At 38.7% G+C, this 72,089-nt stretch overlaps 3 protein-coding genes across 3 annotated transcripts; 1 reads left to right on the forward strand and 2 right to left on the reverse strand.

The window, feature by feature from the left end:
- Window positions 1-2,195: 2,195 nt before the first annotated feature.
- LOC137295311 (uncharacterized) lies at window positions 2,196-4,780 on the forward strand. The gene is made up of 2 exons (XM_067826627.1): window positions 2,196-3,180; window positions 3,489-4,780. The coding sequence occupies exons 1-2, from the start codon at window positions 2,196-2,198 to the stop codon at window positions 4,778-4,780; spliced, it is 2,277 nt and encodes a 758-aa protein (XP_067682728.1).
- A 22,505-nt stretch (window positions 4,781-27,285) lies between these two features.
- Window positions 27,286-34,377, reverse strand: LOC137295312 (uncharacterized). The gene is made up of 3 exons (XM_067826628.1): window positions 34,354-34,377; window positions 28,883-29,813; window positions 27,286-28,577 (listed from the first exon to the last, which is right to left on the reverse strand). Exons 1-3 carry the CDS (start codon window positions 34,375-34,377, stop codon window positions 27,286-27,288), a joined length of 2,247 nt encoding a protein of 748 aa, XP_067682729.1.
- A 5,888-nt stretch (window positions 34,378-40,265) lies between these two features.
- Window positions 40,266-45,379, reverse strand: LOC137294903 (uncharacterized). Its single transcript, XM_067826073.1, has 2 exons — window positions 44,458-45,379; window positions 40,266-44,239 (listed from the first exon to the last, which is right to left on the reverse strand). The coding sequence occupies exons 1-2, from the start codon at window positions 45,230-45,232 to the stop codon at window positions 42,924-42,926; spliced, it is 2,091 nt and encodes a 696-aa protein (XP_067682174.1). The 5' UTR covers window positions 45,233-45,379; the 3' UTR covers window positions 40,266-42,923.
- Between the last annotated feature and the right edge of the window lie 26,710 nt (window positions 45,380-72,089).

Below are 72,089 nucleotides of genomic sequence, written 5' to 3' on the forward strand. Positions count from 1 at the left end.
TAAAATTAAAATATATGGTCTCTTTGTGGATTTTGCCAAAGCTTTCGATAGCGTTAAACATATGAAGTTGTGGTCAGCTTTAAAACAACAGGGTGTTTCTGCTAAAATGATCAGGCTAGTACAGTCTATGTATAAATCTGTCAAAGCGTGTGTTAAACATAACAACGCCTTTTCTGAAAGTTTTCCATGCTCAGTCGGTGTTTGTCAGGGCTGTGTCCTTCTGTTTTCTATTTTTATTAGTAAGTTGGCAGTTGAAATTGAGCAGAATTCGGGTCGAGGTATACAGCTACATCCTGATATCACACAGTTGTTTCTGTTACTATTCGCTGACGGCGTTATATTGCTTTCAGACTCCATCATAGGGCTACAGAGACGTATCGATGCATTGGAGAGGTTTTCTGTTGAACATGGTCTTAACGTTAATTTAGATAAAACAAAAGTAGTTGTCTTTAAAAGGGGTGGATCTTTATCTCGGAAGGAAAGATGGTTCTATAATGGGAAAAGGCTAGAATGCGTCAATTCTTACAAGTATCATGGCATTACATTTACTAGAACTTTGGCTTGGTCTAGTCATTTTATAAGTGCTTTTATTCAAGCTAAAAGGCTCTTGCAATACTACATTCCCTAAAACATATAACGGGTGTATCTTCAGATTTATTGTTTCGCATCTTCGATGCTAAAATTGCTCCTATCCTTCTTTACGGTGCAGAGGTGTGTGGGTTTTATCAGAATGACTATATTGAGTCTGTTCATACTCTGGCGTGCAAGATGTTCCTAGGAGTAAAATTAGCAACATCCAACGACATAGCTCGGGGTGAATGTGGTCGTTTTCCTGTGTACATTCAGGTGTATAAAAGGTCAATTAAGGTTTGGTTGACATTAGTGTCTATGCCAAATTGTCGTAATCCCAAAAAGTGTTATAATATGTTGGTGCTAGCTTCTAAATCCGGAAAAGATTATTGGGCTACTAGGTGTAAGAAGTTGTTGTATAGTTTAGGTTTTGGGTATGTTTGGGAACAACAAGACGTTATTAATCCAGGTGTATTCTTATCGGAGTTCATTTCTCGCTTGAAATTTGTTCATGAACAGAATTGGCGAAATTCACCCCAAACCGGTAGCAAAACTTTCATATATTCTTGTTTTAAATCTTATCTTTCAAAGGAGTCTTCTATAGAGTGTGTAAATGTAAAGAAGTTTAGATATGCATCAGCTCGGTTCAGGTGCTCCTCTTATCAGCTTCACGTTGAAACGGGGCGGTATTCAGGTATTAGTAGAAATAATAGGGTGCACGTGTGTAACGTGTAAACTGGGCTATGTTGAGGACGCGTTTCACTTTCTCTTAGTTTGTCAGTCTTACAAGGAGTTGAGGCAACAATATATACCTTGTAAATATTATACCTTTCCAAATATGGAAAAATTTAACATTATAATGTCAACTTCTAATGGTGATCTGATAAGGAACCTATCTATCTACATCTAAAAACCTATGCTCTTTAGATCAGTATCACTGTGTTAGCTAATGCAACATTTTATTGTATGTACGCCTTGACATGTCACAGCATGTACTGTAGTCATGGGCCGATGGCCTACACTGTTGGAAAGAATTGAATTGAATTGAATTGAAAAAAAACTGTCGTCAAAGGACAGTAAAACAACTAGAATCACAGGTACAATTAAAACTAGTGTGGAAAGTTAAAACAAATATCACTATTTTGGACAATAGAGTATAAAATACGGACTGTAGATCGCCAACAACTACCACACTAGGGACCATGGGGACCTACAGTACATTAGCTGTCTGCATGGACCCTGGGTAAATTTACATTATCCCTTCAGTTGTTTGTAATTTGGACGCATCTATCCGGACATTAACATTACACATATGCTATGATTACAAACAGTGGAAAGTCTCAATTTACTGTGAATGTTTTGGGACTTAGGTACCGAGTTACCTACCTCAGTAGTTGTAAAGACAAAACACAGAGATCATTATAACCAAGAAGCGAAAGGGTGTACTCGATAGTTGCAATATTCAATGGAATGTAATGTTGCTTGTCACTTGAACAGGTGCTTGATGAGTCCCCAGAGGTACAATATGCAGTCACGCCCCCTCTGGTTCTACTCAAACATCACGTTATTCCGAGAAATAAATAACTTTATGACTGTTTAGATTTTGACCTCGTTTCATTTTTGCAATGAGTGCTGCACATCATCTAGATAATCTGGATTGCGTAATTATTTCTTTTCAGAGGACGTTCTTCTCTGGTTCCACAACATTCATAAGCTGGGCTGTGACTTCGTTCCTTTGCCACCGGTCTACCTATCTCTTCTTGGGAACATCCGTGAACTTCCAAGATAATGGGCTTTTATGGGCGTTTGTTATTACACTATGTCAGGTTACCATGTGCTGTCTACTCATAGACCTAGGTCTCTGGGACTCACGTTCCACAGAGGCCAAAAAGATGTTATGGGTGAAGATTGCCTGCCACTCGTTGGCTACCATGGCAACAAACTACAGCATGACAATGGTACACGCGTCGTCAACATTCGCCATAAAGCTCCTAGAACCAGTAACAAGTGCCATTCTTCAGCGTCTGGCTTTAGGAACATCTCTACCACCATCCGCCTATATTACTCTTCCTATCATCATAGGTGGCGCTATTGGTTTCTGTGCAAATTCTTTTAACACACCCTTAACAGCTGCTGGTATTGCCGTGGCCTTCACGTCCAATCTAATCCTGGCCTTCAGAAACGTGGCTATCAAACTGGAACAGAAGGACTCTTCCACTTCAAACATCCAGCTGAGATCAAAGAGATTTGTCCTCAGCATTGCAGCTGTTTGTATTGTAGTGACTCTTGGCACTAACTACCTTACTTCACGAAAACGTCTGTCACCCTTGTTTTTATTCCTGGTTCATATGGGACTGAGCTCCAGCGTCTTCCACGTCATCTACTCCTACATCTCCACCAACGTCGTGCTTCTATACATGTCTGTAGTAAGTCACTCTGTCGCCAACATCTTTAAGAGGGTCCTCGTAGTACTGATGCTTTACTCAGCAGGACAAAGGGAGGCAACGCTTGCTAACTTCACTGCACTTGTCATCTGTACCTTTGGTTTAATTATCTACGTCTTGGACATAAAAGGAAACGCTTTCTTTTCAACTATCAATCTACCATCAAGTAAGTATGTCACGTTTTAGTTACATGAAAGTAGCATCTCAGACTGAACGTGAGTGAATATGAAAATATTTCTGACATGGATGGCAAAACTGGAAGCATTATGTTAAATACATGTTGACATAACATTAGCTGAACTCGTTGACATCGACCAGCATTTGTAAGCGTTATTGATAAGGAATATGTTAGGCAGGTATTCGATCTGTATGATACCGCTGCTTCTTCAGTGTGAGTGCAGAAACGAACTATTTGCATGCATGCTTGCATGCTGCGATCAAACATAATTGCACTTCTTTCTGTTTTCCTTTTAGAATTCGTTGGAAGAAGTTTAGTGGGACTTTCCTGTCTCTGTTTCTGTGCTGTCGTTGTGGGACCCTTCATCAGCATAAACAGCATGCCTGATGTACATCGATATTTCACACCAAGGAGTACCAAATGTATTGAGTTCTTAGGGAAATCATTTGAAGGAAATGCATTTTTGAAGTATATACCGGAATTTTCCACAAGGACGCCCATGGTGGGAGAAATTCTACAAAGAAAACTAATCCTGAGTCCAGAAGAAACGGATACACTTTCTCCAAGCCTGACATCGTCTGTTGCCGTCATCAGGGAGGCGCAGAGAATTCATTTCAACTTGTTTTCTGATATATTATCTCCTTACAAATATGCAATACTACTGGACATTGCAGCTTTTGAAAACAAAGGTGACCCTGCGATAACAACGGGCGAGGTGTATCTCCTTAGACGCCTGGGTATAAAACTTTTGTATTACTGTAACTTCTATGCTTGTACCAATAAGAATCTTGACTACGCCAGGAACCTGGCCTCGAGCTATCCCAACAATGACCTTATTGTGTTAATTCATGGAGGTGGAAATCTCCTGGGATATTCCCAAAATGATAAACTTCGTCAAGAAATATTTCAAAGGTTTTCACACCTTAAGATAGTATTGTTTCCCCAGAGTATCTTTCTGAGGAAACATTCCGAAAAACATCTTGAATTCTGTAAGAAATTGTACACGAACCAAGGGAACTTTACCATGATACTAAGGGACAGGCAGTCTTTGAGATACGCAAAGACTTACTTCAAAGGTAAACCCACCCTAATGATGGCTCCAGATATGGCCTTTCAGATTGGAGCTGTTCCAAGATTTATTTCCCCTTCTTTTGATATTTTGTGGTTGAAACGTTCAGACGGGGAGTCTCCTGGGTATAAAATGCCAAAACTTCCGTCAGGGATTACAGTACACTGTTCAGATTGGAGAGGTTGGAAAACGCCAAGAGGAACTACAACAATGGAAACTGCTTTCCTGATGGCCAATAATGGCTTGATATTTCTCCAGAGAGGTCGTGTTGTCATAACGGACAGATTACATGGCCATATTCTCAGCACATTACTGGACATTCCTCACGTATTGATTGACAACTCATACCGGAAATTATCTTCATATCACAATACCTGGACACGTGGTCTGGCGAACACAGTGATTACAGACAACGCATCACACGCCCTGGACCTAGCTGTGGAATTGTTGCAGAAATATGGTGACGTTCTGCCTCCTATAGCTCCATATATGGATGTCGCTGAGAACAGCACAACATAAGCCACCTCGTGAAATCACTCAGTTTTGTGATATTTGTCTGTAAGAATAGTAATATCTTTAACACACGCATAAATGTGAATAGAAATTGCATTGTGTGGCGATGAGTCACCCATAGAAAACAGTTTCCAATGATTTTGTTTTCTGCATTGTATGGTTAACATAATATTGAGGACGTAAACCTATTAACCATGAACAGTTATTCGACTTTCAGTCAAACATACTTTGTTCAGTTTTGAGATAAACAGAAGCCCATGCAGTTCAAGAGCGATCGAGGAGTTAGTTGAGAGTCGTACATGGTTCCTCGTTTAACCAACCCGTCCTTTCTGTCAAGGAGTGGTGGCGTAGTTAGTGCTTCAAGCGTTCGCTTCTAACGTCTAAAATCCGGATTCGATACCCTAAATGGGTGCAATATGTGAAACGCGGCCGTTTCTGCTGTTCGCCGTCGTGATTTTGCTGGAATAGTATTTAAAGCTTCGTAGAACAAACTCATCCACTATTTTCTCTCAAATATCCCAGCTGCAGTGGTAGGTCTCAACGCTTTTGTTGAATTAAAAGCAGGTGTTCTAGTGATTTTCACATGCACCTAAAGCAGGAATCCAACACTTATCTGAGACCATGACCAGGGAGAATGTAAACACTTTTGAACAAGGGATTCTAATTCTCGTCAGTGTGCACAAGGCAATATTCCAAGATATCCAAAATATGTCATTCCATACTGAATATCCAACCAAAACAAGTTGTGTTTGGCTCCATTTACAACCCGTGTTAGTTTTCATATGTATGTACATGCATATATATATCCTACCTCATCATTCAAGAGTTTATAGACAAACTATTCCAGTATCCCATGCCTTTCTTTAGTGAGTGAGTTAATATTTATCGTCACATCGGCACTATTGCAGCCATATCGTGACGAGAACAATTTAAATTACACTGCATACCACAATTATCAGAAATTAAAACCCTGTTGACGAAGAACAGTAAAAGCACTAGTATATCACAGTTACAAATAAAACTGTCCCTGAGTGGAAAGTTAAAACTCATATCATTATTTGTACAATACAAGATAAAAATGGGCTATAGATTGCCAACAACAGAAGGTAGATCACCGTACTAGGGACCATGGGGACTTACACTACAACCTTAGCTGGATTTACACCATCCCTTCAGATGTTAGCAGTTTAGACACATAGAGGCAAAAAATTAAAAATACACATATAATACGATTAAAAACAGTGGAAAGCTTAAATTACTGTGAATGTTTGTGGACTTACGTACCCTCTCAGGAGAACAATCATTTTACAATACTTCAACCCCCTTTGAGGGTACAGCCCCTAACAGTTCTAGTTACAAATCTAAACTACCAATATTTAAAATACATCTGTTCACAGAACATGTTATTCAAAATTCAACCATAAAATCAATTTCTTTTTAAAAAACCAATAATTAAATGAGTGAGTGAGTGAGTTAATATTTCACGTCACATCGGCAATATCCCAGCCACATCATGACGAGAGCGATTAGTTACAAAACTACATATTAATTAATGGCACGTTGTAAAAATCTGTCAACGAAGGACAGTAAAACCAACTAGAATATCACAGAGAATATAAACCTAGTAATGAGATTAAAACAGTCATCTATACAGGACAACACAGCATAAAATCAGACTATATATCGCCAGCAACAGAAGGTAGATCACCATACCAGCGACCATGGGGACTTACAGTACCTTTGGTACCTGCATGGACCCTAGTTGGATTTACATCATCCCTTCAGTCGCTGGCGAGTGTACAAAATGCTAGCCAAAATTAAAACAACAAGAATACTACGATTAAAAACCTGGTAGACTTAAATTTACTGTGAATGTTTTTGGACTTACGTACCCTCTCAGGAGGACAATAATTTTACAATACTTCAACCTCCTTTGAGGGTACAGTCAACAACAATTCAAGTTACTAATCCAAACTACCAATTATAATATACAGTGTTCCCAGAAATTATTGAGAAAATCTTTGTTTTTTTTTTAATGATGCTAAGATTGGAAAAAGGGCTTTCACTATGCACTAAGCATACTAAATAAGGGAGACAACTCTTGAAGGCTTAGAAGGCAGCTCATTACGTCAAGAGTTATCTCCCTTGTCTGAGCAGACGGCTTCCTGTGTTGACATGGCAGAATTTACAGCAAGAGAGAAAAAAAAGCTCATTCTAGATGATTTTGAAAGGGGTGAGGCTGATGCTAAAGTGTTAGCTTGTAGACATGGTATTCCTCTGTCTACAGTATACAGAACTTTGAAGAATATTCAAACAGGAACCGGGATAGAGCACAAAGCAGGGGCAGGTCGGCCTAGGAAATTCAGTGTTGTGGATCGCCGAAGACTTGGGCAGATTGTGCGTAGGGGCAAATTGAAAAGTGTTGAGAACATCAGAAATGAAATGATTAGCAGAGGAAGTCCTTAGGTATGCAATGAAACAGTTAGGCAGGAATTAGAGATTTAATTGGGTGAAAAAACGTGGAATTCCCTCGCCGTTGATGAAAGATGCACAAAAGGAAAAACGTTTAAACTGGTGTCGGGCTCATGAAAATCAAGATTGAGATAATGTTTTCTTTTCGGATGAAAGTTCTGTTTGGATTTTCCCTAATTGTGTGAAAATTTGGACCAAAGATACTGTCAAACCTATCTACCAGCGACCAAAACATAGCCCGAAGTTTCACGTGTGGGGTGGCATATCGGCTCGCGGAGTGACGCCATTGTGTGTTTTCACGGGAAACGTGACAAAAGAAAGATACGTTGACATTCTAAATGGTCACCTTCTTCCGACAACACAAACATTGTATGGAGATGATTGGATTTTCCAGCATGATAATGACCCAAAACACACTGCGCGCTACACAAAACAGTGGTTGTCGGGCGAAAATGTTCAAGTTTTCAAGACCTAAACCCAATTGAGAATGTGTGGGGAGCCATGAAGGACAGAATAAACCAAAAGGGACTGAGAACTATTGAAGATATGAAGGCCAAGGTGGTCCAATATTGGGATACCCTGTCACACGATTACCTACAAACTTTGATGGGTAGTGTGCCTAGGCGTATTCAGGCATGCATTGCTGAGCGAGGAGGTCTAACAAAGTACTAAAACAAGACTGAGACTATAAAAGGATGATGTTTTAACATGTTTATGTAAGTAAAACGCCAGAAGTTAATAAACGTAATGAGTTACATGACGCAACATGATTCTCAATAATTTCTGGGAATACTATATATATACAAATCAATTACTACATCTAATTCTTTTAAGAATGCAATGAACAAATGAGGACTGTTATTGTTTAAAATATAGAATCTAATGGTAGCTTTATAACCGGTGTATGGAATAATAAGGTGTCACAGATTTGTTGAGTGCTGCCTTGGCAGCAAGATCGGCCATTGTGTTCCCAGAAATGCCAACGAGGCATGGTAACTAACAAAAGATGATGTCGCATTGGCCAGTAGCAAGAACATTATATAACTCGATAATTTCTGTTAAAAGTGGATGTATACAAGATAAGGATCTTTTTACCAGCGTTAATTCTCATTTAATTATAGGTTTTTTAAAAGTAATTGATTTTTGGGTTGAATTTTGAATAATATGTTTCTGTAAATAGATGTATTTTAATCACTGGTAGCTTGAATTGTTGGTGGCTGTACCCTCAAAGGGGGTTGAAGTATTGTAAAATTATTGTCCTCCTGAGAGGGTACATAAGTCCACAAACATTCAAAGTAAATTCTATATTTCCAGGTTTTTAATCGCAGTATAAGTGTTTTTTTTTATTGTATGGCTAGATTTCCGAAATGCTGACGGCTGAGGGGATGATGTAAATCCAACTAGGGTCCATGCAGGTAGCAAAGGTACTGTAAGTCCCCATGGTCCCTAGTATGGTGATCTACCTTCAGTTCTTGGCAATCTATAGCCCAGTTTTATATTGCATTGTCCTCTATAGATAAATTGGTTTAGGCATAACTACTAGTTTTACATTCTTTTCTGTGATGTTCTAGTTGTTTTACTGTTCTTCCTCGACAGATGTTTATAATACTCATATATTCCATTTTAATGTTACGTTCCCGTCACGATATGGCTGAAATATTGCCGTTGTGACGTTAAATTTTAACTCACCCACTTAACTCACTCATGATTTCGGTTTGCGAGGTCGTTTGCCTGAATTCATATCCAACTTTTTAAGTAAGAGACAATTTCAAGTCCGAGTGGGTTCTACCCTGTCTGATCATTACAATCAGGATCAGGGTGTTCCACAAGGCAGTATTTTGTCTGTCACTCTTTTCAGCTTCAAGATCAATAGTTTACGATTCAATATATGGTTCGCTATTTGTGGATGATTTTAATATGTCTTGTCGTGGGAAAAATATGCATACTATTGAACGGCAACTGCAGCTGTGTTTAAACAAAATAGATAAATGGTGTCTAGAAAATGGCTTCAAATTTTCTAAATCAAAAACCAATTGTATACACTTCTGCCGTAAATATAAACCCCATAACGACCCAGAACTATTTCTCAGTGGCACCCCTATCAAAGTTGCCAAGGAGGCTAAGTTCTTGGGACGTATTTTTTATTCACATTTGACCTTTTTGCCCCATATTAAATCCCTAAAAGCCAAATGCTTGAAGGCTCTCGATTTATTAAAGCTCGTGTCTAATTCAAAATAGGGAGGAGATCAGACTACCCTCCTTCACTTCTTTACAATACATCACAAAATTAGCTTCCAATGAGTTTAACCCCGCATATAATTGTGTCTTTAATCCTCTTTATGAAGATTTGTATAACAAAAAGTCTTCTCTTGTTCCGCCTCTTGGTCTCAGAATTAAGCCATTTCTTGCTGCTTCCGGCATTGAGTTGGAAAATATAGCTCCTTTCCGACTTCTTTCTTCTCCTCCTTGGCAGTTGGTTAGGCCACAAGTTGACCTAGCATTAACTACATATAAAAATTCAGAAACGAATGAATTACAGTATAAACAAGAATACAATAAATTGAAACATAAATATAGCACTAATAAATCCTTATTTACAGATGGGTCCAAGGCCGGTTGCACAGTGGCTTGTGCCACTGTTACTGTATCCAGAACAATATCTTTCAGATTACCAGATAATAGTTCTATCTTCACAGCGAAAGCAAACACTATACTAACGGCTCTTAAATATATTGAAAGACATCCTTTACATAAACAGTATATAATCTACTCCGATTCACTTTCTTGCCTTCAGGCAATTAAAAACCTGTCATGTAAACATCCACGTTTAATAGAAATAATTGAATTATATAACGATCTTGGTTCTGGCCAATACGACATCGTCTTTTGTTGGTTACCAAGCCATGTAGGCATTTCTGGCAACACAATGCCCGATCTTGCTGCTAAGGCAGCACTCAACAAATCTGTGACTCCATTTCTTGTTCCATACTCTGATTATAAAACTGCAATTAGAACGTATATCCGTGATCTGATGCAGAAGAAGTGGGACACCCATGTGGGTATCAATAAATTACATGCAATAAAACCTTATATTGGTTATACCCACTTGGGTTGTCGGTCCAGATTTGAGGAGGTGATTTTGCGGCGATGCCGTATTGGCCATACGAGATATACTCATGAATACCTTTTGAAAGGTGAGGATCCTCCGTTCTGCATCCCTTGTGATGAAAGAATCACAGTCAAGCATATCTTGCTTGACTGTGTTGAGTATTCCATCACACGGGATCAGTATTTTAAGTCACACTCTTTGCAGGATCTTTTGAGCAATATTAGTACTCATTTAATTATTGCATTTTTAAAGGAATTAGATTTGTTAACTGAACTGTAAATAGATAAATATTTTAAAATTGGAAGATTAAAATAGTAACTCAATTCGTGTGGTACCCTCAAAGGGTAACCTTAAACTTCTTGATTCTGTCCATCACTTTGTCTTGGGTCTTTTAGAACTTATTGAAAGTCTTTACGTTGAGGCAGATGAACTATCTCTTGAGCAGCGCCGTATAAAATTAGCTTTACAGTACACTACTAAATTATACTCAAATGAATGTAACCCTGCCTATAACTGTTTTTTGAGGTTTTATACAACAAGATATCTTCTCTTGTTCTGCCTCTAGGATACAGAATTCTTTTCTTTCTTCGGCCGGCATTGAGCTGGAAAATATAGCCCCTTCTCGTATTCTTTCTTCTCCTCCATGGCAATTAGTTAGGGTCCAAGTGGACCTAAGTTCTAATTCTAGCTTTGTAATCAGTGTATGGATTAAGAAGTGGTGTCACAGCTTTGTTGAGTGCTGCCTTGGCAGCAAGATCGGTCATTGCGTTACCTGAAATGCCTACGTAGCTCTGTCACCAACAAAAGACGATGCCGTATTGGCCAGTGGCAAGATTATTATACAATTCAATAATTTCAATTAAATGTGGATGTTTACAGGAAATATTTTAATAGTCTGAAGGCAAGAAAGAGAATCTGAATAGATTATATACTGTTTATGTTTAGGGTGTCTTTGAATATATTTAAGAGTCGTTAGTATGGTGTGAGCTTCTGCTGTAAAAATAGAACTGTTATCTGGTAATCTAGAAGATACTGTTCTGGATCCAATGACAGTGGGACGATCCATTGCCGCCACCGTCGTTGGATTTGTTGAAAGTGGTTTCAAATTCTAAATGGGGAGGGTATCAAGCTACCCTTCTCCATCTATATCGATCACTCGTGCGTTCTAAACTTGATTATGGCTCCATTATATATGGTGGAGCCTGTAAAAGCAACCTTAAACTTCTTGATTCTGTCCATCACTTTGTCTTGGGTCTTTTAGAACTTATTGAAAGTCTTTACGTTGAGGCAGATGAACTATCTCTTGAGCAGCGCCGTATAAAATTAGCTTTACAGTATGTAACAAAACTATATTCAAATGAGTCAAACCCTGCATATAACTGTGTTGTCTGTCCTCTGTATGAGGATTTGTACAATAAGAAATCTTCTCTTGTTCCACGTCTTGGTTTAGGAATAAAACCACTTATATCTGCTACCAGCATTGAGCTGGAAAACATAGCTCCCCTCCGTCTTCTTTCTTTTGCTCCTTGGCTATTGGTTAGGCCACAAGTTGACCTAACATTAACGACATTTTAAAAATCAGAAACGAATGAATTACAGTATAAACAAGAATATAATCAACTGAAACATAAATATAGCAATTATAAATCCTTATTTACAGATGGGTCCAACGACGGTGGCACTGTGGCTTGTGCCACTGTTATTGGACCCAGAACAATATCTTCTGGATTATCAGATAACAGTTCTATTTTCACAGCTGAAGCTAACGCTATATTAACAGCTCCTAAATATATTCAAAGACACCCTAAATGTAAACAATATATAATCTATTCCGACTCTCTTTCTTGCTTTCAGGCTATTAAAAAATTCTCTTGTAAACATCCACTTTTAATAGAAATAATTGAATTGTATAATAATCTTGCCACTGGCCAGTACGACATTGTCTTTTGTTGGTTACCCAGCCACGTAGGCATTTCAGGTAACGCAATGGCAGATTTTACTGCCAAGGCAGCACTCAACAAATCTGTGACACCACTTTTTATTCCATACTCTGATTATAAAATTAGCATTAGAACTTACATCCGTGATCTGATGCAGAAGATGTGGGACACCAAAGTGGGTATAAATAAACTACATGCAATAAAACCGTATATTGGTTACACCTACTTGGGCTGTCAGTCCAGATTTGAAGAGGCTATTTTAGGACGATGTCGTATTGGCCATACTAGATATAATCATGTGCACCCGTTAAAAGGTGAGGATCCTCCGTTTTGTACCCCTTGTGATGAGAGAGTCACGGTCAAGCATATTCTGCTTGCCTGTGTTGAATTCTCCATCACAAGGAATAAGTATTTTACAGTTAAAACAATGAAGGAAAGGTAGCAAAGTCCCCATGGTTCCTAGTGTGGTGATCTACCTTCTGTTGTTGGCGATCTATAGTCTGTTTTTATATTATATTGTCTAAATAGTGCTATTAGTTTTAACTTTCCATGCTAGTTTTAATTGAAATTGTGATATTCTAGTTGTTTTACTGTCCTTCGTTGACAGGTTTTTACAATGCATATATGCTCTTTTTCATTGTTGAATGTTCTCGTCACGACATGACTGAGTTATTGCCGATGTGACGTTAAATATTAACTCACTCACACTCACTACAGGTATTAATATAATAGGAAAATGGTCACTCACTCACTCACCAAAGAGCATAAAAAATTGATAAGAGCCGGTCTAAACAGGATTCTGGTAAGTGCTTCAGGAGTTCATAATGTATGTTATCAGCTCCTGTACCAGTGTCATGAGCTTGATCAAGAGCAGTATGGAGTTCATGAATAGAAAACGTTTGATTAAAACCTTCCCCATTATGAGAATTGAAATTAATAGTTTTCTTTTCTTATGCTGATATTGGTGAAATTTAGGTATATAATTAGAAGAGAAAGAATGTATATGAATATATATATACAGTCTATGCACAGGGCTTGGAATAACCAGTCGATTGGTTGAATCGGACCATTCAACCACCAGTCTAGGTGACGTAAGGGCCGAGGTGGTGTGTTAGGCAAACAGAACATGGTTAGAAGCCCGATTGCCCTCAACCACCAGGATCCCGTCCACCGACACGGGACGCAACCCACGGCAAACGGGTGGCCCAATTCGGCCGCTCCTTGCGACCAGCAATGGGGTGCTATGGGCCTTGCTCTTTTCGTTACCCAGCACCCACCACGAGGAGGTGGCTCGACACGGGTGCCAAATGCATATATGTATGGTAGTGAATAGCCTGAATGGCAGAGGCGACATTTCATGGAAACTGTAAGGTGAAATAAAAAGTGAAATGCATCGGCGCGTCCCTTTTATTTGAGCGCGTGACAATTGTTTATTGAAAATTGAAAAAAATAATTTTGACTTGTCCACTACAAGTATGAGCGTCTGTAAGAACGAGTGTCACTGAAGCTACAGCTCATTAGCAAGTGCTAAACATCCCAAGTTCTCTTTATAAGAGAAATAAATAAAAATGTGTTCTTCCCGCATCACTTTTCTATCATGCTTTTCAAAGTCATACCGTCTTCGTCACTTTTGAAAAAAAGAAATCTAAACAGAAGCTGACTAATGAGGGACTGAGTTCAGCAATATTCCAGCAACATTCGGGGGGAGGGGTCAGGGGGGCACACCAGAAATGGGCTTTACATATTGTACCAATGTGGGGAATAGAACCTGGATCTTCCGCTTGAAAAGTGAACGTTTTCACCAAGAAGCTGCTCTACCACAGTGACTCATGATCCGGGATGTGAGAAGCGAAAAATAATTAAATGACACACACAAACTTACTGGGGACCACGTAGACCGGTGCAATGAAACATGCTGTCCAGCAACACCTTTAACAACAGGTTTGACATAATGTTGTACTGGCAAATACAATCCATACATCACCCACTGAATAATAATATGAAGAATAGCAAACACCAGTAAATTGATCTCATCCTACAATCTCGTCTGTAGCTAAGCGCTGCCATTTATTTTCTTAATACCACATTCTTCCCGATAAAAAGGAGGTTCGGGGTGTATAGTTCAAAATCAAATGAATAAAATACTAAGATAAAATTAATGAAAGGGGGTTTCGCGAGCTCGTCAGTCCCCGAACCTTAGTTAGCTTCTGGCCTTTTGTTTGCTCAGTAAGAGAACAGAAGAGGCAACACATCGAGGACCTTTGATGCATGCAAGCAATCCTCTAAGTCGTCACATGTCAACTTTAAATGTAACCTACAATTTTGCTCCGTCCCTCGTCGTCAATAATCAGTGTTCTACCCAAACGTATCGTAATCATCAAAAATGATAAAAACATCACTTGTCGCAAATTCAGGGTTATTTATTTCGTGCTACACGATATTATCGAGGTGCAGCATTTCAGAGGCAGCCGGGCAACATGTGTACGTCCGGGGATATTCTGTGTGATCATATTATCGTTAGGCACATTTATCAAGCAAAATATCGACACAATGAGATTACAAAGTTTGTTCTGTCTGTACTTAATACAGTGCAGCCTACACCTAGAAACATATGTCAGGAAATGTCATGTCGTCTCGAGCTGCCTTGTGTCCTAGAATAAAATGAAATGAAATAATGTTTTGTCACTCTGCCCAAAGAGTGACTGAAGATAAATGGCTGGCTGTACAACCTTAAAGAAGCAATGTGTGTGGAATTCACTGTATTTAGGATGGACACATGTAGTCTTACTTTCTTTTGGATGCAAAAATCTGCATGATCACGGGGGTAAATGCTACAGAGGTTAGGATAAAAGGCTACCTTGTGATCTGTCTGTGAGCCAACTTTCAAATAACCTTAGTGCCAAGACTGTCGTTAGTTAAGATATGGGAGTGACGGACACCTAAGCACTAAGATGACTTTGTACAGGAGCATGCAGATGGGTATCATCACCTCTTCAGGTAACTCTCTGTTTGTAATCGTTACCTGTGCACAATATTTGTTCATTAGATAAGCACTTCAGTATTCAATGCCACCTTTTATGACAAAACATTAAGCACTTCAAATTATTTATCTAGGAATTCTTGCACTTCAAACAACAATTACATTGGTAATGTTGCTAAAACAATGTTGCGGTGGCGAGTGGTCCTGTGCATAGAACTCAGGTCACAAGTCTAGCTCGGGCAGTCCTTGGATGGGTGACTGTGTTGGGCAGGTTGACTCCTGAGAGTTTCTAGGACTTAAGTCCTGTCCGACAACGAAGCATATGTCGTACATGTGCTCACACCTTGGGCAAGTGAGTTTGTTCAAAACTGCCTCTGTTCACCCAGCAGGAAATGGGTACACGGTGAAATAAAGTCATGTGACTAAAACTATCGAGCGCCCAAGAGGCAGCTAGGGGTAGCTTGGGTAATAATAATAATAATCAGATTCTCAGTACAACGTTCAGTGAGCAACTAGTCAGATGGATACTAGGCGCTATATAAGTGAATTATTATTATTGTTAAAAGCATTTTGCCTTATATTTTCTATAAATACATTTAAATATACATCGTTGTTCTATTAATGAGACCAAAGGAGATACATATTTGTGACATGCGTCACATTTAACTACCCACGATAAGCTAGCACGTTAGATAAAATTAGAATGATTTGTTTTGTCATGCAGTCTGCATCTCATTATCTTTTTAACTTTGGCTTCTTTATAATTTGTAAACTCGGCAGATCTGATACTGTCGTACATAAAGTTCATTCTATTGTCAGTTGTCCCTTTTACTCAGATAGACGTTTTCGGAAATTATGTAGAATCCGTAGAAGCAGGTTTTCTTCAACTACCCCCAGCAGACAACAATCTGTAATGAATAATAATGTCTTATGTAAGCCACTCGCCGCACTTTTTTTTAAAAAAATGTATAGACGTCGTCCAATTCTCATCTCTTCTTAAACTATTTTGTGTACCCGATTGCATCTCGTTTGTCACATCTCGTATGTTGTGTGTATCTTATGTGCATCTGTCTGTTATATATTTATGTATATACATGTATATTCTACTTTTTGCTTTTAATTTTAATATAATATCAGATTTAAGTCTCAAGTTAGCCTGGTTTCAGGATGCCGTTTTCATACCAATGTCTGCGATACCCTAGTATTTTTACTGTCCACCGTGACAGGTTTCATTCTTCAAAACGTTTTTTTCTCACATAAATTGGTTTCGTCACGATATGGGTGGTATATTGAGGATGTGACGTTAAATATTAACTCACTCACTCAGGATGTCGTTTTATCATATCAGTGTGCTTTTATCAAAGACAGAAATTATGTCCGATGCAGTTCACTCCTTTTAGTTATGCCAGTCGTCCTTGTACCATTTCAGGCGAACATTTGACTGGACTTGGGATAGGCTTATCTTAGTGTCACCGGTAGGCAGAATACTCTCACCTGGAAACAGTGCAATTTATTAGTTATTCATTATGACATAGTCTGTCATCATATCGCATGGTGAAGATAACTGGATTGTCTGATCCAGATCTGATTTGTTTACATCGGTCGTGCAGCTGTAACACCGCCGAAACGAATATATACTCATGATATAGTCATAGTTTAGCAGAGATTTCGTATTTCTGTGGAATTTTGTCGTTTCTATTGTGTACGTATATGTTTGGTAAATCGGCATGTGACAGAATAATAAAATACTGTCAGTCTCGAATTAGGAGATAAACATCATGTGTTGGCCAATTTCCGGGTGTTATTGAGTATTTGAAGCACGGGAATGCATTTGGAACCGACGGTGTCAGCCGGAGGTTTCAAATGAAATATTCCCGTGCTTCAAATACTCAATAACACCCGGAAACTGGCCAACACATGATGTTTATCGACATTGTAAACAAAAAAGTAAACCAAAGGGGTTTTACTGTCTGCACTCGTTTACATCGAGTAGGGGTACAGCAGTGAAGTGTCATCAGCTGGCCGTTTCAGCTGGTTCCCATGGTAGCATCTGGAGTTTGTGACGTCATTCTAACTTTACGTCACAATATGACTTGAATGACGTCACCACTGTTGATGACACAACAAAACAATTGTTTACGTGTCAATACGCAGTGAATAGTCTTGCAGTTTCCGGGAATCTAATACCATTTGATCACGTTTTTCAACCAATCAGAGTACAGAACACAGTGGCTTTTGGTTTACAATATCTTATATCTGCTTAAACAGATCTCATTTGACGCAGAAAACAATTTATCGATGAAAAATATACGCAGAGTGTTCATAAAAAGGCTCAGCGGTTAATGCATGAAAGCTTTGTCATTTCCTAAGTAAACCCCCATCAAATATCCCATGGTCTCTAGTATGGTGATCTACCTTCTGTTGTGATCTATAGCCTGTTTTATATTGTATTGTCTAAATAGTGATATTAGTTTTAACTTTTCACGCTAGTTTTAATTCTTATTGTTACACACTAGTTGTTTTACTGTCCTTCATCGACATTTTTTTACCATGTACATAAATTCCTTTTTTCAAGAATGTTTTCGTTACGATATGGCGGCAGTATTGCAGGATTGCCGAAATATTAACTCACTCAATCACTTTCCATGCTAGTTTTAATTCTAATTGTGATATTCTAGTTGTTTTACTGTCCTTCGTCGACGGATTTTTAACACATGCATATATTCCATTTGAATGTTAAATATTCTCGTCCCGATATGGCTGAGATATTGCCGATGTGACGTTAAATATTAACTCATTGACTCACTAAATCAAATATCGACTTCATGTTCTGGGGTATAAACTGATCACAGTTTATAAACCTGGATTTCGGGTATATTTACTAATTGTCAGTAATTTAAGACACATGAATTAGTAATGGTAACTAAAATTAGAAACCGTGTAATATGTGATAAGGTGATATTTGTGACATATGTAGTGGAGCAGTCAAACCTGTAAAGATTATAGGTAAAGATTATGTACTTTGTGACACGTTCTATCGATATCTTGGGCACAGCCAACGTGCGGACCATAAAATAACCATAAAATCGGATTGCATAACAGCGTGCAGAACAATGTACGGTAAAGGAGTAGTCCTTTATGAATGTGACGTTCACTCGGTATCCTTATGTCAGTGAATTTAACGGTGTTACTCTTGTTTGGATTTGTGTGTGTGTGTGTGTGTGTGTGTGTGTGTGTGTGTGTGTGTGTGTGTGTGTTAACTTGCCTCTTTACGTCAGAAAGAGGTGTGTTGATGACACTGTTACTCCACAGACCCTGACATGTTATTACAACAAATACATTTCTATTGTGCAGTAACATCCAATTTTAAAAATGTTTTGTGTTACTAATTTACTAATTGTCATACAATATTATTCATAATACCTGTAAAATGTTTCTGTGATAGCGCCATCATATGCAAATACTTCATATCACATTGTAATGAAAATACAATTGACAAATACATATATGCTGCAATTCATCCAACATCTCACATGAATGAGTGTAACATAATACACGCGATCGATGTCTGTTTGGATTACACTAATCAGTATTTGCGACGAATTACATAACACATATTTATATAAATTGTATGCCTTTGTCTTTTTAGTGGTGTCGTTGTCAGTACCATTAAAGAGAAAGTCGCTGTATGATTTTACCATTTGGTTTGTTTATGTTGTAATTTATGGTACACCGGCAAGAAAGTGCATAATGGCTCAGGTACATGTGATGAATGTGAGTCAGAAATAAGTTCAAACAAGCCGTAGGTGATTGAACATCAAGAGCTGAGCTGCTCATGACATCACCTAGCAACGGGCTTGATAATGGCCCGTCGTCAACTTTCAGTCGCCCGGTCATTCCTGATAACGTGCGAGAGGGATACCTTTTGACAATCAGTTCAGTGTTACAAATAGTCTTTATCTCGTTATATCTGCATTTGTATATGGACCGCTTTACGATATCTCAAACCTGTCAAGGGTATCGTTCTGTTCAGAAAGAGTTAAGCTAACGAATCTGAGGTACATTTTACTTACCTGCAGTTACGGCTATGGCTTTGTCACTCTAATCAAGTGACATGCGACACCTGTAACAACCGTGGCATAAACGCAGAACATCTGACCTAACTCATAGTGAACATCGAACATGAACATCCTTGTCATCAATACCTATTTTCAAAATTAATCATATAATTCATATGAAAATTATATCAAGAAATCGGAAATAGCTAGACATCCGTATCAAGTTAAAAGAGCTTGATTAATCATAAATTATTAAAGATTTTTGCGGGACCGAGATGTCATGTAGAAACAACCGAGATATCGAACTATCAGAGTTCGAAGCAACGGTTCTCGAGTTTGTATGGTTATCCTTTATCTTACCCTGTTGTTTGACCGCATATCACACGCGCACACGCACGCACACTCATGACCCCCACCCCTACACACGCAGTCGGAGTAACCTGCAAAAATGCCATCGTTTGCCTAATGAACAATGAAAGCGGAGGACTGAGTTCAAACGTAACAGTTAACACATTTTCGAGCATCACAATTACAGTTCACACAGCCTATGGCCTGCATGGGCATTGATAAAAGCGTTGCATGGTCTGTGCGTGGAATGAATTAGCCGGTTCATGAAGGCCATTGCTACTTGTGGACACTCTGCAAAATACCTGATCGAGTCCAACAACAAGTTTCGGTCTTTGTTGGAGGCTATTCGGTCTTCTTTGAATCTCGTCCCAAAGGTGTTCTACTGGACTTAAATCCGGACTGTGCGCAGGCTATTGTAGGGTTTGGATGCCATATCGTCTTAGGAAGTCCAATGTTGCTCTGGCAGTGTAGGCGCGAGCGTTGTCGCCCTGGAAGAAGTGGTTTCTGTAACACCCAAAATGTGGTACAACGTGGAGTCTTATGACTTGGACAATATAGCGAGCAGCTGCACGTGATTTCCTCATCCTGGGCCAACATTCTGGAACACCACGGTGCCACTTTGCTAATTACAGTCTGTTTTGGCCGTGATGAGCGGTGAGGACAGGATGACGATATGATCTGTGACAGAAAAGGCAAATATCGACGCACACTGTAGGCACTAATGAGTATATAGTGAGTGAGTCCCAGTGATCTGGTGTGCTGTTTCTGTCGCTCTGGGTAAGCGGCTCCGCAGGTCGTGACGCACAATCTGTCGGTCTTGACGCTGTGATGTTACTGAAGGTCGGTCGTGGATGTTGTTAGTGACCAGATACAACTCTTGCAGTCGTTAGATTGTCCTAACATGAACATTAAAATGATTGGCTACCCTCCGTGCATACAAGACTGACAGACAAGAACAGAAAGATGGAAAAGAGTGGAACAATTGCAATTATTAAGACAAGAGTCATCAGAAGATGACATATCCCCCCGGCCCCCACATATATGAAAAGACAAATCATAGGACAGTTACTTGATGTTTTCGTAGATTAAGTTTGAATCGTTTCCATGGAAGTCCATGAAAACTATACATGCCATATGTATGTAAACAGCAAAAGGCACCACGTCAAGATCTGTCTCATATATCTTCCAAGATCTGTTGAAAGATATCAAATGGTTTTCTCCGGAAACGAAGCCCAGGAAAAATAAAAATGCCAAAACACTGTAAATAGCAAAAGGCACCACTTTGTGGTTTGTCTCAAATATCTGCCAAGTTTTGCTGTAACAAATTGAATAGTTTTCGAGTTGTGCTCCGGAAACAGGGCCCTTCTCTCCATTTTGAGACTTAAGTCATAATCGTTTCCATCGAAACTGGGAAAATGATAAATCACAAAAATCAGTAAATAGCAAAAGGCACCACTTTAGGGTCTCCCCTACATATCTGCCAAGTTTTGCAGAAAGATATATAGAAGTTTTTGAGCTCCAGAAACGAAGATCATCCCTCCATTTTGAGAATAAGTCCGAAACGCTTCCATGCAAACTCAGAAAATTATAAATCACAAAATCTGTAAATAACAAAAGGTACTACTTTGGGGTCTGACACATATATGTACCAAGTTTTGCTGACAGATATTAGGAACCTTTCGTAATGTGCTCCGGAAACGAAACATACCTCTAAGTTTAGAAACAAAGTCCGAATTGTTTCCATGGAAACCGAGGAACTAAGAAATCACAAAAAACCTGTAAATAGCAAAAGGCACCATTTAGCTTCTGATTGGTATATTTACCAACTTTTGCAGAAAAATAAGGAACGCATTTTGAGCTCTGTTCCGGAAACGAAGCCGATCCCTCCATTTTGAGACTATGTCCGAAACATTTCCCTGGAAACCGAGAAAATAATAAATCATAAAAACCTGTAAATAACAAAAGGCACCACTTTAGGTTCTGACTGATTTATCTACCAAGGTTTGCAGAAAAATATTGAACGGTTTTTTATTTGCCCGCCCCACCATTAGACTTACACCAAAATGTTCCATGGAAAAACAAAATAAATAAAAATGCCAAAACTCTGTAAGATCTGTGAATAGGAAAAGGCACGACTATAGGTTGAGATTATTATATCTATCAAGTTTGATCTTAAAATATTGAACGGTTTCTGAATTCTGCTCCTGAAACAAAATGATTACAGACGGACGGACGGGCAAGACAGACAGACGAGGCGTCGACTATTTGCGGTGGGATAAAAATCTTACAAATCGAATGAAAATCGACAAATATAGTTTGATTTCGAACTGTTAGATGTCCATTGTCATGTCATATTTTATATTCACATCAGCAACACTGTAAATTAGTCATCATGGTTGTGATCAATAGGTGGCCCATGGGCCAATCTGGTGGATTTGTTATTTATAACTCTTCTGCTGGAGTATATCATCCGAGTATCCTTGGTGCTGCAAGTTGGAGACCCACTTGTTTTTTTAGCATTGTCCTTGTGATGCTCCGTGGTGGGTGGGGAGCTCGGATGATGAACCTTAAAACACTAACCATGGCTTACGAAATCCCTATTACCAAGAAAAAACGTTCCCTTGACACGGATCCTGATGTTAATGAACAAAGACCGTCCACATATAGTACTTGAGAATGTTGACAAGACTCCTTTGAAGCTGAACCCTTTAGCCGTTTCAAAAGGCATACAGGGCATAGCAGGAGATGTTTAAAACGTTTGCGTACAGGTTCTCTTCTTATTGAATGTAGTAAGAGACAACAGGCAAATAGCCTCCTATCAACTAAATCTTTTGTCGGCATTCCCGTATCAGTCTCTGCCCACCGAACGCTTAACTCCCGCAAAGGCATAGTGAAAGACCGAGACTGCCTTTTTGCGGATATGCTGGAAATTTATATTGCCTCAGATATGAAGGAACAAGGTGTGTTATATGTAAAACGTTTCACTACGGTACCCAGAAACACAATGAGATCCAACAAACAAACACCTATTTGTTTTCTTTCTCTACTCCGACTGCTCCTAAATCGATAAAGGCTGGTTATTGTCAACTCAAAGTGGAAACGTATATTCCGAATCCACTGAGATTTTTCAAGTGCCAAAAGTATGGGCATGGCGTAAATACTTGCACATTGTCTGTTGTGTGTGCTCACTGTGGTGAGAAGACACACACAACAGAAGATTGTGACAGTAGTTATAAGAAACGTACTAACTGTTCAGGAGACCATTCCTCTTTTTCAAAAGAGTGTCCAATATGGAAGCAGCAGATGGAGATAACCAAACTGAAATTCACCCAAAATATTAGTTTTTCTGAAGCAAAACAGATTGTCCAGAGATCTGAATTAACAGAAAGATATGCTTCAAAAACTATGACATCATCCGAGGCGACGAATATAGCAACAAGATCAACTTCAGGCTGTCAAACAGATTTGACGTGGGTGAACACCGATTCCCCAAAGCCTTTTGCACCTGCAATATCTATCCAAACTGCTGAGCCACTTCCTGGCACGTCTCAAAGTCAACCAGAGCCAGATCGTGATCATAATGTGTCATCTCAGTCTACCACATGGTCTCAGTTGTTGTGTAACGCGCATCAGATTACTAAAGGCAAAGGTAAACAGAAGCCGGATTCTTCCCACAAACAAAGTGGCAGAGCCCCAAAAGAGTCCGAAAATAAGATTAAACTTTACAACAAATATGGATCACTTGAGGACATGGACGTGTCGCTCACCAAAAAGGTACGGGGTAGATCCCCAATAAACACCCCTAAAAGATAGTTTACTCCCACAATATCGTACAGTGGAATTGCAGAGGACTAAGGCATAATTATAACGAATTACTGTTATTAGTCCAGGATTGTACGCCGTCAGCTTCCTGTCTGCAGCAGACTTATTTAAAGCATACAAATCCTTTTGAGCTACGCCATTTCAATGCTTATCATTATTTCTCACCTCCGGGTGACAGAGCCACTGGAGGAACTTCAATCCTAGTCAAACAGAATGTTATCCATTGCCCAATTACACTTACTTCTAATCTTCAAGCAGTTGCCGTCCGACTTTGCATGTATCCTCACATTATGCTCTTTGTATGTCTCACTGTCTACAGCTCGTCAGAAGACTGACCTTCAAACCCTATATGATAAACTCTCCAAACCGTGTATTATTATAGGACATTTAAATGGCCACAATCCAGTCTGGGGTGGTACAACTACTAACACTAATGGTAAACTATTAGAAGAGTTCAGATAATGATTTATGTTTATATAATGATGGTTCTAACACATATTTACATCCTGGCACGGGAACATATTCGGCTCTTGATCTATCAGTTACGGACCCTGAACTATTGGGTGAATTTGAATGGTCAGACCATGATGACCTTTGTGGAAGTGACCATTTTCCAACGGTCTTAACACCTCTGAACCCATCTGATACTACCCCATCTTCGAGATGGAACTTTAAAAAAAATAACTGGACCTTATATCGAACTTTTTGTTGTAAATTACTTACACCTGAACTTTTTTCCAGATGTTCCTAATGTCATAGAGAATTTCTCTTATGAACACAATAATATAGCTGACGAGTGTATCCCTAAATCCTCTGCAATTCCACACATACGAAAACCATGGTTCACCGATGAGTGCAAACAAGCTAGGAACGCACGGAAGAAAGCTGAACGTTATTTCCGTCGCCATCCCATGGTCCATAACTTGAATAAATTCAAGATCTTAAACGCTATGGCACAGCGTACTTTCAAGCACAGTGAGCGCCAATCTTGGCACAGGTATGTGTCAAAAATAAACTCTCGAACGCCGATATCAAAGGTATAGAATATGATCTAGAAAATAAAAGGTAAAGGCTCTCAAACTAGCATTATAAATTTCAAAACCAGAGACGAATTACTAACCAGTAAATCTGCTATTGCAAACAAACTTGGAGAGGCTTCAGCAAAACACTCTTCCTCATCGAATTATGCACCTCAGTTCCAAAAATATAAACAACAGGAAACGAAAACTAATAATTTTAATTCAGATAATAGGGAAGACTACAATGAATTCTACTTCATGCTACTCTGGAACAAGCTCACAACACTGCTACAGGAGCTGATAACATACATTATCAGCTCCTGAAGCACTTACTAGAATCATGTTTAGAGACTTTCTTAAACATTTTTGATGATATTTAGACGTCCGGAAACTTCCTACCTTCATGGCGTGATGCTATATTTGTCCCTATTTCTAAATCTGGACGTGATCATTCAGATCCTTCAAACTATCGACCTATTTCGCTTACCAGCTGCGTTTGCGAAACCATGGAGCACATGATCAATAATCGACTTGTTTGGTACCTGGAAACCAGTAACCTAATTACAGATATTCAATGTGGTTTCCGTAAAAACAGAAGTACCGTTGATCACGTAGTGCGTCTGGAATCATTTTTTTAAAACGCTCACTCACTCACTATGGTTTTTTATCTAGAAAAAGCATATGACACATCCTGTAAATATGGTATCTTAAAACATTTACATGACTTTGCATTACGAAGTCGTTTACCTCAATTTATAGCTAAACTTTTAAATGACAGACAGTTTCAACTCCGCGTGGGTTCTACCCTGTCTGATCATTACAGTCAGGATCGGGGTGTTCCACAAAGCAGTATTTCGTCTGTGACTTTATTTAGTATCAAGATTAACAGTTTATCAAAAGTTTTAACCGATTAAATTAATGGATCGTTATTTGTGAATGATTTTCAATGATTTCTTGCAGTGGGAAAAATATGCACACCATTGAACGCCAACTGCAGTTATGTTTAAACAAAATATATAAATGGTATCTTGAAAACGGCTTTAAATTCCCTAAATCAAAAAATAATTGTATACATTTTTGCCATAAATATAAAGCACATAAGGACCCAGAACTATTTTTAAAAGGCACTCCCATCAAAGTTCTTAGGTCTGATTTTCGACTCCCATTTAACGTTTCTTCCGCATATCAAATCCCTAAAAACTAAATGCCTGAAGGAACTTGATTTATTGAAAGTCATGTCTAATTCAAAGTGTGGAGTAGATCCAGTTACCCTCCTACACCTATATAGATCACTTGTCCGCTCGAAACTTGATTATGGCTATCCATCATAACAAAACTGTGAAGGATCGTTTTACCACTGTTAATCCTCATTTAATCACTGTTTATTTTAGAAGAATTGGATTTGTTGAATGAATTCTAAACAGCTAATGTTTTTATCATTGGTAGTTTAGATTATTAACTGAGATTGTTGGTGGCTGTACCCTCAACGGGAGTTGAAGTATTGTAAAAGTATTGTCCTCCTGAGGGAGTACGTAAGTCCCAAAACATTCCATGTAGTTTGGACTTTCCACCGCTTTTAGGCGTAGTAGATGTAAAGTTGGGGCTAGATGTGACCAAATTGCTACCATCTGAAGGAGTGGTGTAAATCCAGGCAGAGTCCAGGCAGGTAGCGAAGGAACTGTAAGTCTCCATGGTCCCTAGTATGGTGATCTGCCTTCAGTTGTTGGCAATCTATAGCCTGTTTTTATATTGTATTGTCCGAATAGTGATATTAGTTTTAACACCCTAAACGAAAACAATATATAATCTATTCAGACTCTCTTTCTTGCCTTCAGGCGATTAAAAATATTGCACGTAATTAGTCATTTATAATAGATATTATTCAATTGTGTAATAACCGTGCTACTGGCCAATACGAACACTCTGGCTGACCTTGCTGCTAAAGCAGCACTCAACAAATCTTTGAGACCACTTCTTATTCCATACACTGATTATAAAGCTCCCATTAGATCTTACATCCGTCATGTAGTTATCAACAAATTACATGAACTATAACCCTACATAATAACCTACTTGGGTTGTCAGTCCAGGTTTGAAGAGGTCATCATGCGACGATGTCGTATTAGCCACACAAGATCTAGATATACACATGAATGTTTGCTTAAGGGTGAAGATCCTTCTTTTTACATCTCTTGTGATCAAAGAATCATGTTTTGCTTGACTCTGTTGAATTCTCCATCACAAGGGATAACTATTTTAAATCACGAGCTATGAAGGATCTCTTTAGTAATATTAGTTCTCATTAAATCATTGCGTTTTTAAAAAGAATTAGATCTGCTCCATGTCTTGTAGAGATCAATAGATCAATATTTTATGACTGGAAGTGAATTAGCAACCAAGATTGTTAGTGGCTGTATCCTCGCCCGGGGTTGAAGTACCGTAAAATTATTGTCCTCCTGAGAGGGTACGTAAGTCCTAAAACAGTTGAAGTCAGATTTAATCTTCCACTTTTTGAGCCGTAGAATATGTGTCATTTTAGATTGTGGCTACTCTTGCATACAGCCATCTGAGGGGATGGTGTAAATCCAGCTAGGGACCATGCAGGTAGCAGAGGTACTGTAAGTCCCCATGGTCCCTAGTATGGTGATCTATCTTCTGTTGTTGGCGATCTATGGCCTGTTTTTTATATTGTGCTGTCCAAATAGTGATACTATTTTTTTTTTGCTTCCACGCTAGTTTCCACGCACGATGTCACAGGATGGCCTATGAGTGGAGTGTGCTCTTCTCTTCCACATTCATATATGGTGCTATAGGAGGCAGAACGTCACCATATTTCTGCAACAATTCCACAGCTAGGGCCAGGGCGTGTGAGGCGTTGTCTGCAATCACTGTGTTCGCCAGACCACGTGTCCAGGTGTTGTGATATGAAGATAACTTCCGGTATGAGTTGTCAATCAACACGTGAGGAATGTCCAGTAATGTGCTGAGAATATGGCCATGTAGTCTGTCTGTAATGACAACACGACCTCTCTGGAGAAATATCAAGCCATTATTAGCCATCAGGAAAGCAGTTTCCATTGTTGTATTTCCTTTTGGTGTTTTCCAACCTCTCCAATCTGAACAGTGTACTGTAATCCCTGACGGAAGTTTTGGCAATTTATATCCAGGAGTCTCCTCGTCTGAACGTTTCAACCACAAAATATCAAAAGAAGGGGAAATAAATCTTGGAACAGCTCCAATTTGAAAGGCCATATCTGGAGCCATCATTAGGGTGGGATTACCTTTGAAGTAAGTCTTTGCGTATCCCAAAGACTGCCTGTCCCTTAGTATCATGGTGAAGTTTTCTTGATTTGTGTACAATTTCTTACAAAATTCAAGATGTTTTTCGGAATGTTTCCTGAGAAAGATACTCTGGGGAAACAACACCATCTTAAAGTTTGAAAACCTTTGGAATATTTTTTGGCGTAGTTTATCATTTTGAGAATATCCCACCAGGTTTCCACCTCCATGAATTAACACAACAAGGTCATTGTGGGAATAGCTTGAGGTCAGGTTCTTGGCATAGTCAAGATTCTTATTGGTACAAGCAAAAAAGTTACAGTAATACAAAAGTTTTATACCCAGGCGTCTCAGGAGATACACCTCACCCGTTGTTATGGCAGGGTCACCTTTGTTTTCAAAAGCTGCAATGTCCAATAGTATTGCGTATTTATACGGGGACAGTATATGAGAAAACAAGTTGAAATGAATTCTCTGTGCCTCCCTGATGACTGCAATAGACGATGTCAGGCTTGGAGAAAGTGTATCCGTTTCTTCTGGACTCAGGATTAGGTTTCCTTGTAGAATTTGTCCCACCACTGGCGTGTTTGTGGAAAACTCCGGGATGTACTTTGAAAATGCATTTCCTTCAAATGATTTCCCTAACAACTCGCTGCATTTAGAAATACTCCCTGGTTTGAAATATCGATAAACATCATGGATGTTGCTTGAGTCGACGAAGTGCCTCACAATGAAACAGAGAAAAAAAAGCCCCAATAAACGTCTTCCAACGAATTCTGAAAACAAATAACAAAGAACAATTATTTTTGATCAGAGTATAAACACATGAGAAAAAGTTCGTTTCTGTACTCATACAGAAGAAGCAGCTGTGACGCAGAGATTGAATGCTTGCCTTAAATGTTCCATATCAATAATTCAAGCAAAAAATACTTGTACGTGTCAACGACCACATTCAATATAATTTCAACATCTCTTTAAAATAATGCTTCCAGTTTTGCCATTCATGTCCAAGATATTTTAATATTTACTGATGTCCAGTCTGAGGTTCAACATTCTTGTTACCTAAAAGTGAGATACTTACTGGATGGTAGACTGATAATGGAAGAGAAGGCGTTTCCCTTTTTGTCCAAGACATAAATAGTTACACCAAAGGTACAGAGGCCCAGTCCAATGAAGTTAGCAAGCGTTGCCTCCCTTTGTCCTGCTGAGTAAAGCATCAGTACTACGAGGACCCTCTTAAAGATGTTGGCGACAGAGTGACTGACTACTGACATGTACAGAAGCACGACGTTGGTGGAGATGTAGGAGTAGATGACGTGGAAGACGCTGGAGCACAGTCCTGTGTTAACCATGAATAAAACATACGCTGAAAGAAAGTTTTGTGAAGTAAGGTAGTTAGTGCCCAGAGCCAGGGTAATACAAAGAGCTACAATACTGAAGACAAATCTTTTTGGTCTCAGCTGGATGTTTGAAGTGGAAGAGTCCTTCTGTTCCAGTTTGATAGCCACGTTTCTGAAGGCCAGGATTAGATTGGACGTAAAGGCCACGGCAATACCAGCAGCTGTTAAGGGTGTGTTAAAGGAATTTCCACAGAAACCAATAGCGCCACCTATGATGATAGGCAGAGTAATATAGGCGGATGGTGGTAGAGATGTTCCTAAAGCCAGACGCTGAATAATGGCACTTGTTACTGGTTCCAGGAGCTTTATGGCAAATGTTGACGACGCATGTACCATCGTCATACTGTAGTTTGTTGACATGGTAGCCAATGTGTGGCAGGAAACCTTCACCCATAATATCTTTTTGGCCTCTGTGGAACGTGGGTGCAAGACATGTAGGTCGGTGAGGAGACAGCACATGGTAACCTGACACAGTGTAATGATAAAAGCCCATAAAAACCCATTATCTTGGAAGTTGGGGGATGTTCCCAAGAAGAGATAGGTAGACTGATGGCAAAGGAACGACGTCACGGCCCAGCTGATGAATGTTCCGGAACCAAAGACAAATGTCCACTGTGAAGAAAGAATTATGGAATTTTAATATGGAAGATAATCTGCAATACTAAATCGATACTAACTTTTCTGTTAAAATAAAGAAATATTTAAATAGAATCAAATGCATAAGAAAGTATAAAGTGAAGCTAATGCTTTATTTTACTAAAGTTATCTCTCTTCATTGCAATTAATAGCAATCCGCATACCAAGAACTTGTTACATTTTAGCTGTTGTCAGTTCAGGTGGGCAACAACGAAATCATTTGAGTTTGAATTTTTCAGGTTATCGAACTTAATAACAGTTTGCTGAAACTTGATACTTGCGTAATGACGAATACTCGTATTTCACATGATGCTCGCCAATTAATGAATGGTGCACACGAGGGTAAAAATAACCATTCACAACAAACGTGATTGTGATACGACTATAAGTATCTATGAGGCTCTTAAAGATCAATGCTTCCATGTGTATCCTCACGAATCACGTACATTGAATGCTGCAACTCTCTAGTGCACCCTGTCAATTCAAGGTTACATTGATATGTATGTTTGTCTTTAGAACTACTGACTACAATCTGTAAACTGTGTATTTATTGATCTCAGGTAAGGTATATCTGGTGTTTTCAGGATCTTGGTGTTTTTACGTTTTTCACAAACCACACAAACCAAAGATATCATTAAGAAGTTTATAGTTTTTACCATACACACAAAATAGTAAAAACGTCATAGTTGGTTAAATGGATCTTACAACATATTAGTATTAGTTCAGGTGAATGAAATTCTCCACGGGTCTCTTGTACGTATGCACTGCTTTCTAGACGTACTTTGCAGTCGCTATATACAGAAAATATGGATTTAATTATTCAGGGGCTAATCATAAAATCATAATAACTAAGTTACAATGTGTTTATGAGGGGTGAGATTTCCTATTTTTAAAAACACCGGGTATAGTCACTCTTGGAAAACGATTATTAAATATATTTGTATGATACAGTAGGAATTGTAAAAAATGTTTTTGTGATTATGGAAATAGTCTTGGTCCTGGTCGCTATTGTTTGTATTTGTGCCATTTACTTTCTATACGTTCCCGGAAATATACTTCTGACATTTCACAGTTGTTTGCCAATATCACGAACGGATAACCTTAATAGAGTCTCATTTTGAAAGTGGCTGTTGATAATGACAAATCTTACTTATTTTACACTTGTATTTTTATCTTTTGGTTAATTGTCTCAAAGACCATAAATGTCTCTGTATACTGATAACAATCTGAAACTTACGGACTGGGTTAGCTAAACATTGGCATAGGTTTCTTCTGGTATTTCCGTATTACTTTATTCCATAAATAACGTGTGGATTTTCAGATAAAAGAAAATAAAAAGTAATGAATATACACAATCAGATTCAATGCAAAGTGTTTCACAAACATGGCCATCCACGCAACTTAGCCACTATTGTAGAAAGTAAGATAAGTGTTTTACAAAACGTTTTGTTATGATATTAGAAAAGGGAGATACCAACGGCGTTACATGCTCGGCGACGTTAGAGCGAGTGAGTGAGTTAATATTTAACGTCACATTGGCAATATTTCAGCCATATCGCGGCGACGTTAGAGGAGGAGGATATCACAGAGTAGAATGTAAAACTAGTGATTAGACCTAAAACAATGTATCTATAGAGGACAATACAATATAAAAATGAGCTATAGATTGCCAACAACTGAAGGTAGATCACCATACTAAGGACCATGGGGACTTACCATACATTTGCTTCCTGCATGGACCTGTGTCCCTTTAAGAACATGAACTCAACCTTAGCTGGAACCTCAAGTTTCGAGCCCCTTCCAAGTCGCCAATCCCGACAACAAATACACTCTTAAACCACATGCACAGTATAAACAATGTGAAATGATAAAATCGCCATATTAAATCACATATGGTAAATTCGAGGTAATAAATACATGTATTGTGTAACACCACGCTATGAAAGTTAAACAGACTTCAGCGTTTCAAAGTCAGTTTGGCAACGTGTTTGCGTCCAGGAATACACAGTGTGCAACTAGACCATGTGAGTGGTGATATCAGCGTTAAGCAGCATTACATTTATCAAGTAGAATATCCACACAGTAAGATAACAAAGTTTCACTGACTACAATAAAATAGGTAATGAAATGAGATTTATGAAATGAGATTATTGCTAAATGCAGTGTAAAACCAAACTTAGTTACTGTGACCAATGGCTGACTATTAATAAATGAAGTTCACCTTTCCAGAATATACAATATAACTGCAAGACTTAATCATGGTGAAACCCAACTTTCAAATTACCATTCAGAAGATGGCTAATGGGCTGACGGATTTGTCTCAATACTATTTTGTATCTCAAATCCCGGATGGAACTCATATAAACAGAACAAACATCTGACCTTTACTGAGGAAGTGTAATCCTAAATACACCATGTCAGAGCCCAATTTTCTGACCTCTGTTTATGGCTTCTACGCCTCTGCGCGATTCGATATATCGTAGTTTAACTGAATACGGATTGGTCTCCATGCATTATGTGACAATGTCAAAACTTCGCCAACCTTGTGGGGTCATTACAGCAGAACTTTGAATGCTTTGCTTACACATATATCCGTTGTGGGTAGAAACATGCGTTACATTGTTTCGTGTGCATAGATGGCATAATGACCTGTACCGTTTTGTATTCAGTTTACAATGGGAATGACGTATTAGTACCAGAACAAGAGAACGCAGAGATATTCCCAACAATGAATATGTCATGGAATTTATTACCCGAAGGAGCTGTTACTGCTATTTCCCTGAATCAATTTAAAACCACGATTACAAGTCATTGAATAACTCAACAAATTGTGACATTCTCAACACATTACACCAATTCATTTCTAAAAGTGACCCTTTCCAGTGATTATCACTTCTACAAGCAATATTTAATGTAAGACAAGTTTAAAATATTATATTACTTCATTTTCTGCCACAGTTTATTTCGTTGCTAGGTATAACCATCACCATCACTAACATGTTCATTTTTCAGTCATTAGCTGTTATTTTGTCTCAGTGTTATTCTTTTGTTGTCAAATTATTTCAATTATGTATCTAGCTATTGGCACAATGTGCTGGAGCGGTGTTAATGTAGGCCACTAGGCTTTTTCAATTAACCAGGCTTCTGCATTGACGACATCAAAATATGTTAAAACCATAATGAAGTACCAGAAATTCATTGAACTGTCTGTGGCGTATACAAAGTCCATATCACAGCGCTTACGAAGTCCATGTCGCGTGTGGTGCTCATAGTTCAAACTACTACACAGCACAATAACTTCTTAATTCACTTGGTATGTGGTGTGTATTATGTAGCTTGTAACTCAGTATATGTATATATTTGAACTCTTCTATAACAATGACCTGTGTAATTAGCTCAATAAATGTTGTATGAACATGGTACAGCTGTAATTGTCTCCCTGATGAGAATAACAGGAATGAACCGTTTTGAGCCAGCTAAGGGTAAACAGTCTGAACCTCTACTTAGAACAATAGATGCAGACCCCGATGTGTTCGCCTACCCAAACTTCACATGTAAAATATAGACAGACAGACAAACAGATAGACAATAGCATATTAATGTCTCAATTCTGTACATACACGAAAACAACAACAATATATATCTATACATTTAAAAAGAAACTTCGTACAAAACCATTCTTAAGAATTATGACAATTTGTCATGAAATAGTACCATCAGTAAAGTATGATACAGATTATATGTTATCCATATAACAGATGCTTATTACGATTTACCTCTAAGTAGCTTTTTGCATAAGGACACGCATTAGCGTCGCGAAACATAAAACAACATTTCTAGATATCAGGCATTTTTAAACGAAATTTTGATTTAACAATGCACTCATTAAACAGTCGTTCCATATCGTCATATATTGCGCAGTGAAAAAACATGAACCTTATATTCTACATAGTCAAACAATTTCAATTTAAATTGGGACCACACGTCTCTATTTGGCAAGAGCCGACCTGTAGCCTCTTGGCAGATTCCTTAAATCATAGTCTTGTTTTTGATAATCTTGTTTATAACACTTTGCCACTCTACCTTTTCTGACTTAGATTTCTAATTTCCAACAAAGCCACACATACACACATTTTGTATAGTCGCGTTCATGCGACCTAGTAATCTTATTTGGAACATTTAACAGATAACATAAATCAATATCATGAAACACGAATACAAATATTTTTAATCCATACAAGGTACACACAAATTCTGAAAGACTTTTCCTGAAAACATTGCAAAAACGAATGTTGAAACCTTAGGTGAATGTCAGTCATCTTTCTAAGCTTACACTTATATTCGTCATACAGAATGTTTACCCGGATTTTATGCACATTTACTAATGATCTGGACAGGTGAATTAATTCTTTAAAAACAGAAAAATACATGATATCTTTCCTTCTTATATAATGTGGTGAAATGCTGAAACATATAGATGTATAATTAAGAATAAACGATGACAAATGAACGATACCTTTTCAGTGGAACAGTCAAACATTGTTGGTAATGTCAATGTGTAACAGTTATGTGTTTCGTTACACGCTCACAGTACGTCGTTTATCGATATGCCGGGCTCAGTTAACATGTTCGCATGCACATAATCAGGAAATGGATTTGTATAACAATGTGCGGATCAATATAAAGGTGCAGCACTACATTTTGACAAATGTGACGGTCTAGCGATGCAGTGTATGTTAGTGAACTTTAATGCGTTATTTCAACTCTATGTTTTAAACTTACCTTCATGTGTCAAAGATAACTGCAAGTGCAAGATTATTATTCTGATTGTGTTGATATCACCTAGTTTGACATATAACAGCAAACACATTTATGTTGTGCAGTCATGTTAAAGTTTAAACACAGCATATCTTACTAACTAATATAATTAATTATTATTACGGTACCCCTATTCAAAATATACAATTCACAAACATATATTTGCAGTCTGTCTTCAGATGTCTCACATGAATTAGTGTAACTCACTTTGTATTAAGCCGTGTATTAAGCCCCGTACTCTTCATATTCTTTATCAATGAACTTGTATAAATCATGTAATAATGGAATATTTGTTACTCCCCAAATCAAAGATTTACTTTTGCTTCTCTTTGCAGATGATATTGTTACGTTTTCATTTATGGTAAACGGACTGCAGAGACAGATAAATATTCTTCAAACATTTTGTGACACATGGGGACTAGAGTTGAATATGGAAAAATCTAATATAGTTGTCTTTAGAAATGGGGGCATAGTGGCACATTCTGAAAAATGGTTATTCCGGGGCAAAAGTATGAATGTTGTTTCATATTATAAATATTTGGGTCTTTTATTTTCTAGCCGATTAAATTGGTCCATGGCATCTAAAACTCTTGCAGCACAAGCTAAGAAGGCATTATTTCCCATTTTCAAACTCTTTAAGGCTAATAAATTTATTTCATTTGACTCAGCTTGCTTACTTTTTGACACTAAAATAGCACCAATATTGTTATATGGATCTGAAATTTGGGGAGTAAACTACTTCGAAGCCATTGAAAATGTGCATGCATCATATTTTAAAAGATTTCTTACTGTAGGTAAATTTGCTTCCAACAAAGCCGTACTTGGCGATACAGGACGCTATAACATGCATATTGAGAGTCAAATGAGAGTTATCAGATACTGGATTAAACTTATCAGAATGCCCGATTACCGCTACCCGTATCAAAGCTATCAATTATTATTATCCCTAGACAAACGTGGAAAGTATTCTTGGGCTTCGGGTGTGCGAAATGTGTTATTTTCAAGCGGGTTTTCTTATGTTTGGTTTAAGCAAGATGTTGGTGATACAAAAATGTTTCTGTCAGCATTTAAACAACGAATAAAGGATATATACATTCAGAATTGGCACGCATCAGTAAATTCATCGAGTTTTCTAAGTCATTATTCACAATGTAAATCGATGTTTGGACCTGAAAATATATTAGGGTCCTTAATGATAAGTCCCTTTTAAGAAATTTTTGTAAATTTAGAATCTCTCTACATGCCTTAAAAATACAGCGTTATAGAAAAGATAAAAATACACTAGAAGATTTATCATGTTCTTATTGTTCTTCTGGTAAAACTGAAGACGAACGTCACCTACTATTAGATTGTGAGGCATTCTCTGCCGGCCGAAGGAAGTATTTAGAATGCTTTAATGATTCCCCACAAACGATATATAAAATACTTAAATCTAAAAACGATGACACTATTAAATCAGCTGCCAGTTTTATTAAACATTTGATGTCCATCCTTAAATTACATGTAAAACCATAATTTCGTGTCACGTGACCAATATTTGTTAAAAAGAAAAATTAACTGTACTATGGGCCACTGGGCCTTCACTACTGAATAAAACCTGTCTGTCTGTCTGTCTGACTTTGGTTGTAAAACATGCGAAAGAAGGCACAATGCAGACAATAGATGCCTGTTTGCATTACACTCCTAAGTATCTGTGATGGGATGCATTTGTGAATTACATGATAATTGTTTATAATAGTCGTTTGACTTGTACTTCTATTGAGTTCTATACGATATGGGAGAATATGTATGACTAAGAAGGAATGTTGACAGTGATTGGTATGGGTAGGTTAAGAAATGCTATAATAAGATAAGAAAAAAATAAATGTGAGTTGTGGTGTGCACGACGCTCTAAGGACAGACCTTAAACACGCAGAACATGACTTCATATCATGTAATTAATTTCTATTAATTAATAGATTGATTAATTCCAATTTAATAGACATCAAACACACACACGTGCACACACACACAGACACACACACAGACACATACACATATTTCGAACACTCAATGATTTTGAAAGGACAGGGGCATACTATTTACATTGAGGAAGTGAACAAATAGTTATATGCGATTGGAAATTGGAAATGCATGTAGTACAGACAAACCAACCGTGTTCCGCTGTCTCAGACATACCAAAGGGCACATTGATAACATGCATCAATCCGGCGCTGATCAGACAGGGTTACAGGTCGCGTGCAACGTAAAACACAACTTTGTAGATTCTGATACCTTTCGGTATGCACTTACCGAAACAGATCATCAAAAATGCCAATTCAACCTATAAAGTTGAAAAAACGCCAAAAGCCCGCGAAATCGGAGGTCAAAGGTTTCACTAAATTTCACCCAGCGCTGGGTAAAAAAGTGGTTTCAACAGCTGTGCTGCGCTGTGCCCATAACGCATGCGCAGTGAATAGGCTCGCGGAGCTTGAAACAGTATGCATGCTGAGGTCGTGAGCAGTAGTCTAATCTTGGTTGTGTATACAAACACGTAAATAATCTACTCGTTACATAAACATGTTGACTGTGCTAAGCTCAATTTCTAGTTTATTATCATCTGTATGTCCCCTTGCCTGTCTGCTAAGGACAATATGAAATACACAGCGTCAATACTTTACCACGTGCAATTTGAACTTAACACCTATCAGGCTATACGCCATAAACAAAATAAATTGATTTATGACTCGTGCACCCAAGTCCTGTCTCTCCCACATTATGTAATTAGGCAGGTGTGATACTTGTAGACATGACATGTTTTTATATCTGTGGGTTGCAAACAAACTACATCCATTTTTCTCGGATGACTGGATGTGACGGAAACTGGTGCAAACTCTTGTCAAATTCAGAGAACATGTAATTACAAAACCGAACATTTCTGAATACATTCTTTATGGATAACAACTTCTTCTAGTGTATATGATTTTGTTTGACAACGGTATATGGATCTATACTGAAACGACGCATCGCCATACTTCTAAAATGCCCATCAAACACACTGAGCCCTCAGCGTATCAGCAAATGAAACAGCCAATCGGAAGCCGTCATTACACTTGAGAGCACTGCCACCCGCTGTGACTGGGTTCGGTCTCCCGAGGGCTTCGCTTCGAGGGAAGTAAGCCCATGTACAGAATGTTGCACTTTTGAAATCGCGATTGTACGCTTATAATTTTGTTTATTTGTTTTTACGGCGTAAAACTAAACTCACTCACTCATTCATTCACACACTGAATTTACGGCTATGCCATAGATGCAAGACCTGCACCAACCGTAGCATTCAAGCTGACCAGTTAATATAAGACAGAATAGACATCCAACATAAACCTTCTTGTCATCAACGTTTTTTTCAATATTATTGATGCGTCTTTGAATGCATATATAAAAGGGATTTGCAAGTGATCAGGTCAAGTGACTTGATAATCAAGTATGTAAGTGTGATTGATCCTGTTCTTAAACTGGACCACTCTCTTCTTCGGTGGACAGTGGATGTTCAGAAAAATATAGGATACTACAATAGTCTCTATCTCACCTGACAACAGTTCCTATAGCATCAGTCATCAGCGACTCGTTTTTTATCTACACGGAGTTTACAAGAAGATACAAATAGCTTTATTTTAAGTGGAAAATTCAAGTAAGTGTCAAGCAGCGGAAAGGATTTTTGTTTCATAAAAAGAACAAAACAAATAAAATTGAAATTAAAAAAAAACATAGAAAATATACAGTTATAGAAAAGTCGTCGAATGCTTAATTCGCCATGCAGGTTAAACATACGTGGTTGTTTAACACGTTTGTTATAGTTTTGCATCAGAAAAATATATCCAATTGTTTTGCAAATTGTTCTGAAACGTATGCTAAATTACTATCAATAGTTATATTGTAACATAAATATGTAGTTTGTTTTTGGACATTCTTGGACTTCAGTTAAAAAGAAATGAGAGATTCGTAAATGTTTCTAACACTCTCTGCGTGTTCATATGCCACTCTGAATATTCTTATCATCCTGTATTTTCAGCTGCGCCCGCACGCGCACACGCATGCGTACGTACACAAACGCACACTGTAGGACATTATACGGTGGAAACGTTATAATGATTGTGTTACTTGTCTAGCTGAATATTTTCTGTGTCAAAAGATATATGGCGTTCATCCTGCATGAATTCCATAGATTTCTATTCACTTTACTCTCTAACTGCAGTCTCAATCCCAAATTATTCCTAATCACTGTAACTCTGCGTTACCCAACTTAAATTATGGTTCCATCACATTTTCTTTCAGTTCAATATTTCCAGTCCTTAACATGTTTGGTCTTTCTTCATAGGAGGGATATTGGTATCATCTGAATCGCCAGCATCACACTAAACGTTTATTTATACCTCTGTCTTGGCGCTCCAGCAACTTGTCCACGACCCCTTGGATCCAACTAGGGTAGATGTAGGTAGCAAAAGTATTGTACGTCCCCATGGACCCATGTATGGTTATCTGCCAATTTCTATATTGTTTTGTCCAAAATACTTGTTTGCTTCTAAAGATATATATTAGGTAGTTATAACTCATTTTGAAGTTATTTAGTAATTTTACTGTCCTTTGTTGACAGGGTTGCATATTTATGCGTATTTATCATGAATATAGTAAGTGAAGCTAGTTTTACGCAGCACTCAGCAATATTCCAGCTAGAAGGCGGCGGCCTGTAAAAAATCGAGTCTGGACCAGACAATCCAATGATCAACCAAATGAGCATCGACCTGCGCAATTGGGACATGTGTCAACCAAGTCAGCAAGCCTGACTGCCCGATCCCGTTAGTCGCTTCTTACCACAAGCTTTTATGGCAAGCATGGGCTGCTGAAGGACTACTCTACCCCGGACTTTCACGGGTCTATTATGAATATAGAATTTGTTTTAGACACGATATGGCACTCACTCACTCACTCACTCACTCACTCACTCACTCACTCACTCACTCAATCAAAGAACCCATGTTGCCATATGAATATCATGTCCAATGAACCTGCAATACTGACTAACCAGTCTGCCTGCTGTATGGCTCAGTTGGCACGTTCCACCAGGTACAAACTGATCCACGAGTATTTCTGAGGAACTTAAAGAAACCTTGTTAAGGGTGTCTGAGCATGAGATATTTTGGGAAGATAAGCTGCGGACATGGTAAGCTTGATTCTAGTTAACTTCGGAAATCTAATGTATTTTACACCAGCAAACAGTGAGTGAGTGAGTTGAGTATTGCACCGCGCTCAGCAATATTCCAGCTATACGGCCGCGGTCTGTAAATAATGGAGTCTGGACCAGATAATCCAGTGATCAATGACATGTGAACCGATGACATGTGTCAACCAAGTCAGCGAGCCTGACCACCTGATCCCGTTAGTCGCCTTTTACGACGAGCAGAGTCGCCTTTTATGGCAAGCATGGGTTGCTGAAGGCCTGTTCTACTCCGGACCTTCACGGGTCACACCAGCGAACAGATAACCCAAAGATATATACGCTGACTGAAGATAAAGTGATTAGTAATTCAAGCTAGAAAAGAACTTTGTAGAGACATAACGGAACATTACGACTTTATGGGTGACACCTTTTTTATTATGTAGAAGGAAGTTTCTATGTTGATTCTGTTACCAAGCGAAACGTGACAAGAAGCAGGCGATGAGAAGCCAATATACATGTACAGTGTATGCTTTGACAAGCAGCACGTTAACAAAAGCTACAACAGATAACTAAAAACCAGTCGTTCATTATATCATCCGTGTAACGTAGCATTACATATCTGTGTCTTAACGAAAGGTGACAGGACAGTTGAATTGACATATCAGCTGAAACACACATGAAACGGTATTAAATTTTAAATGCTAAAACATACAAATGAAAACTTCAACATCCGACTCAGGTATGAATGAGTGAGTTATTATTTAGCTTCACATCGGCAATATTTCAGCCATATCATGACGAGAACAATCTAGTTTATATGAAATTGAAAATCAATAGACTCTGAGTTAAAAACATGTCACTGAAAGACAATAAAAGTACTAGATTATCACAGCTATCGAAATTTAAAACTAGTAGGCTATCATAGACCCTAAATGTATTTACACCATCCCTTCAGCCATTGGTGATAGAGGGTAAATCTAGGAATGCATTAAAAGTACACATATTCTAACTTACTTGAAACGTGTTGGGACTTACTTACTCTCTCGGGATGACAAGAATTCTACAATTCTTCAACCCTCTTTGAGGGTACAGCCACTAACAATCACAGTTGTTATTCTGAACTACGAGTCATAAAACTTTATCTGTTTACAAAACTTCTATCAATATTCATTTAACAATCTATCTCTTTTAATCAGATATGAACCAGAACACCAAATGTCCAAATCATGTACACTTATATAAGTTAAGTGGTTCCTAGTTGATCACAACAGAACTGAAGAGAACAAGCAACATATTTGAAAAAATTCATCCAAACATTTAAAATTCATTCAGGAGACAACATTCAGGCGAGTTATTCACGCATAAGGCTTAGTCGCCTAGATGTAACTCGCATGAGGATTATACTTGAAAATACCACCTGCTCCGCGGTTTCAGTCACTTTTTCTCCTCTTGTATAATTTACTCACAAACAATAAGCACTACGTATTTATACAATATGATCTCGTTTGTGTGTGGCCATTCAAATAGAACGAGAGATACTGGAAATAGTTTGCCTCTTCTTCACACAGACATTGGAGAGATATCAAATAGGTGATCCCAGGGACAAACTGAAAGAAGTAGTGGTATAATCTTTATATACATGTACATACAGACATAAACAAGAGTTGTACACAATATATACGGAGCCAAATATTTGGTTTGGCTTATATTCAATATTAAATTGGACATTTTGAATATCTTGGAAAATGTTCTTGTGCATACACTATCCTCAATCATGTTTATTTCTCATAGAAAATGCTGATACGTTTTTAAAATAAGAAGTGTGCAACCGTGTTGGATTCCTGCTTTCGCAATGGGTGAAATGAACAGACCACCCGCTGCTAATATCACAGGGGCTTGTATTGATGAAAATAATATGTCCTTGGTCCAACAAGCGTACACTGATATCTATATACCTACAAAGAAGGAAAGGGATGTAACGTGCACAAAGTTGTCAAGCACCCCACCCTCGATTATGGGCGAATTCTATGTGGAAAATTTTGAAATATACAGTCGCGATTCTTACTGAAATAAAAGCAGATAAATTCCCTTTCGAATAAATCCTAAATTATCAAAATCGGGGCACTATGTACCGAGTAACGTTGCTTGGAACTCGGGAAAAGACTTTTTCATTTGTACGCCAAAAACCTGCCTACGAAAATCATCGCCTCTCGGAGAAGAAATACTATTTATTTCACATAAAAACACCCGATCGGCGAAAAAACATAACCTTTCCGTAATCGCTAGATATTACGCTTTCGCACCTCTCAAATGAAATAGGTTATTCTTTTACCTGCAATACACGACTTTATTGGGAAATTAGCGGTATCGAGTGACCGAGTCCACCATGTTTGTCCTTCACGCTCAGTAGGTTCGCACAAACACGATATATAGCGCCACGAAATAAAAATAATAATGGTATTTTATGTTTGACCAATCAGAGAGCAGCTCGTCATTGGTTTCAGCAATACAACATACAAGCGACGACATCGAGACCTACCACCACAAATAGGATATTTGATAGAAAGGAGTGAGTGATTACGTTTAATTTCAAGCCATGTGTAACTGTACATGTATTGCAACAAAATCATGGAAGGGGACACCATAAATGCGCTTCACACATTGTACCCATGAAAGAATCGAACCCGCATTGTCGGGGTGCTGAGCGAACACTTTATCCACTAGGCTACCCCATTATCCCTTTTAAATGAGACGAGTTGGATGTAAGAGAACTCATTGTAACATACTTAAACAACTCTTCTCTCCCGAGCTTCTGTATATCCCATAATTGAAAAATAAGCTTGAATTTGGAAATAGGCAAGGTCATGGCTAATACGTTTCCACCCAGAATTTGCTGTTCACCATGGATGTAATATAATGTAGCAACAAAAAGCAATGATAACTACTTCCTATGAGTCCCTCTCACCATCCAACTCCCATGCACATTTATGATATTCATGTAAGATAAGCACTCTCTTCTACTTCCGTAAATTCTCACAAAGTCACAAAATTGTGTGATGTCACAGGATGGCTTATGAGCGGGGTGTGCTGTTCTCTGGGACATCCATATATGGAGCTACAGGAGGCAGAACGTCACCATATTTCTGCAACAATTCCACAGCTAGGGCCAGGGCGCGTGAGGCGTTGTCTGTAATCACTGTGTTCGCCAGACCACGTGTCCAGGTGTTGTGATATGAAGATAACTTCCGGTATGAGTTGTCAATCAACACGTGAGGAATGTCCAGTAATGTGCTGAGAATATGGCCATGTAGTCTGTCTGTAATGACAACACGACCTCTCTGGAGAAATATCAAGCCATTATTGGCCATCAGGAAAGCAGTTTCCATTGTTGTATTTCCTTTTGGTGTTTTCCAGCCCCACCAATCTGAACAGTGTACTGTAATCCCTGACGGAAGTTTTGGCAATTTATATCCCGGAGTCTCTTCGTCTGAACGTTTCAACCACAAAATATCAAAAGAAGGGGAGATAAATCTTGGAACAGCCCCAATCTGAAAGGCCATATCTGGAGCCATCATTAGTGTGGCATTACCTTTGAAGTAAGTCTTTGCGTATCCCAAAGACTGCCTGTCCCTTAGTATCATGGTGAAGTTCCCTTGGTTCGTGTACAATTTCTTACAAAATTCAAGATCTTTATCAGAATGTTTCCTGAGAAAGATACTCTGGGGAAACAACACCATCTTAAAGTTTGAAAACCTTTGGAATATTTTTTGGCGTAGTTTATCATTTTGAGAATATCCCACCAGGTTTCCACCTCCATGAATTAACACAACAAGGTCATTGTGGGAATAGCTTGAGGTCAGGTTCTTGGCATAGTCAAGGTTCTTATTAGTGCAAGCAAAAAAGTTACAGTAATACAAAAGTTTTATACCCAGGCGTCTCAGGAGATACACCTCACCCGTTGTTATAGCAGGGTCACCTTTGTTTTCAAAAGCTGCAATGTCCAATAGTATTGCATATTTGTACGGGGTCAGTAGATCAGAAAACAAGTTGAAATGAATTCTCTGCGCCTCCCTGATGACTGCAATAGACGATGTCAGGCTTGGAGAAAGTGTATCCGTTTCTTCTGCACTCAGGATTAGTTTCCTTTGTAGAATTTCAACCACGCTGGACGTGTTTATGCTTGAATTGTTACTGGAAAACTCCGGGATATACTTCGAAAATGCATTTCCTTCAAATGATTTCCCCAAGAATTCGTTGCATTTGGAAGTACTCACTGGTATGAAATATGGATGTACGTCATGGATGTTGCTTGTGCTGATGAAGGATCCAACAAAGATAGCACAGAAAGAGAGACCGGAAAGCCCCAGTAAACACCTTCCAACCATTTCTGAAAGGCAACGAGAAAGAAGAACATTATGGTTGATCACAGCCTGTATGCAAGCGAATAGGTACTAACTGAAGAGGCAGCTGTGTCATGGATGTAGACTACTTCCTGGTAGATGTCAACGACACAACTAAATATAGTGTCAACATGTATTCAAAATTTTCATATTAATGTGTAGACTAAAATTCTTAATTGCAATTACTAAATAGAGAAATACTTACTTGATTGTAGACTGATGATGGAGAAGGCGCTTCCCGTTTTGTCCAAAACATAGATAGTTAAACCACAGGTACAGATGCCAAGCCCAATGAAGTTAGGAAGCGTTGCCTCCCTTTGTCCTGCTGAGTAGAGCATGAGTACTACGAGGACCCTCTTAAAGATGTTGGCGACAGAGTGACTGACTATGGACATGTAGAGAAGCACGACGTTGGTTGAGATGTAGGAGTAGATGACGTGGAAGACGCTGGAGCACAGTCCTGTGTTAACCATGAATAAAACATACGCTGAAAGAAAGTTTTGTGAAGTAAAGTAGTTAGTGCCCAGAGCCAAGGCAACACAAACAGCTGCAATGCTGAAGACAAATCCCTTTGATCTCAGCTGAATGTTTGAATTGGAAAAGTCCTTCTGTTCCAGCTTGATAGCCACGTTTCTGAAGGCCAGGATTAGATTGGACGTGAAGGCCACGGCAATACCAGCAGCTGTCAAGGGCGTGTTAAAGGAATTTGCACAGAAACCAATAGCGCCACCTATGATGATAGGAAGAGTAATATAGACGGACGGTGGTAGAGATGTTCCTAAAGTCAGACGCTGAATAATGGCACTTGTCACTGGTTCCAGGAGCTTTATGGCAAATGTTGACGACGCATGTACCATCGTCATGCTGTAGTTTGTTGCCATGGTAGCCAATGTGTGGCAGGAAACCTTCACCCATAATACCCTTTTGGCCTCTGTGGAACGTGGGTGCCACAGACGTAGATCGGTGAGTAGACAGCACATGCTAACCTGACACAGTGTAATGATAAACGCCCATAAAAACCCATTATCTTGGAAGTTGGCAGATGTCTTCAGGAAGAGATAGGTAGACTGATGGCAAAGGAACGACGTCACGGCCCAGCTGATGAATGTTGCGGAACCAAAGACGTACGACCGCTGGAAATGATATTCATTACGCAATTTAGATTACACTGATAATTTGCATTTTAATATTAATAAATCGAGGTCAAAATCAAAAAAGTCCCAGACGGATTTATCTGCTAGAATAGTATGCTATTCGAGGAGAATCTGAGTGTGCGTGAGTGCCAACCGTACTTCTGGGACATTGCATACGAAAGTATGAATTGAAAATGATGCTACAGTTAAGGACAGTCGTCTCTCTTCATTGCAGTCATTAGCAATCTGTATACCCACAATGTACCATCCTTTCGCTGTTGTCAGTTCAGTAGTGTCCAAGTTATCGAGTGAGTGAGAAGTTGGGCAGAAGTCAAGTTGGTTGGGGGATTAATTAGTGGAAGCCAGTGGTGAGGAATGTGAGTTAGGGAGGTTGACGAGAAGCCAGAGTAGGTAGAGTGGATAAAATTTGTGGAAAAGGTGGTTGTTAGCTGAGGGGATGCAATAGTCTTGATTTCAGTTAACAGAGGGATTAAAAAGGCGTACATGTAACGCTTCGTCCAATTCCATCTGAGTATAATACTCTGACTTCTCATCAACCTCCCTAGCTCACATTCCTCACCACTGGCTTCTTCCCATCTAACTTCCTTTCACCTAATGCCATCATTTTGTTATTTTAAGATCATCATGATGTCATTTTAGCCTATCATGTAACTTTCCTTGATGCCTTGTTTTCCCATATTTGTTAAGTTGTTATGTTTTCTTGTATACATACTGGTGTAGACCCATCATTAACCCATGCACTTGAAAACGGCATAAGAACCCATATTGAAACGTCGCGATTGTTAAAATAAAGACGTTGATAATTCATAAAATTGTTGCAAAGTCTAGAATGTCACTCAAACAAGTCATTTAACGTCACATCGGCAATATATCATCCGTTCCGTGACGAGAACATATTGGACATTGAAATGGAAGATGAGTATACTATAAATGAAATACTAGTGTAACATGAAAACCTGTCATCGAAGGACAGCAAACATCCGGGATATTACAATTACGACTAAAACTAGTATGGAAAGTTAAAACTAATAGAACCATTTGGACAGTGAACATAAAAACTGGCTATAGATCGCCATCAACTGAATGTAGATCACAATACTATGGACCATGGGGATTTACAGTACCTTTGTTACCTGCGTGGACCCTAGCTAGATTCGTATGTTCAGCTGCTGGGGATTGTGCTAAAATCAGCCAATATTAAAATGACAAAAATACTATATTTAAAACAGCTGGGGTAAATTTAAATTTCCTTTGAATGTTTCGGGACGTAGATACCCTCTTCTGTATTTACACCTAAATGTATTTACACCATCCCTTCAGTCATCGGTGACAGGGGATAAATCTAGCCATACATTAAAAGTACACATATTCTAACTGGCAGGTAAATTTACTTCAAATGTGATGGGACTTACGTACCCTCTAAGGAGGACAAGAATTTTACAATGCTTCAACACACGTTGAGGATACAGCCACAAAAAATCGAAGTTGTTAATCTAAACTAGCAGCTGCCAAGGAGGAGACGAAAGAAGACGTGAATGAGAGACAATGCCAGCAGCTGTTTCCCAGAGGCGGAACAAGAGAAGATTTTTTGTTGGCTAGATCCTCACAAAGAGGATTAAAAGCACAGTTAAATGCCGGATTTGACTCATATGAATGAGTTTAGGTATAAACTGCAAGGTTAATTTTATACCTCGTTGGCTAAGGGATAGCTGATAGGTGTGATTGTAGAGGCTGTCAACAGAGGATGTTCTTAGACCTTAGACCTTGGTGATGGACAGAATCTAATAACTTTAGGTTGTTGTTGCAGGCTCCACTGTAGACGATGGAGCCCAAATCAAGTTTGGAACGGACCAGTGAACGATATAAATGGATAAGGGTAGCTTGACCCCCTCTCCATTTAGAATTAGAAAACGCTTTCTGCAATTCAAGTGCTTTAGAATGGACGAGTGATCGATATAGATGGAGGACGGTAGCTTGATCACATCTCCATTTAGAATTTGATACCACTTTCAACAAATCAATGCTTTTGCCATTTGGCTTTAAGGGATTTAATATGTGGTAAAAACGTTATGTGTGAGTCAAAACTTTCACCCAAGAACTTGGCCTCCTTTACAGCTTTGATGGGCGTTTCATTGTTTGCTTCTTCCTCTATCTTCAATGTTTGTCAACACTTCATCACCTTCTCTCGAACAGATTGCGACCATCTACCTCTAACGTGTCAGTTACAGTCAAGCGACCAACCCGTGCAGCACGCCCAGGATGGTGATTCATCAAACAACCGTGATGGCTACCGTTATGTATGGTGTCACGTTAATGCAGAACGCTTTTGAGAAAATCTCGTCAGACAAAACTACTTTAGTATTTGACGAATGCTTAGATCTTATGTTCGATAACATTATTGTGTCTGATGATTTACTTACTGATGCGATATGTGAAGCTGGCCCATGTATGAAACGTAAGCGTCGTGATGACACTGTAAATTCTCAGCCTTGGTATGATTCTGAATGTAGTTACTATCGCTCTGAGGGTGAGGTTCTTATATGTCTATAGACGATGTACACTTGATTATACTCTTAAAGATTATTTAAGGGCAAAAAATAGATTTACTTACGTTACCAGGGGTAAGAAACGAGCTTACCCAGATCTGAGAGACGTTTTATATAATAGTAACCCGTTTTGGAAATAAATAGAAACGTTTTCATCCACCGTTCCAGTTACCCCGCATATTTCAATACAGGAGTGGCATGACTATTTTTGCAATATGTATATGACACCTGGTAAATCACTAGTTAGGGTGAGAGTGACTAGTAGTTATGAGCCTAAGTTTACTGATAGCAATACCATTGCCATGCTTGACTCACCAATCTCTGCTGATGAGATTATGGTGGGAATAAATGTACTTAAATGTTCTAAATCAGTGGGGGGTGACAAGCTTATTGCTTGATTCTTTAAGCACTCTTCGGATGTTATTGTTCCATATCTTACTTATTCGTAATGAGTTTTGATAAAGGTATATTCCCAGTTCAGTGGTCTGTGGGTATGATTGTTCTTGTTCACAAAAAGGACAGTGTTAGGAAGCTGGCCAACTACAGAGGAATTACAGATTTCAGTGTTTTAGTAAACTGTATGTGTCAGTTATTAATAATAGGCTTAGGTTTTGGACTGATGCTTATAGCAAGATCTCAGAGTCGCAGGCAGGGTTCAGAGCTGGGTACTCGACAATAGACAACATTTTCATTTTTCAAACTATTTCAAACAGAATATCAAACAGAATTCTGTCCAAGAAAGGGAATCGAAATTGTGTGCTTTCTTTGTAGATTTTTCTAAACGGTTCGGGGAACAGGGCAAAATTATGGTCTGTGATAAACGTGAAGGGCGTGTCCCCTAAAATGTAGAACTGTGTCCATCTATGCTCTTGTCACATCTTGTGTTAACACAAATAATACCTTTTCTGAAATGTTTCAGTGTAACATCTGAGTGCGTCAAGAATGTGTTTCAAGGCCGTTTCTGTTTCCTATTTTTATAGATGATTTGACTCGTGATATTGAGTCTTCTTGTTATCCTGGTACACAGTTGCATCCAGAAAGAACACAAGTATTTCTCCTGTTGCTCGCTGGTGACATGGTAATCTACTCCGATACTATCCGATACCTACAAAAGCCTATTAATGTTTGGAAACGTATTGCATTGAGTCTGATTTTTCCGTTAATTTAGGTAAATCCAAACTTGCGCATGCTGTCTTTAGAAATGCAGTTAAACTGTCTAAATATGAAAAGTGTTATTTGAGTGGTATGAAAATAGACTGTATCCCACTGTATAAGTATCTGGGAGTTCCCTTTTCATAATTCTTGTCGTGGCATAAACATTTTGCTAATTCCATTCTACAATCTAAAAAGGCCCTCTATAGTATCATTAGGTCATTAGCGAAGTTGAATCCTATTCGCGGTAATATTTTCTTCAGGACTTTTCATTCTAAAGTGTTAACAATTCTACTCTATGGGGCTGAAGTCTGGGGTTGGATTGCAATATTAGTTCATCGATCGAGAAAGTTCAAACTTGTAAGCATTTACTTAGTGTCAAAATATCTACTCCTAATTACATCGTACGTGGTGAGTGTGGCAGATATCCCGTTTATGTTGATGCCTACATACGCTGTATTAAATATTGGTATAAATTGTTGAATATGCCAGTATCTCGTCTGCCAGGAAAGTGTTACAATCGGCTGATCATGCCAATCCCTGTGCATAGATTACAAATATATTTATCATTGCACAAGTGTGATTTGGAGTTAATGTAATCGTGGCTTTAGTTTTATTTTCTAAAACATGTTTGATTTTGAATTACGATGTTTTGAACTTTGCCTAGAGTCTTATGCCCAGAAGGCGATGGCTCATGGGCCAATATAGTGGATTAGTTATTCATAATTTTTCTACTGGAGTATATCATCCGAGTATCCTTGGTGCTGCAAGTTGGAGACCCACCTGTTTTTAGCATTGTCCTTGTGATACTCCGTGGTGCGTGGGGAGCTCGGATGATGAATCATATGACACTTAAAATGGCTTACGAAATATCCCTCCCCCCCTCCCCCCGACACCAAAAAACAAACAAAAACAAAACAAATATAAAACACAAAACGTCCACTTCAAATTGATCCTGTTGATACTGACCACAGCCGTCTCTATCGATTGAGTATTGGCCACGTTTCCTTGTTATTCAGTATTAACGGCTCTTAAGTATATTCAAAGACATCCTAAACACGAACAGTATATAATCTATTCCGACTCTCTTTCTTCCCTTCAGGGTATTCAAAATATTTCTTGTAAACATGCACTTTTAATTGAACGTATTGAATTGTATAATAATCTTACTACTGTCCAATACGGCATCGTCCTCTGTTGGTTATCAAGCCACGTAGGCATTTCTGGAAACACAATGGCCGATCTTGCTGCCAAGGCAGCACTCAACAAATCTGTGTCACCACTTCTTATTCCATACTCCGATTACAAAGCTAGCATTAGAACTTACATCTGTGATCTGATGCAGAAGAAGTGGGACACCCAAGAGGATTTAAATAAATTACATGCAATAAAACCTTATATTGGGTATATCCACTTGGGTTGCCAGTCCAGATTTGAAGAGGCTATTTTGCGGCGATGTCGTATTGGCCATACGAGATATACTAATGAATATCTTTTGAAAGGTGAGGATCCTCCGTTCTGCATCCCTTGTGGTGAAAGAATCACAGTCAAGCATGTCTTGCTTACTGTGTTGGGTATTTCATCACAAGGGATCAATATTTTAATTCAAGAACCATGACGGATCTTATTAGCAATACTAGGAATTATATTTGTTAAATTAATTGTAAACAGATAAATATCTTATAATTGGAAGATCGAATCAGTAAGCCCAATCAATAGTGGCTGTACCCTCAAAGGGGGTTGAAGTACTGTAAAATAATTGTCCTCCTGAGAGGGTACGTAAGTCCCAAAGCATCTGATGTAAATTTAAGTGAGTGAGTGAGTTAACATTTAACGTCACATCGACAGTATTGCAGCCATATCGTGACGAGAGCATTCTTAAAAAAGGAATCTATGTATATCATAAAAACCTGTCAACGACAGACAGTAAAACAACTAGAATATCACAATAAGAAATAAAACTAGCGTGAAAAAAGTTAAACTAATATTCCTATTCAGACAATACAATATAAAAACAGGTTATATAGATCACCAACAACTGAAAGTAGATCACCACACTAGGGGCCATGGGGACTTACAGTACTTCTGCTACCTGCATGGTCCCTAGCTGGATTTACATCATCCCCTCAGCTGCTGGTGATTGTAAGCAAGATTAGCCACATATTAAAATGACACATATTCTACGGCTGAGACAAAATGGAAGATCAAATTTGACTTCAAATGTTTTGGGACTTACGGTGCTTTAACCCCCCTCGAGGATACAGCCACTAACACTCTAAGTTACTAATTCAAACTTCCAAGCATAAAATATTTATCTATTTACAATTCATTTAGCAAATGTAATTCTTTTAAAAACGCAATAATTAAACGAGAGCTACCAGCATTTAAAAGATCCTTCAAAGTTCGTGAATTAAAATATTTATCCCATGTGATGGAGTATTCAACACAGTCAAGCAGGAAATGCTTGACTGTGATTCGTTCATCACAAGGGATACAAAACGGAGGATCCTCACCTTTTAATAAATACTCGTGAGAATACCTCGTATGGCCAATGCGACATCGTCGCATAATGACCTCCTCAAATCTGGACTGACAACCCAAGTAAGTATAACCAATATAAGGTTTTATTTCATGTAATTTATTTATACCCACTTGGGTGTCCCACTTCTTCTGCATCAGATCACGTATATAAGATCTTATTGCAGCTTTATAATCTGAGTATGGAACAAGAAGTGGTGTCACAGATTTGTTGAGTGTTCCTTTAGCAGCAAGATCGGCCATTGTGTTACCAGAAATGCCTACGTGACTAGGTAACCAACAAAGAACAATGTCGCACTGGCCAGTAGTAAGATTATTATACAATTCAATAATTTCTATTAAAAGTGGATGTTTACAAGAAATATTTTTAATTGCCTGAAGGCAAGAGAGAGAGTCTGAACAGATTATATACTGTTTGTTTATGTTTAGGGTGTCTTTGAATATATTTAAGAGCAGTTAATATGGCGTTTGCTTTTGCAGTAAAAATAGAGCTGTTATCTGGAAGTCTAGAAGATATTGTTCTCGATCCAAGTCCAGTGACACAAGCTACTGCACCACCGTCCTTGGAACCATCTGTAAATAAGGATTTATAATTGCTATATTTAGTTTTTAATTGATTATATTCTTGTTTATATTGTAATTCATTAGTTTCTGATTTTTTAAATGAAGTTAATGTTAGGTCAACTTGTGGCCTAACCAACTGCCAAGGAGGAGAAGAAAGGAGACGGGAGGGAGCTATGTTTTCCAGCTCAATGCCGACCGAAGAAAGAAATGGTTTAATTCTGTGTCCTAGAGGTGGTGGAACAACAGAAGACCTCTTGTCGTACAAATTGTCATAAAGCGGATTGAACACACAGTCATAGGCTGGGTTAGATTTATTAGAATATAGTTTAGTAATGTATTGTAAAGACAATTTTATACGGCGTTGTGAAAGAGATGACTCATCAGCCTCAACATAGAGACTGGCAACAGGTGAGGTTCTAAAAGATCCAAGACAAAGTCTTAGACCTTGGTGATGGACAGAATCTAATAGTTTGAGGTTGCTTTTACAGGCTCCACCATATACAATGGAGCCATAATCAAGTTTAGATCGTACCAATGATCTATATAAGTGAAGGAGGGTAACTTGATCCCCTTCCCACTTTGAATTTGAAAAAAACGTTAACAAATCTAGTGCCTTCAGACATTTAAGGGATTTAATGTGTGGCAAGAAGGTTAAATGAGAATCGAAAATTAAACCCAGGAACTTGGCCTCCTTTACAACCTTGATGGGAGTGCCATTTAAAAATAGTTCAGGGTCCTTATGCGGCATATATTTTCTACAAAAATGTATGCAATTAGTTTTGAATTTAGAACATTTGAAGCCATTTTCAAGACACCATTTATTTATTTTGTTCAAACATAACTGCAGTTGTCTTTCAATAGTGTGCATATTTTTACCACGACAAGAAATATTAAAATCATCCACAAATAATGATCCATCAATTGAATCATTTAAAACCTTAGATAAACTGTTGATCTTAATACTAAACAAAGTGACAGACAAAATACTACCTTGAGGGACACCCTGATCCTGATTGTAATGATCAGACAGGGTAGAACCTACCCGGACTTGAAATTGCCTGTCTTTTCAAAACTCTGATATAAAAAGAGGTAAACGGCCTCTCAATCCAAATTCATGTAAATCCCTCAAAATACCATGCTTCCAGGTGGTATCATAAGCATTCTCAAGATCAAAGAAAATTGATACAGCATGTTGTTTATTTACTACTGCGTTTTTCACGAAGGATTCTAAGCGTACCAAATGGTCAATGGTACTGCGATTTTTCCTGAAACCACACTGAATATTTGTGATAAGATTATTGGTTTCAAGATACCAAACTAATCTATTATTCACCATACGTTCCATGGTTTTACAGACACAGCTAGTGAGAGATATCGGTCTGTAATTCGATTCGCCGTGTATGATCCCTGCCAGGTTTTTGTATTGGGACTACAATGACATTACGCCACGAAGGAGGAAATGCTCCAGCCGTCCATATTTTGTCAAATATATCTAAACGTGTGACCAGACATGGATCAGGCAAATGTTTCAGTAGCTGATAATGAATATTGTCATCACCTGCTGCAGTGTCATGAGCTTGGTCAAGAGCTGTATATAACTCATGTAATGAGAAAACTTCATTATAATCTTCACCATTATTTGCTTCGAAATTAAGTTTTTTCTTTTCCTGTTGTTTCTGATATCTCTGAAACTCAGGGACATAATTTGCCGACGAAGAATTTTTGGCAAGTGTTTCGCCAATTTTTTTTTGCAATATGAGACTTGTCAGTAATTAAACTATCACCATCTTTGAGATGGTGAACTGAAGATTTTAAACCTTTACCTTTAATTCTTTTAACCATGTTCCATACCTTGGACATTGGTGTGCGCGAATTAATCCTGGAAACGTAGTTCCTCCAAGATTGCCGTTTGTTTTGTTTGAAGGTACGACGGGCTTTCGCATTGAGGATTTTACACTTTTGTTGTGGACAGTTGAATGATAGCGGAAATAATTTTCCGCCTTTTTCCTCGCTTTTCTGTCTTGCCTACAATCGGAATGGAACCATGGTTTCCGTACATGTGGAGCAGTAGCAGACTCATCAGCTATTTCATTTAAAGTGTCAGAAAAAAGTCGAATAGGATCAGTTACATCACTGAAACACTGCGGCTGTAGTTTAGATGTGCGTAACGTTTTAAATAACGACCAGTCTGCCTCGGAAAAATTCCATCTTGTATAAGATGGAGAATGAGATGGATTAATTGCTGATAAGATAGTTGGAAAGTGGTCACTTCAACAGAGGCCATTGTGGACTGACCACTCAAATTCATTTAGTAGAGAAGGTTCTGCAAGAGAAAGATCCAGAGGTGCCAGTTGCAGGGTGCAGATAAGTGCTTGTATCATCATTGTATATACACAAGTCATTATTGGCTATAAAATCTTCCAGTATTTTACCTTTAGAGTTTGTATTTGTACCACCCCAAATCGGGTTATGTCCATTGAGATCACCCATTAATACACAAGGTTTAGGAAGTTGGTCATAGAGAGCTTGACGATCACACTGCGGGAGTGCTGAAGAAGGTGAAATATATATAAAGAGCATAGTGTAAAGGTAACGTGAAGAGTTAGTCTCACTACAACAGCTTGGAGACTAGTTGTGAGTGTTACAGGACTATGGATAACATCCTGCTTTACAAGAATTGAAGACCCTCTCACCCTATCACCTGGAGGTGAAAAACAATTATATGAAGTGAACTGACGTAAATCAAAAGTGTCTGTCTCCTTCAGATAGGTTTCCTGGAGACAGAAAGCGGATGTTGCAAAATCCTGGACAAGTAGCTGTAACTCGTTGAAATTGGTCCTTAGGCCTCTACAGTTCCACTGTACAATATTTTTGGAATGGATTATCGTTTGGGCGGGTTGATTGGGGATCTACCCCGTACTTTTTTTTAGGGCGACAAGCTGTGCGCCCTTGATTGGACGTTTTCGGACACGTCCATGTCCTCAAGTGATCCGTATTTGTTTATAAAGCTTAATTCTGGTTTCAGACCCTTTTGGGGCTCTGCCACTTTGCTTTTTTGAAGAATGAGGCATAGGTTTAGTTTTTCCTTTAGGAATATTTTTGACATTTGACAAAGATTGAGACATTGCAGGTGGCTGTGATGATGCATCATGATCCGAAGCTGGCCCTGATTGACTTTGCGACATGCGAGGAAGTAGCTCAGTGGTCTGAGTGAAAATAGCGGGTGAAAAAACCTCTGGGGAATCAGTGTGCACATAAGGCAAGTTTGTTTGAGTAGCTGAAGAAGACTTAGAAGCCTTAGAGGATGGTTCAGATGATGGTTTTGTTTTAGAAGCATATGTTTCTTGTGGGTCGCATCTTTGAACAAGTTGTTTCGCTTTGGCAAAGCTGATATTTTGAGTAAATTTTAGTTTGTTTATTTCCATCTGGTACTTCCAAATCGGACACTCTTTTGAGAAAAAGGAATGGTCTCCTGAACAATTGGTGCATTTCTTGTAATTACTGTCACAATCTTCTGTTGTGTGGGTCTTCTCACCGCAGTGAGCACACACAACAGACAATGTGCAGGAATTTACACCGTGACCATACTTTTGACACTTGAAACATCTGAGTGGATTAGGAATAAAAGTTTCCACGTTGATGTGACAGTAGCCGGCCTTTGTTGATTTTGGAGCCGTTGGAGTGGAAAATGAAAATAAATAGGTGTTGGTTTGTTGGATCTGGTTGTTTCTTCGGGTTGTGAAACGTTTGACAAATAACACATCTTGGTCTTTCATCTCTGCAGCAATATCAATTTCCAGCATATCAGCAAATAGTCTATCACGATCTTTCACAATACCCTTACTAGTGAGGAGAGACTGACACTGGAATGCCTACAAATGATTTTGTTGAAAGGAGGTTGATTGCCTGTTGCCTCCTATTGCACTCAACAAGCAAAGAACCTGTTCGTAAACGTCTAACGTTTCTAACATCACCTGCAATGCCCTGTATGCCTTTTGATACCGCAAAAGGGTTCAGCTTTAACGGAGTGTTGTCAGTGGTCTCAATTACAATAAACCGTGGCCAGTAGTCAATGGATGTGGACAGTCCTTGGTCTTCAACATCAGGATCAGTAGTATCAAGAGGACGTTTTGGTTTTTTTAGGGGAGTTTCGTAAGCCATGGTAAGTTTATATTGTTTCATCACCTGCTCCCCACCCGCCATGGAGTATCACAAGGACAATGCTAAAAGCAGGCGGGTTTCCTGGATGCAGCACCAAGGATACCCGGATGATATACTCAAGCAGAATAATACAAAAGTAATTATTCCACTTGATTGGCCCATGAGCCACTGCCTTCTGGACATAGGACTCTAGGCAAGTTACGAAATTTGAATTGTACAATCGAAATACAAATGAATCATCATGAAGCCAAGACAAAACATTAAATATTTTCTCAAATTTGTGAAACAACATTTACATGTACAGGGCTTAGCATGACCAGCCGATTGGTTGAACCGGGCCCATTCAACCACCCGTCTAGGTGAAGTCAGGGCCAAAGTGGTGTGTTGAGCAATAGGAGCAATAGTCCTGCTCCCATGCTGTCAACCACCAGGATCCCTTCCTCCACCGACACAGGGCTGCAACCCACGGCAAACGGGTTGGTGGACCCAATATCCCCCCGGGTCCACTACGGGGGTGTCGGCGAGCTCGAGGAGGTGGCTCGCCACGGGTGCCTGTAAATTTAAGTCTACCAGGTTTTTAATTGTAGTATTCATGTTATTTTATTATTGACTAGCATTTCGTACTCGCCAGCGGCTGAAGAGATGGTGTAAATCCAACTAGGGTCCATGCAGGTAGCAAAGGTACTGTATGTCCCCATGGTCCTTAGTATGGTGATCTACCTTCGGTTTTTGGAGATCTATAGCCTGTTTTCATATTGTTTTGTCCAGATATTGATGTTAATGTTAACTTTCCACACTAGTTGTCAGTCAAATTGTGATATTCTAGTTGTTTTACTGTCCTTCGTCGACAGGTTTTACAAGATACATATAGTTCACAGTTAAATGTTTTCGTTCTTGGGTGTAATCTTTCTATGGAGCATATCTTAGTGTTGTCAACATTAGCTAATTGCTCTTGCACAATTTCGTTCCGGTTCCCATCAGCTGAATATTGAGACAGGTTCATACACAAATGACCCTAGATACCACAGACGATTTAACATGCATGATGATGGATATATTGGAAACAAGTTTCACTTCCTTTTAGTTTGTACTGCAGAGAGTTCTTTTTGCACTAAACACATTCCTGCCAAGTTTTACACACATCCTTTCCTGCTAAATATTTATATATTGATGTCTTCAAACAACACCTCGGTCACCACAAATGTAGTAATGTTTATCTAGCATGCTGTAAAGTACCGTCAATCAAATATGACAGCAAGCAAGTAATGTTGTATTATGGGCCGATGGCCTGCATACATTCTGTGAATAAAAAAAGAATACGTCGTTGGTTAAGGGATGACTCATCGGCCTCAGTGTAGAGACTGTGAACAGGAGACTTTCTAAATAACCCCAAACAAGGTCTTAGACCTTGGTGGTGGACAGATTCTAATGCAGGTTCCAACGTAGACGATGGACCCATAATCAAGTCTGAAACGAACCAATGATCGATACAGATGATGAAGGTAGCTTTAAAATTTGAAACGACTTTCAACAAGTCAAGTGCCTGCAGACATTTAGATTTAAGAGCTTTAAGATATGGCAGAAACTTTAAGTGTGAGTCAAAAAGTAATCCCAAGAACTTAGCTCCCTCGACTACTTTGATGGGAGTGCCATCTAGAGATAGTACAGGGTCTTTATGGGGTTTGTATTTACTACAATTGTTATGCATGCAAGTAGTTTTCGATTTAGAAAATTTAAACCATATCTTTATCTCGTTTAAACACAATTGCAGTTGCCGTTCAATAGTAAGCATATTTTACCACGACAGGAAATATTATAATCACCACAAATAACGATCCATCAACAGAACCGCTTACAACTTTTGATAAACTATTTATCTTTTTACAAAAAAGTGTTCCTTGTGGAACACTCAGATCCTGATTGTCAGACAGTGTGGAACCCACGCAGTCTTGAAATTGACTGTCATTTAAAAAGTTGGCAATAAATTGAGGAAAGGGGCCTCGCACTCCGAAGCCATGTAAATCTTTTAAAACACCATGTTTCCACGTTGCATCATATGCTTTTTCGATATAAAAAAGATTGACACAGCCTGTTTATTTATCAATTAGAACGTTTTTAACAAATGATTTTAAACACACTGGGTAATCGACAGGACTTCTGTTTTTAAGGAAACCACATTGTATATCTGCTATAAGGTTCTTTGTTTCCAAGTATCAAACAAGTCGATTATTTATCATGTGTTCCATGGTTTTGCAAACACATATTGTTAGTGAAACTGGTCGATAATTTGACGGATCCATACAATCACGTCCAGGTTTAGGTATTGGTACTACTATAGCATATATAGCGTCATGTCAGGAGGGAGGAAAGTTTATTTGCAATATCTCATTTATTGGTATTTATTTGATCTCTATGTTTAAGGTGATGGACACTAGATTTAGTACCTTTACCTTTAATATTCTGGACCATGTTCCATACCTTGGACATACAGGTGTTCGAGAATTTTTGTTTCATACATAATTTGGCCAAGATTGGCCTTTATTCTGTTTAAAGGTATTTAGAATTTAGCATTTAGAATTGTAAAATTTATTTAAATTATGCACCACAGGATGGTGACGAAAATCGTGCTCAGCTTTCTTCCGTGCCTTCCTAGCCTGTTTGCACTCATCGGTGAACCATGGTTTTCGGATGTCTGGAATTGCAAAGGATTTGGGGATACACTCATCAGCTATATTATTGAGTTCATCAGAGAAATACTTTAAATATGGCATGAGGAACCTCTATAAAATGTTCAGGTTTAAGTCTGTTACTACACAGAGTGCGCTATAAATTCCAGTTAGCCTCTTCAAAGTTCTGTCTCGAGGATGAGTTAGTATCAGATGGGTTCACGGGTGTTAGTACCGTTGGTCACTTCCACAGAGGGCATGATGGAGTGACCATTCGAATTCATTCACTAGATGTGAGTCTGTAAGTGATAAATTTAGAGTTGAACAAGTTCCCGTGCCAGGATGTAAATATGTGTTGGATCCGTCATAATATATATATAAATCATTATCTGGACAGAACTCTTCCAATAGTTTACTTTCGAATTTGTAGTTGTACCACCCCAGAGTGGGTTGTGGCTAGTTAAATCTCCCATAATAAGACACAGTTTTTGGAGTTGGTCATACAAATTTCGAAGGCCAGTCTTCTGAACAGTTGAAGAAGATGAAGTATACAAAGAGCATAATGTGGGCGTAACATGTAAAGTGAGTCACACTGCAACAGCCTGGTGAGCAGTATTGTAACTGGACTATGGATAATATTCTGTTTGATAAGAATCGAAGATCCGCCAGTGGCCCGATCACCTCGAATGAAAAAGAATGATAAGCACTGAAATGGCGTAGGTCAAAAGTATCTGTCTGTTTTAAATACGTCTCCCGCAGACATATTGCTGATGGTGTAAAATCCTGGACTAATAGCCGTAATTCATTGAAATTAGTTTTAGTCCTCTGCAATTTCACTGTATGATATTATTTTGATAACCTATTGATTTATGGGGGATCTAGCCCGCGCTTATTTGAAGGGCGACAGGTTGTGCGCCCTGACATTTTCTGACCCGTCTATGTCCTCAACCGATCCATATTTGCTGAACAGTTTGATTCTATTTTCTGATCTTTTCAGGGCTCTGCCACTTATTTTTTTCAAAGGATCTAGCTTTTTAGGTTTAGTTATAACAATTTGTGAAGGTTTTCGAGTTCATTGAGAAGATGACTCACGATCAGAGAATTGAGACGAAAGTGATTCTGGCGTTTGCGTAGATATTATAGGTAAGAAAATTAGAGGAGCTTCCGGTGTAATCCAAGTCAAGTCAGTTTTACAGCTTGCGGGTGATTCTGTTATACTTGCGGTGTTTCAGTTATGGAAGCATAGCTTTCTTTAGGTTCAGAGCTTTGGACCAGTTTTTGGGCATCTGTAAAACTAATGTTTTGGGTGAATTTTAGTTTGTTGATCTCCATGTGATGCTTCCAGACAGGACAGTCTTTAGAAAATGATGAATGGGCACCAGTGCAGTCTGTATATGAACATTACTTTCACAATCTTCTGTTGTGTGTGCCGTTCGCCACAGTGAACACATACAACAGACAATGTGCAATTATTAACCCCATGGCCGAACTTTTGGCATTTGAAGCATCGAAGAGGGTTTGGGATGCACATTTCAACGTTGATGTTACAGTATCCTGATTTTAGCGATTTTGGAACATTTGGAGAAAAGACATAAAGCACAAATTCATCCTTCATCTCTGAGTCGATATCAAGTTCGGACATGTCAGCAAACAACTGATCGGGATCCCTGACGATTCCTTTCCTCGTATTGAGTGTTTTGTGAGCTGAGTGAGTTAGCATTTAACGTCACATCGGCAATATTTCATATCGTGACAGTTCAACTATGAAGAACCTTCTTAGTAACGTAAGTTCTCATTTAATTATTGCATTTTGAAAAGAATTAGATTTGTTGTCTGACTTATAAATAAATAAGTATTTTATGATTGGAAGTTGAATTAGTAACTGAGATTGTTAGCGGCTGTATCCTCGAGAGGGGTTAAAGTACCGTAAAATTATTGTCCTTCTGAGAGGGTACGTAAGTTCCAAAACTTTTGAAGTCAAATTTAATCTTCCATATTTTGTAACCATAGTATTTCTGTCATTTTAATTTGCTGCTTATCTTGCATACAATCACCAGCAGCTGAGGGGATAGTGTAAATCCACCTAGGGACCATGTTTTAATTCTTCACGCTAGTTTTATTTCTTATTGTGATATGCTAGTTATTTTACTGTCCTTTGTCGACAGGTTTTTTACCATACATCAATTCCTTTTTTCAAGAATGTTCTCGGCACGATATGGGTACAATACTGCCAATATGACGTTAAATATTAACTCACTCACTCACTCACCCATATCGTGACGGGAACATTTAACACTGAAATGGAATATGTGTGTATTATGAAAACCTGTCGAATATCACAAGTAGCATTATAACTAGCGTAGAAAACTAAAACTAACATCATTATGTGTGCAATTCAGAATACATATGGGCCATAGATCGCCAGCAACAGAAGGTAGATCACCACACTTGGGACCATTGCTACCTGCATGGTTGGATTTACACCATCCCTTCAGCCGCCGGTGAGTGTACGGAATGGTAGCTAAAATTAAAACAACAAAAATACTATGTTTAAAAAGCCTGGTCAGTTTACACTAACTTCAAAGTTTTGGGGCTTACGTACCCTCTCAGGAGGACAATAATTATGCAATACTTCAACCCCCTTTGAGGGTACAGCCACTAACAATTCTAGTTACTAATCTAATCTACCAATCATTAAAATACATCTATCTACAGAACATATTACTCAAAATTCAAGAATGAAAGCAATTTCCTATAAAAAACAATAATTAAATAAGCACTGACTATGTTAAAAAGATCCTTAAGGGTTTTTTTACAGTAAAATACTTATCCGTTATGATGGAGAATTCGATACAGTCAAGCAGGATATGCTTGACTGTGGCTCTCTCATCACAAGGGATACAAAACGGAGGATCCTCACCTTTTAACAGGTATGCATGTGTATATCGTGTATGGCCAATACGACATCGTCCTGAATAACCTCTCTAAATTTGGACTGACACCCCAAGTACATGTAACCAATATACGTTTTTATTTCACTTCTTCTGCATCAGATCACGAATGTAAGTTCTAACTCTAGATTTATAATCAGAGTATGGAGTAAGAAGTGGTTTCACAGATTTGTTGAGTGCTTTCTTAGCAGCAAGATCGGCCATCGTGTTAGCAGAAATGCCTAGTGGCTGGGTAAACAACAGTAGTATAAGTAATGGGGGTTTTGGGTCACACTCCAAAGAAGGTATATAATTGCCAATGGTGTGAATCTAGACCCCCACCTTTCACAAACTCCTGAACAAAAGGCACTACCCGTTTGCCTTCAAATAAGGCTGGTTTGTTCACATAAGGTGACTTTTGGGTCTGAAAAAAAACAACTTCGATGTTGGGCTTGCCATCCCTGTACTAAACAAAACATAAATGTCTAAATGTGAACGATTGATAAAGTGAGAGCTGAGAGCTGGTTATGGTCTCACACGATTGATAAAGTCTGTGCCGGACAGTAGACATTGCACATATATGTATGTCAATTTCTAATAGGATATTCAATTGTATTTCCTCAGTAATCACATGCTATATTCAGAGTAACCATATCGATTATGGACTCAATGTCATATTCTTGTCTGACATGTTGTTTAGGTAGCCGGATATACACATATGTAAACTATCAACAATGAATTCAGTCAGAAAATACTCTTTGAAGACATCTTTAATAACAATAGTCAATTGATAGATGCGGTGCCCTAATTCTTTGACTTTGTTAACAATCAGAGGCTTGGCATCAGTCAAAGATATATTTTCAGCCCACCACAAGTACATTATTATACATAGGTGTGAACAAATATCTCACAGGGTGATTATAACAAATATCTAATATGGTGATTACTTCCCTATTCTGAGGATGGTGACTTTGGGTCTAAAAATGTCCTTTCAACTTCGATGTGGGGAAAGCCACACAGACTAGCAAGATTAGAAAAAATAAAAAAAGAGTAAAAGGGTCCGTTTGTAGCCACAGTCCCCAAGGGAAAACTTAAGAAAGATGGAAGGTGCATGCTCCCAAGGAGGACTGCGTCGGTGCCTTCTCTCGCAATGAGAGTGCCCCACTCAGAAAGGCCCTTTTCAGAGATGATCATGATCCCTTCCTCATGAAATTCAAGGGCTGCTTACACCTTGTGTCACAAAATTGTGACGAATCGATAAAGTCTGCACCAGCTGAGAGCTGATTACACAATGGTTGAGTCGGTGAGTCAGTTAATATTTAACGTCACATAAGCAGTATTTCAGTCATATCGTGACGAGAACATTTAATACTGAAGATATGTATTTCACAAATAAACCTGTCATCAAAGGACAGTAAAACAACTAGAATATACTAGTAAGATTTTAAAACTAGTGTGGAAAGCCTAACATCACTATCTGGACAAAACGATACAAAAACAGGCTATAGATCTCCAACAACTGAAGGTAGATCACCATACTAGGGACCAAGGGGACTTACAGTACCTTTGCTACCTACATGGACCCTAGTTGGATTTACATCATCCCTTCTGCCGCTGGAGATGGTAGGAAATGTTAGTCAATATTATAACATGAATACTACAATTAAAAACCTGGTAGACTTAAATCTACATCAAATGTTTTGGGACTTATGTACCCTCTCAGGAATAAATAACAACTAACAGTGGTAAAAAGGTCCTTGCGAATTTTGACATTGAAATATTTATCCCTTGTGATGGAGAATTCAACACAGTCAAGCAGGATATGCTTGACCGTGACTCTCCCGTCACAAGGGATTAAAAATGGAGGATCCTCACCTTTTAACAGGTTTCAATGTGTTTATCTTGAATGGCTAATAAGACAAGGTCGCATGATGACCTCTTCAAATCTGGACTGACAACCCAAGTAGGTATAACCAGTGTAGGGTTTTATTTCATGTAGTTCATTGATACCTACTTGGGTGTCCCACTTCTTCTGCATCAGATCACGGATATAAGATCTAATGGTAGCTTTATAACCACTGTATGGAATAAGAAGTGGTGTCACAGATTTGTTGAGTGCTGCCTTAGCAGCAACATCTGCCATTGAGTTACCAAAAATGCCCACGTGGTTGGGTAACCAACAAAAGACGATCTCGTACTGGCCAGTAGTAAGATTATTATACAATTCAATACGTTCAATTAAAAGCGCATGTTTACAAGAAATATTTTGAATACCCTGAAGGGAAGAAAGAGAGTCGGAATAGATTATATACTGTTTATGTTTAGGGTGTCTTTGAATATATTTAAGAGCCGTTAATATGGCATTAGCTTCAGCTGTGAACATATATAGAGCTCTTGTCTGGTAATCTAGAAGATATTGTTCTGGATCCAATGACACCTGTAAATAAGGATTTATAATTGCTGTACTTATGTTTTAATTGATTATATTCCTGTTTAAATTGTAATTCATTTGTTTCTGATTTTTAAATGTCATTAATGTTAGGTCAACTTGTGGGAACGTGGGCACCTTTTTGTTATACAAATCCTCATGAAAAGGATTAAAGACACAAGTAAATGCAGGATTAGACTCATTAGAAGCTAATTTTGTAATGTACTGTAAAGATAGTTTTATACGGCGTTGCTTGAGTGAAGGCTCATCAGCTTCGACGTAAAGACTATCGTTAAGAGAGGTTCTAAATGAACCAAGACAGTCTTAGGCCTTTGTGACGGACAGAATCAAGTATTTTTAGGTCGCTTTGACAGGCTCCACCTTATACGATGGAACCATAATCAAGTTTAGCTCGCAATGAGTGATCTATATTTGTGAAGATGGGTAGTCTGATCCCCACCCCATTTTGAATTAGAAACAACCTTTAATAAATCAAGTGCCATCAAGCATTTGGCTCCTAGGGATTTAATATGCGGCAGAACGGTCAAATGTGAGTCGAAAATAAGTCCTAAGAACTTAGCCTCCTTGAGAACTTTGATAGGGGTGCCATTGAGAAATAGTTCTGAGTCTTTGTGGTGTTTATATTTACGGCAGAAGTGTATCCAACTGATTTTTGATTTAGAAAATTTAAAGCCATTTTCAAGACACCATTTTCTATTTTGCTTAAACACAGCTGCAGATGTCGTTCAACAGTATGCATATTTTTCCCACTACAAGAAACATTAAAATATCCACGAATAATGATCCATCGATTGAATCGGTTAAAACTTTAGATACACTGTTAATGTTGATACTAAAAAGTGTCACATACAAAATACTGCCTTGTGGAACACCCTGATCCTAATTGTAATGATCAGACAGGGTAGAACCGACACGGACCTGGAATTGTCTGTCATTTAAAAATTTGGCTATAAATTCAGGCAAACAACCTCGCAAGCCGAAGTCATGTAAATCTCTTAAAATGCCATATTTCCAGGTTGTGTCACATGCTTTTTCTAGATAATGTTGTTTATAAATTATCCCATTTTTAACAAATGATTCCACTAAGTGATCGACAGTACTTCTGTTTTTACGGAAACCACACTGTATATCTGTAATGAGGTTATTGGTTTCCAAGTACCAAACAAGTCGATTATTTATCATGAGTTCCATGGTCTTGCAAACACAGCTAGTTAATGAAATCGGACGATAACTGGATGAATCCGTATAATCTTGTCCAGGTTTGGGTATTGGTACTACCATAGCGTCACGCCATAATGACGGAAATTTCTCGTAAGTCCAAATATAATCAAATATATATATAAGAGCGTCTCTAAACAGGACTCTGGTAAGTGCTTCAAGAGTTGATGATGTATGTTATCAGCTCCTGTGTCGTGAGCATGATCAAGAGCAGTATGGAGATCATGAATAGAAAATGTTTCATTATAATCTTCCCCATTATATGAACTGAAATTAATAGTTCTCGTTTCATGTTGTCGTTGATACTGTTGGAATTTAGTTACATAATTCGAAGATGGAGAATGTTTCACCCAGTTCATTCGCAATATCTGATTATTCAGTAAGCAATTGATACCTTTACCTTTAATTTTCTGGACCATGTTCTATACCTTGGGCATGGTTGTCCGAGAATTTATTTTAGATACATAATTTTGCCAAGATTGGTGTTTGTTCTGTTTAAAGGTATGCCGCACTTTAGCATCTAAAAATTTAAATTTATTTAAATAATGCACTATAGGATGGTGAGTGAGTGAGTTGAGACATCGTCACATCGGCAATACTTCAGCCACATCGTGACGAGAACATTAAATATTAGCGTTACCCAGCAGCCACTACGAGGAGGTGGCTCTTCATGGGTGTCTCTACATTTCCTGATATGCAATGTAATTAATTATACTCGTCACGAAATGGCTGCAATATTGCCAATGTGACGATAAATATTAACTCGCTCACTTTTAATTTCATGCAATGTCAAAACTACTCTGTACGCCAACGACGCATTGAATAACACAACTAAAGATAGCATTCTCAAGTCATTACACGAGTTCATTACTAACAGTAAGCACTTCCAGTGATTGTCACCACGACAGATATATTCAATACACCGTGTATATAACTGGAGTTTCTGAGGCAATTCTCTTAGCATTCAATCTTATCTTAGATAGAATTACGATGTTTTCTCAACATTCTACCTTAATATTATTCGTTTGTTGTGAAATTATTTCCTTTATGTACCCCGCTATCTGGGATAAAGGTGTAAAGTTTGAGAAATATAAATATGTTTAAACCTTAGGTAAATGTTAATGATATGTCTGTGATTAAACATTTATAGTCATCATGGTTTAAAAACCCAGATTTGATACACATTTGCTAATGATCTATGACTAGATTTGATACTCATTTACTAATGCTCTATGGCTAGTAAAATCAAATATAAGAATGAAAAGTACAAACCTTTCCTCTTTACGTAATGCGACATTTGTAAGAATTTCTGAAACAGATAACTGTATAATTAAGAACAAACAATGACAAATAAACGATACCTTTTCGGTGGAACAGTCAAACATCGTTGATAATGTCAAAGCGTGACAGTTGAATATTGTGTTACACACTTAGAGTACGTCGTTTATCCATATCCCGATCAGTCAACATGCTCTCATGCACACAACCAGTCAATAGGATTGCATAACAACGTGTGGATCAATTTAACGGCGCAGCACTACTTTTTGACAAATGATAAATGACAAGTGACTGTCGATCACTGCGACATATGTAAGTGAATGTTACTGCGTTAGATCAATTTTATGTTGTTAAACTAACCTCCTTGTGTCAAAGACAAGTGTAACATTATTATTATGAAGGTGTTGATGTCACCTAGCGTGAGGCCTCATAACAACAAAAATACTTCGCACACACATAAATTTCGAAAGGACAGGGGCATACTATCAACATGGAGAAAATGAACAAACAGTTACAAACAGGCGTTATATGCGATTTGAAATACCAAAAAATATAGGAGATACTATGTCTTACGTAGGAGATAGTACTACTACGATAGGATATACTACTACGTAGGACTTATTATCACCTATGTAGGACTTAATACTATCACCTACGTAGGACTTACTATCTCCTGCGAAGGACTTACTATCTCCTACGTAGTACATACTATGTCCTACGTAGGAGATAGTGACGCCCCAAAAGAATTTTCACCGTGGCCCTACGCTTCCATAAAGGCCGGGCGGGACAACTTAGGAATGGCCAGCGAGTCCTAACTTGACACACAGAAGGGAGCAAGCTACAAAGACATGTTTTATATCATTTGAAAGATCTCGACGAGATGAATACGAAAAGTTCATTTGCCAGGGTGTTCACGTGTTAATAAACTCACAAATTGGCTCTGAAAATGCATTTCTGCAGAAATTTCTGGCAGAATTTTTTTTTATTATCTTAATTTAACAAAATTAGAGAGTATAAGTAATGATACTGCTGCGTGAGTGGTAGTTTCATGTTTATTCCAAGTAATAAGCACTTAGCGTCAACTGATCTGATATTTTTGTTTCGCTACCAGAATTATCTTAGATGAATAAAATTAAACACAATCGTTAAATAATTTAATATAGACTTTCTTTAAATGATGTCGTTTTCCCTGTTTAAAGCCTATTAGTACCAGTATCAATATGGGGATGCATTTTCTAATCCCAATAAGCCTACATTGTTTTTGTATGCGATATGGGTTGAAGGCGAATAGAGACGAAACCGGACATATACTACATACATACAATAATAACAATGTAAGACGTGTGAGCCATAATTTGAATTCATCAACATGCAAGAAAAGACCAGCGTACCAGATGAGATGATAAATGTGTAGTATTAGAAATGCTAATTTCATAGTTCAGTCTGAAAACTGAAATGTTTTAAATCATGTATATGGAAACAAAGAATACATTGATTGTGACAAGTAGTCTATGTCACAGACAAAGCGCAACGTCTGTTTATTGTCACCTGTCACTCTGCTTGTCTGCTAACGACAATATGCAGTATTCAACTTCAATCATTTACCAACTTAACACCTATCAGGCTATACACCATAAACAAACTCCACTGCTTTATGGCTCGTGCACCTGGGGTCTGTCTCTGTCACATTATGTAATTACACAGACAGGCAGGTGCGATTCTTGTACACATGACGTGTTATTACGTCTGTGGGTTGCAAACAAACTACCTTCATTTTTCCAGGATGACTGGGTCGGACGGAACTGGGTGCAAACTCAGATTGTCAGTTTCATGTTCTGTATGTACAAAACCCAACATTTCAATATATAATATTTATGGATAACAACTTCTTCTATTGTGTATGCTTAGAAGTGGATGGATGAATCATAATGATTGGAATATTTTCAAACTGTTTAACGCTGTATTTTGTACGAATCCACGAGTGACCAACATAGTTCTCTCTATTCCTGTTTAAAAACATGTAACTGATAATATGCCGACGGTACACTAGAACAGTGATATAAACTGTCATCATCACAGACACATTTATACAATTTAACATTTCAACCACTGGCCTTTGTTACCAAAACGCGCCAATCAACTTATCTCACTAGCTTCTGTCATGATGGGACGATAATTCACTCACTAGGGTCTTGGTTAAAATAAGGTAGAAATAACAAATATAAAGGGGATATTGTACCACATTAGTCATTCTTGAATGGGAGTAACAGGTGTGAAAACTCGGTGGCCACTTCAGGATAAATCATTGTTTCAACGAGGCAATTACATTTTCGCGGGTATTGACACTTTGAACACTGATGCATTTATCAGAGGCATGGAATTATGATTATTATGATAATAGCGAATCATGGGCGAGGAATTATTATTGTGGTTATAATATTTAGATCTAGGAATGATGTTATTAATAATAAGTGATCAAGGGGTACTAATAGTATATTTAGAATGGGAAATAATAGATAAAGGCCTGTGAGGTAGAAAACATATACAATGTAGGAGAGGTAGGTAATCGGCTGCGGAGGAAATAAGCATGAAAGTAGGTCGTTAGAACTTAGTGGGGGCAAGGCGAGATGACTCATAGGTTAGGAAAAAGGATAGGGACGGTGCTATCAAGATGGAGCAACTTGTCCGGGGACCTCGGCAGCAGTTCGTAGTATTCCACGGGACATATATGGTTAGGAGGTAGATACTTTGGGTTTCTTGGAATCCACCCCACAGCTTTACAAATATGGTATTGGGGGTACGGAATAAGGATGGGGGAGTGAAAAGGTATGCAGGGTTAGGGGTTTTTGACCAATGGGCAAAAAGAAGAGGGTGTTGGCTGTGACGTAGGGACCCAGCTTTAAGCGGTAGCAAAGCCCAGGGTCGGGAGTCTGGTGCGCTCCCACTCTTGGTGTTTGGTCACAAGGAATCGTCGGAAGAACTATCTTAAAAGGCACCAGCATTTGGCTTAAGACGGAAGCTTTGCGGCTGAAGTCTTATAGAGTGACCATAGAGTGGGTTGTCCAGCATCACTGTTCCAAATAAACTATTGAACGAAGATCATCGCTGGCGGATTCTTGTCGGACGAAACATATAGTAGCCTATGGACTGGCAGACTCTGGTTAGATCAGATATAGTTTATACGTGTCATAGTTTATTGAGAGATTCTTGTCTGACGAGAGCGACATATTGAGATATTCTTGTCTGACGAGAGCGACATATTGAGAGATTCTTGTCTGACGAGAGCGACATATTGAGATATTCTTGTCTGACGAGAGCGACATACTGAGATATTCTTGTCTGTCGAGAGCGACTTATTGAGATATTCTTGTCTGACGAGAGCGACATATTGGAAGATTCTTGTCTGACGAGAGCGGCCTATTGAGATATTCTTGTCCGACGACAGCGTTATATTGTGAGTTGCTTGCATGACGGGACCGATTAATTGGTTCACCACGGGGTTGAACTTAGCCTGTAAAGAGAATCTTGTCCGACGAAATGGTAAGGGGAAACCATGTTGTCCGTCAATACACGTGTTGCTCAATCATAAGACACCAGTGTCAGGGGTGACGATTCTTGACTACTGGTTCGCGGTGTAGGGAAAGAGCGTGTAACAATAGGGTTGACATTTAGTATCCAGGTGAGGTTGCCGCCGTCAAGTGCACGTGACGGCGGCATACATCACCAGCCGTACTTCACAACGAACAACTGGGACCGCGCCTGCCTCTTGCGTCGTCATGCTGCCTATGCGCTTAGACATCACCCACCCCCACCCCACCCCCAACCCCCACCCCAATTAAAACACCAACACTATAAGGTCTTTGCACTGTCGTTGCCGTCTATACATCCACGCTGTCATTATCCCCGTATATTTATTTGTTCCCAGAAATGATGGCTCCCTGGCTGTTGGTGGTTATCCTGATAGGACTGTCCTGGAGTATACGGGAGGCAGAATGCATGGAGGATGACGACATCCAACGGCTGCATTTTGGGGTCTTGTTTAAAAATCTCGGGAGACTTAAGACGTACGATCAAACGTGGGTGCACACTTTTGCTCTCACTTTACCAAACGCACTACCCACAGACCTATCCTTCCAATTCCCACGATGCGTTGCTTCCTTTAAGGGGGCCATCACCCAATGTAGGCAGGCTAGGGACGCCGCACAACCAATCCTGAATTATACACGCAACATACATAACGCCGCCACCACCCGCATACACGAAACCCTGGACACACTTAGACACTTTATCCCGGAGGGGGAAGAGCCGGAAAGCCAGTCCCGCCAGCAACGAAGCTTGTTACCTTTTCTGGGAGACATTGCTAAGGGACTCGCGGGGGTCGCCACAGAAAGGGACTTGAAAGTCATTGCAGACCACGTGAGATTCTTGGCTGGGCAAGTACACATGCGGGACATCGCCTTTAATCTCACGAACCATGCTATGTCCTCCTTTATGTCTAAAACTAACTCCCGAATCGATAATCTGGTTAAGGTAGTGCAGATAAATCATGACCTAATAGTAAGTGCCTCGCAGAACACAATGCGCGAAGCTAACTGGTATAAGCGATTATTCTCCCTCCTCCTACTCCTGTCTACACAGCAACTGCACCTCACTAGCCACTTAAATTCCCAATCACAGGACTTAATGCGTAGTACAGCCAAACTACTGAAAGGCCAACTGCCACAGGAACTTGTCCCCCTATCCACACTTCGGGTCGTCCTAAACCGTATCAAAATACAACTAGCCTTCAATTACCCAGAGTTTGACTTGGTTTATCACGACCCCCGGGCATACTATACCTCGGGCCACGTACAAACTAGACGGAAGGGAAATATACTCTTCTTGTCCCTCTTGGTCCCCATTACACCAGCCAAGGACGATGTCACCCTCTATCGATCAACAACAGTCCCCGTCCCCCTACACGAGGAGTCGAACGACACCACGATAGTCCGGAACCTGGCTCCCTATATAGCTATCTCCCGTAAAGATAAATGTTTCGTCGAGTTTACGAACCAAGAGTTCGAGTCTTGTGTTCGATCGACACACACACACTGTACAAAATTACCGGCCGAAAGAAGCTTTGACAACCCATCTTGTACGCTGGCCATTTGGCTGAACGACATCGATTTGGCCCATGACTGG

This window comes from Haliotis asinina, chromosome 8 (genome assembly GCF_037392515.1).
Source record: "Haliotis asinina isolate JCU_RB_2024 chromosome 8, JCU_Hal_asi_v2, whole genome shotgun sequence".
In the NCBI taxonomy this organism is placed as follows: domain Eukaryota; kingdom Metazoa; phylum Mollusca; class Gastropoda; order Lepetellida; family Haliotidae; genus Haliotis; species Haliotis asinina.

Bases quoted from the DNA above. Each gene is read 5' to 3' on its own strand.
- LOC137295311 (XM_067826627.1), top strand. From the start codon at position 2,196: ATGAGTGCTGCACATCATCTAGATAATCTGGATTGCGTAATTATTTCT. The intron at 3,181-3,488 runs GTAAGTATGTCA...TTTTCCTTTTAG, and splicing joins AACTATCAATCTACCATCAA to AATTCGTTGGAAGAAGTTTA.
- LOC137295312 (XM_067826628.1), bottom strand. From the start codon at position 34,377: ATGTTTGACTGTTCCACTGAAAAG. The intron at 29,814-34,353 runs GTATCGTTCATT...CTTTCTTCACAG, and splicing joins TTGACTGTTCCACTGAAAAG to TGGACATTTGTCTTTGGTTC. The intron at 28,578-28,882 runs GTAAGTATCTCA...ATTTGTTTTCAG, and splicing joins CATTATCAGTCTACCATCCA to AATTCGTTGGAAGACGTTTA.
- LOC137294903 (XM_067826073.1), bottom strand. From the start codon at position 45,232: ATGTGCTGTCTACTCACCGATCTACGTCTGTGGCACCCACGTTCCACA. The intron at 44,240-44,457 runs GTAAGTATTTCT...GTTGCCTTTCAG, and splicing joins CATCATCAGTCTACAATCAA to AAATGGTTGGAAGGTGTTTA.